This window comes from Salmo salar, chromosome 04, assembly GCF_965601325.2.
Source record: "Salmo salar chromosome 04, fSalSal1, whole genome shotgun sequence".
NCBI classification, from domain to species: domain Eukaryota; kingdom Metazoa; phylum Chordata; class Actinopteri; order Salmoniformes; family Salmonidae; genus Salmo; species Salmo salar.
This window is the reverse complement of record NC_138294.1, coordinates 91,580,885-91,652,973: the sequence shown is the minus strand read 5'-3', so window position 1 is coordinate 91,652,973 and position 72,089 is coordinate 91,580,885. Positions and strand designations below refer to the sequence as shown.

The following is a 72,089-nucleotide window of genomic DNA, read 5'->3' as shown; positions in this document are numbered from 1 at the left end:
AATAAGAATTTGTTCTGAACTGACTTGCCTAGTAACATTCTTACTGAGAGTTCCATAGAATGCATTGTAGTAGTCAACATAAAGAAAACCCTGGAATGAGTAGGTGAGTCCCATCTTTTCACTGGTACTGGTGCATCCTGTTCTGGTACTGAGCCAATCAAATTTCCCTGATGGGAACCAAAGCAGGAAGTGAGGCGCCAAAGTCGCTAGGGCACAGAGGGCAGGACTGGTACACACACACACAAACACACACACACACACACACACACACACACACACACACACACACACACACACACACACACACACACACACACACACACACACACACACACACACACACACACACACACACACCACCCCACCCCTCTCCCCACCACCTTGGCTCTAACCCCAGACAAACACACATGTTCTCATGAACAATACTCCTGTGTAGCCAGACGTCACAGGCTGCTGTGTCCCAAATGGCATCCTGTTTCCCATAGGGCTCTGGTCAAAACTAGTGCACTATACAGGGAATAGGGTGCCATAGGGCTCTGGTCTAAAGTAGTGCACTATATAGGGAATAGGGTGCCATAGGGCTCTGGTCTAAAGTAGTGTACTATATATAGGGAATAGGGTGCCATAGGGCTCTGGTCTAAAGTAGTGCACTATACAGGGAATAGGGTTCCAATTTGGGATTCAGTCATACTCTTCCGCTTCACTCAGTATCAGGAAATGCTAGAGAATCTACAAGTCTGGCAGCCCACTGAGCAAAAAAGTGGTTGAATCAATGTCGTTTCCACGTCATTTAAACAACAAAAACTGATGTCATGATTTTGAATCAACGTGGAAAACTATTTGGATTAGCAAAAAAAAAAGTCATCACACTTTTAACCAAAATCCAATGACATGCTGTACATAATTTTTTGGGGTGGATTTCACATTGAATTCATGTTATTTGACAACTCAACAAAATGTAAATCAAAACTAGATGTCGAAATGACGTCTGTGCCCAGTGGGACGTGACGCTACATGGACCTCAAACACTGACTGGGGGTTAGAATGGGTGTCTGCATTTCCTAACATGTCCAGTAGGTGTCACTGTTTTTATCTGCTTTCCAGATATTTCTATTTCTTCCCTTTCTCTATTTCGCTCTTTGTCTCTTTCTCTCTAAATCTTTTGTTCTTCCTTTATCTCCCTTTTCTCTCTATCTTTCTCTCCACTGTCATGAGCTAACGTTAAGGACAACTCTGATATAATGGCGCCAGAGTGGAGGCCTGACGTTTTAAGGGTTCCTAACCGACTGCGCTATTTTTGAATTTTTTTTTTTCTCACATTGTTTGTAACTTATTTTGTACATAATGTTGCTGCTACCGTCTCTTATGACCGAAAAGAGCTTCTGGAAATCAGAACAGCGGTTACTCACCTCGAACTGGACGAAGATTTGTTTTCTTTAATGAGTCCGATGCGGAAGGATATACCGCTTTATCAAGACAAGGCCCAAATCCCCATCATGAAGCGTGAAGAAAAGATGGAGGAAAAGGGGGAGAGGGGACAGGACGTGGGAGAAGGTAGAGGTTAGGGAGAAGGGGGGGGGTATGGTGGAGGGGAGGGGGGGCAGGGGGAAAGGGGAGGGGGGACAGGACGTGGGAGAAGGGGGGGGGGGGCATGGTGGAGGGGAGGGGGGACAGGAGGTGGGAGAAGGGGGGGGCTAACACTGAGTCACCCAGACAGATGGACTGTAAAGATCTGGATGTAGGGACTATAATCCAGAGGTTTGGATAGGGACAAGGACGGGAGGAGAGGGGGCAAGGTTTAGGAGAGATGGAAGAGGTTTAGGAGAGATGGAAGAGGTTTAGGAGAGATGGTAGAGGTTTAGGAGAGATGGTAGAGGTTTAGGAGAGATGGAAGAGGTTTAGGAGAGATGGTAGAGATTTAGGAGAGATGGTAGAGGTTTAGGAGAGATGGTAGAGGTTTGGTTAGGAGAGATGTTAGAGGTTTAGGAGAGATGGTAGAGGTTTTGGGAGAGATGGTAGAGGTTTGGGTAGGAGAGATGGTAGAGGTTTAGGAGAGATGGTAGAGGTTTAGGAGAGATGGTAGAGGTTTAGGAGAGAGGGTAGAGGTTTAGGAGAGATGGTAGAGGTTTAGGAGAGATGGTAGAGGTTTGGGTAGGGGAGATGGTAGAGGTTTAGGAGAGATGGTAGAGGTTTGGGTAGGAGAGATGGTAGAGGTTTAGGAGAGATGGTAGAGGTTTGGGTAGGAGAGATGGTAGAGGTTTGGGAGAGATGGTAGAGGTTTAGGAAAGATGGTAGAGCTTTAGGAGAGATGGTAGAGGTTTGGGAGAGATGGTAGAGGTTTAGGAGAGATGGTAGAGGTTTAGGAGAGATGGTAGAGGTTTAGGGGAGATGGTAGAGGTTTAGGAGAGAGGGTAGAGGTTTAGGAGAGATGGTAGAGGTTTAGGAAAGATGGTAGAGGTTTGGGTAGGAGAGATGGTAGAGGTTTGGGAGAGATGGTAGAGGTTTAGGGAGATGGTAGAGGATTAGGAGAGATGGTAGAGGTTTGGGTAGGAGAGATGGTAGAGGTTTGGGAGAGATGGTAGAGGTTTGGGAGAGATGGTAGAGGTTTAGGAGAGATGGTAGAGGTTTGGGTAGGAGAGATGGTAGAGGTTTGGGAGAGATGGTAGAGATTTAGGGGAGATGGTAGAGGTTTAGGAGAGATGGTAGAGGTTTAGGAGAGATGGTAGAGGTTTAGGGAGATGGTAGAGGTTTAGAGGTGGTAGAGGTTTAGGGTGATGGTAGAGGTTTAGGAGAGATGGTAGAGGTTTAGGAGAGATGGTAGAGGTTTAGGAGAGATGGTAGAGGTTTGGGAGAGATGGTAGAGGTTTAGGGAGATGGTAGAGGTTTAGGAGAGATGGTAGAGGTTTAGGAGAGATGGTAGAGGCTTAGGAGAGATGGTAGAGGTTTAGGAGAGATGGTAGAGGTTTAGGAGAGATGGTAGAGGTTTAGGAGAGATGGTAGAGGTTTAGGAGAGATGGAAGAGGTTTAGGAGAGATGGTAGAGGTTTAGGAGAGATGGTAGAGGTTTGGGTAGGAGAGATGTTAGAGGTTTGGGTAGGAGAGATGGTAGAGGTTTGGGTAGGAGAGATGGTAGAGGTTTGGGAGAGATGGTAGAGATTTAGGAGTGATGGTAGAGGTTTAGGAGAGATGGTAGAGGTTTAGGAGAGATGGTAGAGATTTAGGAGAGATGGTAGAGGTTTAGGAGAGATGGTAGAGGTTTGGGTAGGAGAGATGGTAGAGGTTTAGGAGAGTTGGTAGAGGTTTGGGTAGGAGAGATGTTAGAGGTTTGGGTAGGAGAGATGGTAGAGGTTTAGGAGAGATGGTAGAGATTTAGGAGAGATGGTAGAGGTTTAGGAGAGATGGTAGAGGTTTGGGTAGGAGAGATGGTAGAGGTTTGGGAGAGATGGTAGAGGTTTAGGAAAGATGGTAGAGGTTTAGGAGAGATGGTAGAGGTTTGGGAAAGATGGTAGAGGTTTAGGAGAGATGGTAGAGATTTAGGAGAGATGGTAGAGGTTTAGGAGAGATGGTAGAGGTTTAGGAGAGAGGGTAGAGGTTTAGGAGAGATGGTAGAGGTTTAGGAAAGATGGTAGAGATTTGGGTAGGAGAGCTGGTAGAGGTTTGGGAGAGATGGTAGAGGTTTAGGGAGATGGTAGAGGTTTAGGAGAGATGGTAGAGGTTTAGGAGAGATGGTAGAGGTTTGGGAGAGATGGTAGAGGTTTAGGAGAGATGGTAGAGGTTTAGGAGAGATGGTAGAGGTTTAGGGAGATGGTAGAGGTTTAGGAGAGATGGTAGAGGTTTAGGAGAGATGGTAGAGGTTTAGGAGAGTAGGTAGAGGTTTAGGAGAGATTGTAGAGGTTTAGGGGAGATGGTAGAGGTTTTGGTAGGAGAGATGGTAGAGGTTTGGGAGAGGTGGTAGAGGTTTAGGAGAGATGGTAGAGGTTTAGGAGAGATGGTAGAGGTTTAGGGGAGATGGTAGAGGTTTTGGTAGGAGAGATGGTAGAGGTTTAGGAGAGATGGTAGAGGTTTGGGAGAGATGGTAGAGGTTTAGGAGAGATGGTAGAGGTTTAGGAGAGATGGTAGAGGTTTAGGAGAGATGGTAGAGGTTTAGGAGAGATGGTAGAGGTTTGGGTAGGAGAGATGGTAGAGGTTTAGGAGAGATGGTAGAGGTTTGGGTAGGAGAGATGGTAGAGGTTTAGGAGAGATGGTAGAGGTTTGGGAGAGATGGTAGAGGTTTAGGAGAGATGGTAGAGGTTTGGGTAGGAGAGATGGTAGAGGTTTGGGAGAGATGGTAGAGGTTTAGGAGAGATGGTAGAGGTTTGGTTAGGAGATATGTTAGAGGTTTGGGAGAGATGGTAGAGGTTTGGGAGAGATGGTAGAGGTTTGGGTAGGAGAGATGGTAGAGGTTTAGGAGAGATGGTAGAGGTTTGGGTAGGAGAGATGGTAGAGGTTTAGGAGAGATGGTAGAGGTTTGGGAGAGATGGTAGAGGTTTAGGAGAGATGGTAGAGGTTTGGGTAGGAGAGATGGTAGAGGTTTGGGAGAGATGGTAGAGGTTTAGGAGAGATGGTAGAGGTTTGGTTAGGAGAGATGTTAGAGGTTTGGGAGAGATGGTAGAGGTTTGGGAGAGATGGTAGAGGTTTGGGTAGGAGAGATGGTAGAGGTTTGGGAGAGATGGTAGAGGTTTAGGAGAGATGGTAGAGGTTTGGGTAGGAGAGATGGTAGAGGTTTGGGAGAGATGGTAGAGGTTTAGGAGAGATGGTAGAGGTTTGGTTAGGAGAGATGTTAGAGGTTTGGGAGAGATGGTAGAGGTTTGGGAGAGATGGTAGAGGTTTGGGAGAGATGGTAGAGGTTTAGGAGAGATGGTAGAGGTTTAGGAGAGATGGTAGAGGTTTAGGAGAGATGGTAGAGGTTTGGGAGAGATGGTAGAGATTTAGGAGAGATGGTAGAGGTTTAGGAGAGATGGTAGAGGTTTAGGAGAGATGGTAGAGGTTTAGGAGAGTAGGTAGAGGTTTAGGAGAGATTGTAGAGGTTTAGGGGAGATGGTAGAGGTTTTGGTAGGAGAGATGGTAGAGGTTTGGGAGAGATGGTAGAGGTTTAGGAGAGATGGTAGAGATTTAGGAGTGATGGTAGAGGTTTAGGAGAGATGGTAGAGGTTTAGGAGAGATGGTAGAGATTTAGGAGAGATGGTAGAGGTTTAGGAGAGATGGTAGAGGTTTGGGTAGGAGAGATGGTAGAGGTTTAGGAGAGATGGTAGAGGTTTGGGTAGGAGAGATGTTAGAGGTTTGGGTAGGAGAGATGGTAGAGGTTTAGGAGAGATGGTAGAGATTTAGGAGAGATGGTAGAGGTTTAGGAGAGATGGTAGAGGTTTGGGTAGGAGAGATGGTAGAGGTTTGGGAGAGATGGTAGAGGTTTAGGAAAGATGGTAGAGGTTTAGGAGAGATGGTAGAGGTTTGGGAAGATGGTAGAGGTTTAGGAGAGATGGTAGAGATTTAGGAGAGATGGTAGAGGTTTAGGAGAGATGGTAGAGGTTTAGGAGAGAGGGTAGAGGTTTAGGAGAGATGGTAGAGGTTTAGGAAAGATGGTAGAGATTTGGGTAGGAGAGCTGGTAGAGGTTTGGGAGAGATGGTAGAGGTTTAGGGAGATGGTAGAGGTTTAGGAGAGATGGTAGAGGTTTAGGAGAGATGGTAGAGGTTTGGAGAGATGGTAGAGGTTTAGGAGAGATGGTAGAGGTTTAGGAGAGATGGTAGAGGTTTAGGGAGATGGTAGAGGTTTAGGAGAGATGGTAGAGGTTTAGGAGAGATGGTAGAGGTTTAGGAGAGTAGGTAGAGGTTTAGGAGAGATTGTAGAGGTTTAGGGGAGATGGTAGAGGTTTTGGTAGGAGAGATGGTAGAGGTTTGGGAGAGATGGTAGAGGTTTAGGAGAGATGGTAGAGGTTTAGGAGAGATGGTAGAGGTTTAGGGAGATGGTAGAGGTTTGGTAGGAGAGATGGTAGAGGTTTAGGAGAGATGGTAGAGGTTTGGGAGAGATGGTAGAGGTTTAGGAGAGATGGTAGAGGTTTAGGAGAGATGGTAGAGGTTTAGGAGAGATGGTAGAGGTTTAGGAGAGATGGTAGAGGTTTGGGTAGGAGAGATGGTAGAGGTTTAGGAGAGATGGTAGAGGTTTGGGTAGGAGAGATGGTAGAGGTTTAGGAGAGATGGTAGAGGTTTGGGAGAGATGGTAGAGGTTTAGGAGAGATGGTAGAGGTTTGGGTAGGAGAGATGGTAGAGGTTTGGGAGAGATGGTAGAGGTTTAGGAGAGATGGTAGAGGTTTGGTTAGGAGAGATGTTAGAGGTTTGGGAGAGATGGTAGAGGTTTGGGAGAGATGGTAGAGGTTTGGGTAGGAGAGATGGTAGAGGTTTAGGAGAGATGGTAGAGGTTTGGGTAGGAGAGATGGTAGAGGTTTAGGAGAGATGGTAGAGGTTTGGGAGAGATGGTAGAGGTTTAGGAGAGATGGTAGAGGTTTGGGTAGGAGAGATGGTAGAGGTTTGGGAGAGATGGTAGAGGTTTAGGAGAGATGGTAGAGGTTTGGTTAGGAGAGATGTTAGAGGTTTGGGAGAGATGGTAGAGGTTTGGGAGAGATGGTAGAGGTTTGGGTAGGAGAGATGGTAGAGGTTTGGGAGAGATGGTAGAGGTTTAGGAGAGATGGTAGAGGTTTGGGTAGGAGAGATGGTAGAGGTTTGGGAGAGATGGTAGAGGTTTAGGAGAGATGGTAGAGGTTTGGTTAGGAGAGATGTTAGAGGTTTGGGAGAGATGGTAGAGGTTTGGGAGAGATGGTAGAGGTTTGGGAGAGATGGTAGAGGTTTAGGAGAGATGGTAGAGGTTTAGGAGAGATGGTAGAGGTTTAGGAGAGATGGTAGAGGTTTGGGAGAGATGGTAGAGATTTAGGAGAGATGGTAGAGGTTTAGGAGAGATGGTAGAGGTTTAGGAGAGATGGTAGAGGTTTAGGAGAGTAGGTAGAGGTTTAGGAGAGATTGTAGAGGTTTAGGGGAGATGGTAGAGGTTTTGGTAGGAGAGATGGTAGAGGTTTGGGAGAGATGGTAGAGGTTTAGGAGAGATGGTAGAGGTTTAGGAGAGATGGTAGAGGTTTAGGGGAGATGGTAGAGGTTTTGGTAGGAGAGATGGTAGAGGTTTAGGAGAGATGGTAGAGGTTTGGGAGAGATGGTAGAGGTTTAGGAGAGATGGTAGAGGTTTAGGAGAGATGGTAGAGGTTTAGGAGAGATGGTAGAGGTTTAGGAGAGATGGTAGAGGTTTGGGTAGGAGAGATGGTAGAGGTTTAGGAGAGATGGTAGAGGTTTGGGTAGGAGAGATGGTAGAGGTTTAGGAGAGATGGTAGAGGTTTGGGAGAGATGGTAGAGGTTTAGGAGAGATGGTAGAGGTTTGGGTAGGAGAGATGGTAGAGGTTTGGGAGAGATGGTAGAGGTTTAGGAGAGATGGTAGAGGTTTGGTTAGGAGATATGTTAGAGGTTTGGGAGAGATGGTAGAGGTTTGGGAGAGATGGTAGAGGTTTGGGTAGGAGAGATGGTAGAGGTTTAGGAGAGATGGTAGAGGTTTGGGTAGGAGAGATGGTAGAGGTTTAGGAGAGATGGTAGAGGTTTGGGAGAGATGGTAGAGGTTTAGGAGAGATGGTAGAGGTTTGGGTAGGAGAGATGGTAGAGGTTTGGGAGAGATGGTAGAGGTTTAGGAGAGATGGTAGAGGTTTGGTTAGGAGAGATGTTAGAGGTTTGGGAGAGATGGTAGAGGTTTGGGAGAGATGGTAGAGGTTTGGGTAGGAGAGATGGTAGAGGTTTGGGAGAGATGGTAGAGGTTTAGGAGAGATGGTAGAGGTTTGGGTAGGAGAGATGGTAGAGGTTTGGGAGAGATGGTAGAGGTTTAGGAGAGATGGTAGAGGTTTGGTTAGGAGAGATGTTAGAGGTTTGGGAGAGATGGTAGAGGTTTGGGAGAGATGGTAGAGGTTTGGGAGAGATGGTAGAGGTTTAGGAGAGATGGTAGAGGTTTAGGAGAGATGGTAGAGGTTTAGGAGAGATGGTAGAGGTTTGGGAGAGATGGTAGAGATTTAGGAGAGATGGTAGAGGTTTAGGAGAGATGGTAGAGGTTTAGGAGAGATGGTAGAGGTTTAGGAGAGTAGGTAGAGGTTTAGGAGAGATTGTAGAGGTTTAGGGGAGATGGTAGAGGTTTTGGTAGGAGAGATGGTAGAGGTTTGGGAGAGATGGTAGAGGTTTAGGAGAGATGGTAGAGATTTAGGAGTGATGGTAGAGGTTTAGGAGAGATGGTAGAGGTTTAGGAGAGATGGTAGAGATTTAGGAGAGATGGTAGAGGTTTAGGAGAGATGGTAGAGGTTTGGGTAGGAGAGATGGTAGAGGTTTAGGAGAGATGGTAGAGGTTTGGGTAGGAGAGATGTTAGAGGTTTGGGTAGGAGAGATGGTAGAGGTTTAGGAGAGATGGTAGAGATTTAGGAGAGATGGTAGAGGTTTAGGAGAGATGGTAGAGGTTTGGGTAGGAGAGATGGTAGAGGTTTGGGAGAGATGGTAGAGGTTTAGGAAAGATGGTAGAGGTTTAGGAGAGATGGTAGAGGTTTGGGAAAGATGGTAGAGGTTTAGGAGAGATGGTAGAGATTTAGGAGAGATGGTAGAGGTTTAGGAGAGATGGTAGAGGTTTAGGAGAGAGGGTAGAGGTTTAGGAGAGATGGTAGAGGTTTAGGAAAGATGGTAGAGATTTGGGTAGGAGAGCTGGTAGAGGTTTGGGAGAGATGGTAGAGGTTTAGGGAGATGGTAGAGGTTTAGGAGAGATGGTAGAGGTTTAGGAGAGATGGTAGAGGTTTGGGAGAGATGGTAGAGGTTTAGGAGAGATGGTAGAGGTTTAGGAGAGATGGTAGAGGTTTAGGGAGATGGTAGAGGTTTAGGAGAGATGGTAGAGGTTTAGGAGAGATGGTAGAGGTTTAGGAGAGTAGGTAGAGGTTTAGGAGAGATTGTAGAGGTTTAGGGGAGATGGTAGAGGTTTTGGTAGGAGAGATGGTAGAGGTTTGGGAGAGATGGTAGAGGTTTAGGAGAGATGGTAGAGGTTTAGGAGAGATGGTAGAGGTTTAGGGGAGATGGTAGAGGTTTTGGTAGGAGAGATGGTAGAGGTTTAGGAGAGATGGTAGAGGTTTGGGAGAGATGGTAGAGGTTTAGGAGAGATGGTAGAGGTTTAGGAGAGATGGTAGAGGTTTAGGAGAGATGGTAGAGGTTTAGGAGAGATGGTAGAGGTTTGGGTAGGAGAGATGGTAGAGGTTTAGGAGAGATGGTAGAGGTTTGGGTAGGAGAGATGGTAGAGGTTTAGGAGAGATGGTAGAGGTTTGGGAGAGATGGTAGAGGTTTAGGAGAGATGGTAGAGGTTTGGGTAGGAGAGATGGTAGAGGTTTGGGAGAGATGGTAGAGGTTTAGGAGAGATGGTAGAGGTTTGGTTAGGAGAGATGTTAGAGGTTTGGGAGAGATGGTAGAGGTTTGGGAGAGATGGTAGAGGTTTGGGTAGGAGAGATGGTAGAGGTTTAGGAGAGATGGTAGAGGTTTGGGTAGGAGAGATGGTAGAGGTTTAGGAGAGATGGTAGAGGTTTGGGAGAGATGGTAGAGGTTTAGGAGAGATGGTAGAGGTTTGGGTAGGAGAGATGGTAGAGGTTTGGGAGAGATGGTAGAGGTTTAGGAGAGATGGTAGAGGTTTGGTTAGGAGAGATGTTAGAGGTTTGGGAGAGATGGTAGAGGTTTGGGAGAGATGGTAGAGGTTTGGGTAGGAGAGATGGTAGAGGTTTGGGAGAGATGGTAGAGGTTTAGGAGAGATGGTAGAGGTTTGGGTAGGAGAGATGGTAGAGGTTTGGGAGAGATGGTAGAGGTTTAGGAGAGATGGTAGAGGTTTGGTTAGGAGAGATGTTAGAGGTTTGGGAGAGATGGTAGAGGTTTGGGAGAGATGGTAGAGGTTTGGGAGAGATGGTAGAGGTTTAGGAGAGATGGTAGAGGTTTAGGAGAGATGGTAGAGGTTTAGGAGAGATGGTAGAGGTTTGGGAGAGATGGTAGAGATTTAGGAGAGATGGTAGAGGTTTAGGAGAGATGGTAGAGGTTTAGGAGAGATGGTAGAGGTTTAGGAGAGTAGGTAGAGGTTTAGGAGAGATTGTAGAGGTTTAGGGGAGATGGTAGAGGTTTTGGTAGGAGAGATGGTAGAGGTTTGGGAGAGATGGTAGAGGTTTAGGAGAGATGGTAGAGGTTTAGGAGAGATGGTAGAGGTTTAGGGGAGATGGTAGAGGTTTTGGTAGGAGAGATGGTAGAGGTTTAGGAGAGATGGTAGAGGTTTGGGAGAGATGGTAGAGGTTTAGGAGAGATGGTAGAGGTTTAGGAGAGATGGTAGAGGTTTAGGAGAGATGGTAGAGGTTTAGGAGAGATGGTAGAGGTTTGGGTAGGAGAGATGGTAGAGGTTTAGGAGAGATGGTAGAGGTTTGGGTAGGAGAGATGGTAGAGGTTTAGGAGAGATGGTAGAGGTTTGGGAGAGATGGTAGAGGTTTAGGAGAGATGGTAGAGGTTTGGGTAGGAGAGATGGTAGAGGTTTGGGAGAGATGGTAGAGGTTTAGGAGAGATGGTAGAGGTTTGGTTAGGAGAGATGTTAGAGGTTTGGGAGAGATGGTAGAGGTTTGGGAGAGATGGTAGAGGTTTGGGTAGGAGAGATGGTAGAGGTTTAGGAGAGATGGTAGAGGTTTGGGTAGGAGAGATGGTAGAGGTTTAGGAGAGATGGTAGAGGTTTGGGAGAGATGGTAGAGGTTTAGGAGAGATGGTAGAGGTTTGGGTAGGAGAGATGGTAGAGGTTTGGGAGAGATGGTAGAGGTTTAGGAGAGATGGTAGAGGTTTGGTTAGGAGAGATGTTAGAGGTTTGGGAGAGATGGTAGAGGTTTGGGAGAGATGGTAGAGGTTTGGGTAGGAGAGATGGTAGAGGTTTGGGAGAGATGGTAGAGGTTTAGGAGAGATGGTAGAGGTTTGGGTAGGAGAGATGGTAGAGGTTTGGGAGAGATGGTAGAGGTTTAGGAGAGATGGTAGAGGTTTGGTTAGGAGAGATGTTAGAGGTTTGGGAGAGATGGTAGAGGTTTGGGAGAGATGGTAGAGGTTTGGGAGAGATGGTAGAGGTTTAGGAGAGATGGTAGAGGTTTAGGAGAGATGGTAGAGGTTTAGGAGAGATGGTAGAGGTTTGGGAGAGATGGTAGAGATTTAGGAGAGATGGTAGAGGTTTTTCGAGAAAGTGCCAAACCCTGACTCACCCATATAGGCAGAGGCATCGAGAAGGACAGGGGTCTGGAGGAGAGGAGGCAGAGGTGCAGGAATACAATGCCCCAAACCTTGTCCCTCAGCCCCCCCCCCCCCTGTCCGCCCACCCCTGTCCGCCCCCCCCCCCCCCCCCATGCTCCTGTCCATTTCACTGGCAGAACCTAACAACAACGGGCTGATTGATTACAGGCATCTTTCTGTAGTCATTATAACAGTCCTCAACTTTCTGACAGCCCCCCCCCCCCTTCTATAACCCGTCTCCTCCTCTTCATCTACACTGATTGAAGTGGATTTAACAGGTGACATCAATAAGGGGTAATATCTTTCACCTGAATTCACCTGTTCAGTCTACGTCATGGAAAGAGCAGGTGTTGTTAATGGTTTGTATACTCAGTGTGTGTGTGTGTGTGAGGGGATGTGTGTGTGTGTGTGTGTGTGCGTGCGTGTGAACATGTAAACTCTGATCAATGAGAAATTTGAATAGAGCTTGAGTAGTCACCCTCACACACACACACACACACACACACACACACACACACACACACACACACACACACACACACATCCCCTCACACACACACCCCCCCCCCCCACACACACACACACACACACATATCCCCCACACACACACATATCCTCCCCCACACACACACATATCCCCTCACACACACCCCCCCCCCCCCACACACACACACACACACACATATCCCCCACACACACACACATCCCCTCACACACACACACACACACACACACACACACACACACACACACACACACACACACACACACACACACACACACACACACACACATATATCTCCCCACACACGCTCAGCTGTAATCTTTTGTCTTTAGCCCCTACAGCTGGAGCCTCTCCTCAACAACACAATCATTATCGCTTAGACAGTCTGGCTCGTAGACACACCCTCTGTGTGTGTGTGTGTGTGTGTGTGTGTGTGTGTGTGTGTGTGTGTGTGTGTGTGTGAGTGTGTGTGTGTGTGTGTGTGTGTGTGTGTGTGTGTGTGCTTGTACAGTATTAATATCCCTGTGGGTAACTGTAAATCCTGTGTGTGTGTGTGTGCGCACGCGCGTGTGTGTGTGTGTGTGTGTATGTGTGTGTGCTTGTACAGTATTAATATCCCTGTGGTTAACTGTAAATCCTGTGTGTGTGTGTGTGTGTGTGTGTGTGTGTGTGTGTGCTTGTACAGTATTAATATCCCTGTGGTTAACTGTAAATCCTGTGTGTGTGTGTGTGTGTGTGTGTGTGTGTGTGTGTGTGTGTGTGTGTGTGTGTGTGTATGTGTGTGTGTGTGTGTGGGGTGTGTGTGTGTGTGTGTGTGTGTGTGTGTGTGTGTGTGTGTGTGTGTGTGTGTGTGTGTGTGTGTGTGTGTGTGTGTGTGTGTGTGTGTGTGTGTTTATTGCACCCGTTACTGAAATGGTTGTTCCAGTTTAGATGGTTTAGGTCTCATATCTTAGTCTTCTCAACCCGTCAGTCATTCTGAAAGCAGGTTAAGAGGGAGTAAAACATATTGGATAACCCCATCTCTGGCTGGATTACAATGGGAATTACACATCACTTTGCAATCCATCGTAAAACCTTGCGTTTTCAGGCCACTGTATAATTTATGTATATTTTTAAAATTAAAAAAAGAACTGGTAAAACTAGACCCGTTTTATTGTAAAAAGAAAAATGATGGTAGATCAGATGTAATATTGCAGATAGATTGTGGCTTCCATCATTGTAATAGTCTGCACCACATCATATATTCATATATATATATATATATATATATATACTGTACCAGTTAAACATTTGGACACACCTACTCATTCAAGGGTTTTTCTGTATTTATACTATGTTCTACATTGTAGAATAATAGTGAAGACATTAAAACTATGAAATAACACATATGGAATCATGTAGTAACCAAAAACTTCTTCAAAGTAGCCACCCTTTGCCTTGATGACAGCTCTTGGCATTCTCTCAACCACCTTCACCTGGAATGATTTTCCAACAGTCTTGAAGGATTTCCCACATATGCTGAGCACTTGTTGGCTGCTTTTCCTTCACTCTGCGGTCCAATTCATCCCCAACCATCTCAATTGGGTTGAGGTCGGGTGATTGTGGAGGCCAGGTCATCTGATGCAGCACTCCAATACTACACATACATACATACATACATACATACATACATACATACATACATACATACATACATACATACATACATACATACATACATACATACATACATACATACATACTGTCACGTTCTGACCAGTATAAGGGGTTATTGGTTATTGTAGTTTGGTCAGGACGTGGCAGGGGGGTATTTGTTTTATGTGGTTCGGGGTTTAATGGGATATGTATTTATGTAAGAGGGGTGTTTGATTTATGTGTTCTGGGGTTTTTCGGGTAATGTTCTTGTTTTGTATTTCTATGGTTTTCTATGTTGTGTATTTCTTTGTGTTGGCCTGGTATGGCTCTCAATCAGGAACAGCTGTACATCGTTGTTGCTGATTGAGAGTCATACTTAGGGAGCCCTGTTTCACCTGTCCCTTTGTGGGAAGTTGTTGTTTGCGTAGCTGTGTGTTTTAGCCTGCAATCCTGTTCGTTCCATCGTTTTCTTGTTTTGTTTGTGTTCAATAAAAGTCATTATGAGCACTCAACCCGCTGCGCCTTGGTCCACTACGTACGACGACCGTTATACACACACACACACACACACACACACACACACACACACACACACACACACACACACACACATACATACATACATATCTTTATAAATATATATATGTCCTTTATTACCCTCCAACCCTACCACCCCTCCCCCAATTGGAGTAAACTAGTGGACAACAACACTTATGTATTTCCAGCTTAAACATAATATATACATTTTATGGACACCATCTATTTTACAATAGTTATATTTTGTTCGTTTTTAGTCCTGTTCTTCTTCTACCCTCAACCTCTATTTCTGATTTCCATCCGGTTTGATTTCTATTTGTCATATCTTTCAAAATGTGCTCTTTTCACAAAAGTTCTTAACCTATTATATTTTTCTCCTTTTTTAAAATCTTGTTATTAGTTGATATTAGTCCTACCGCTCAGCTCCATTCAACACCTCCCATCTATCTCTTTAACACCATCCATATTGGATTTCTATTTGCCATATATTTTTCAACTGTGCTGTGATGTTTCACAAAAGTACTGAAGGGAGATGGTTTCTCATAGTTTCTACAGATTATAAATTGAAAATAAACATTTTTGCTAAAAGTATTATGATATTATTGATTGATTTGACTTTGACTTTTCAGATCACCCAGTAGTGGTATCTGCAGGGTTAGCTCCAGGTAAATATTGCAATTCTTCAGCCATTCCTGGACCTGTGGCCAAAAACGAGCTACATATGGACAATACCAAAACAAATGATCTAATAATTCTGTCTCTTCGCAGCAACATCTGCAGAGCTGGCAAGGTTGTATCTCCCATATAAATAACATTCTATTGATTGCAAGAATTTTGAATAATAATTTAAATTGAAAAGTTCATAAACCATGTGCCATGAATTCGGTACGTCAAAAAACGATTTTGCAATCTATATGGCACGGCTGTCAAGTTTTTGGTCCATAAATTAAACTTGTATACTTTTTTATTTATCACAATTTCCTTTAAACAATTATGGTCTTTAATGCAGGGCCGTCAAGACAAGTTCCTTACTTTATCCCCCTTCCACTTTCCTCTTCTATTTTTCTGGTAATGCTGCAATTAGTTCGTTGTGATTTTGGGTAGAGCAGACATTTCCATATGTGTTTGTTAGCTGCATGTGTGACATCACTCCACCAGTCCTGTTTATGATGTCATTTACCAAGATTCTACCTTTTTTTAAACTTTTTTATTTTTTTTTTCTCAAAAAAGTATGTTTTAAAAAAAAATAATCAGTTAGTATATTTGAGTTTAACCACAATATTTGTTGTATTATTTGTTCTGCCTTGTCTGGTGGATTAAACTGAAATTGTAATCAACTTTCTACAGCTTGTTTTAAAAAATAGCGATATAAAATGGGAGATGATTTCCTTTTCAAATAACTGAAAGTGAGAGGTTGTAATCTGAATAAAGGGGAAAAGGCCATTCTTGAACATGAGGTGAAACATTCTTACTAATTTGCTGGAGAACCAGTTCGGATTTAAGTATAACTTTTGTATTACTGAAGCCTTTAGTGAGACGTATAATGCTTTAATATTTTCTACCCTCTGAAATCATATTCAAATAAGGCCTTATTTAAAGCCAGTTGTTTCCTGTTAAATAATATACCTTTTTATTATCACATATTCACCTAGAAACTTATTTGGTGAAACCTACAGAACTAACAGACGAATGCAACAACCATGTCTCTGTCACTAACAAACACAGTCATGGGTGGTAACTCTACTATTCACTTGAAAGCCAAGGCACTCTGGGAAATATGTAAATATGGCTTTACATTAAGCAGTGTGTTAATTTAACACGTAAAAAGTGTAGACCTGTATAGACACTGGACCAGTGTTAAATATAACACTGTCAGTGTTGATTTAACACTGGAGAATTAGCTGTGAAGCTATCAAATATGGCTGCTGATTAATCTAACTCACATTAGAGTAATGGTAAAGCATGAATCATAGCCGAGTGACACAGTGAAGAATGCAGGGCCGTAACTGCATACGAGGACACCAATCTCCGCACCTTTGTAATTATTTTCAAAAAAAAAATTCTATATATATACAAAATTACATTTTTTAAAATTCGAATAAATTAGAAAGGTAAATATATACTGTACTGAACAAAAATATAAATGCAACATGTAAAGTGTTGGTCCCATGTTTCATGAGCTGAAATAAAAGATTCCAGAAATGTTCCATATGCACAAAAAGCTTATTTCTCTCAAATGTTTGTGCACAAATGTGTTTACATCCCTGTTAGTGAGCATTTCTCCTTTGCCAAGATAATCCATCCACCTGACAGGTGTGGCATATCAAGAAGTTGATTAAACAGCATGATCATTACACAGGTGCACCTTGTGCTGGGGACAATAAAAGGCCACAATAAAATGTGCAGTTTTGTCACACAACACAATGCCACTCTTATTGGCTGGGCCTGGCTCCCCAGTGGGTGGGCCTGGCACTCCTTTGCCTTCCCATGGCTGCGCCTCTGCCCAGTCATGTGAAATCCATAGATTAGGGCCGAATTCATTGATTTAAATGAACCGATTTGCTTATATGAACTGTAACTCAGTAAAATTGTTGACATTTTTGCATGTTGCGTTAATAATTTTGTTCATATTTATATATATATATTGTACACAATAAATAACATATATTACGGGTCAATTTATTAATATTGATCTCAGCGTTGATCAAAGCTCAGAACGCTTACATTGATCTGAATGAGTTCTAATCGCGCCTGCCTCTTTGAGAAACTAGTGGAATCAATGATTCGTTCGTTATGTTCACCTGCGTCCGGTCAGATTCTTCCTCCCGGATTAGATTTTTTTTTAGTAGCAACATTCACCGCTCTCTCAAACAGCTGTCTGCCATCTCACCGTGAAACGAACTATCCCATTTTGGAATCGGCTGAAGTAGGTTTTTTACTAGAGATGCTGCTGTGTGTTTACGAGATGAAAAAGATACGTTTAAAACTGTCCCTTGACGCCTGCTGTGTCCCCCCCAAACATCCCCCACCACTGCGACCTGTATACTCTCGTTGGTTGGCCCTCGCTTCATACTCGTCGCCAAACCCACTGGCTCCAGGTCATCTACAAGTCTCTGCTAGGTAAAATCCCGCCTTATCTCAGCTCACTGGTCACCATAGCAGCACCCACTCGTAGCACGCGCTCCAGCAGGTATATCTCACTGGTCACCCCCAAAGCCAATTCCTCCTTTGGCCGTCTCTCCTTCCAGTTCTCTGCTGCCAATGACTGGAACGAACTGCAAAAATCACTGAAGCTGGAGTCTCATATCTCCCTCACTAGTTTTAAGCACCAGCTGTCAGAGCATCTCACAGATCACTGCAGCTGTAAACAGCCCATCTATCTACCTACCACATCCCCATACTGTATTTATTTATTTATCTTGTTCCTTTGCACCCCAGTATCACTACTTGCACATTCATCTTCTGCACATCTACCATTCCAGTGTTTAATTGCTATATTGTAATTACTTCGCCACCATGGCCTATTTATTGCCTTAACTTACCTCATTTGCACTCACTGTATATAGACTTTTTGTTTTCTTTTGTTCTACTGTATTATTGACTGTATGTTTAGTTTATTCCATGTGTAACTCTGTGTTCTTATATGTGTCGAATTGCTATGCTTTATCTTGGCCGGGTCGCAGTTGTAAATGAGAACTTGTTCTCAATTAGCCTACCTGGTTAAATAAAGGTGAAATAAAAAATACAAATAAAAAAAAACAGACTTTTGGAGAATGACTGCATAACTGGTATTACTAACCAAGCCAGAAGGATGAAGTAGGCTTTACCACTACGCCACTGTTATTAATACAGAATTGTATGTAATATTCTAATAATTCAAAGAGAATGTGATAATAAAATCATCTGTGTGCTATATTGATGTCTGTTTATGCAGAGCTTGATTAGTAATGTCTAGGAATACAAACGTGAACACGATGTAATTTGAGTATTTAAAAAAAAAAAAATGTTAAAATACTGTATCTATGTAAAGAGTTGATAGTTTATGAAATTCATCATTCCAGTCGCTGGTGCTACACGTCAGTGTGAATCATTTCTCATATTTCCTCCCTTTCAGAGGTATAACATTACAATTTCTATAGCTAATAGGTTATGTGTTTGTACAATGCATTCGGAAAGTTTTCAGCCCCATTTACATTACATTTACGTCATTTTATCCAGAGCGACTTACAAATTGGACCCCTTACTTTCTCCATATTTTGGTACGTTACAGACTTATTATTATTTTTTTTAAATAGATTAAATTAACATTTTCCCTCATCAATCTACTGTCACGGCTCACTAGAGTGATGGGGGGTGAAGTCAGGCGCAGGAGACCACATAGACGGAGTAGGGTGTTTCTTTTCCTAATTCCACACAAATCCAACGTGAAGAATAAACAAGGGGGAAAAAAACGTACCAGACAAAAATATCAATGTCCACCAAAAAGCGGTTGGAGCGCAGTCCAGCAAAATAAATAACGTCCTCTACAAACTCTGTAGAAAACGAAAACACCCCCCACATAAACCCCACGAAAATGCAACAAACGAACAATCCCACACAAAAACCTAAACCTAGACAGCAAGACTAAATACCCCACTAATTACCTAACTCAAAACAGGTGTAACACAAAACCAGACAAAACCAAACGAAAAGGAGAAGCGGATCAGTGGCAGCTAGTAGACCGCCGAGCGCCGCCCGAACAGGGAGAGGAGCCACCTTCGGTAGACTACGTGACATCTACACACAATACCCCATGATAATGAAGCGAAAACAGTTTTTGGTTGTTGTTGAAAATGTTGAATATGTATAAATAAATAAAAAGAACAGCAATACCTTATTTACATAAGTATTCAGACTCTTTGCTATGAGACTCGCAATTGAGTTCAGGCGCATCCTGTTTCCATTGATCATCCTTGAGATGTTTCTACAACTTGATTGGAGACCACCTGTGGTAAATTCAATTGATTGGACATGATTTGGAAAGACACACACCTGTCTTTATAAGGTCCCACAGTTGACTGTGCATGTCAGAGCAAAAACCAATCCATGAGGTCGAAAGAATTGTCCGTAGAGCTACGAGACAGGATTATGTCGAGGCACAGATCTGGGGAAGGGTAACAAAACATTTCTGCAGCATTGAAGGTCCCCAAGAACACAATGGCCTCCATCATTTTTAAATGTAAGAAGTTCGGAACCACCAAGACTTCCTAGAGCTGGCTGCCTGGCCAAACTGAGCAATAAGGGGGGGGAGGGCCTTGGTCAGGGAGGTGACCAAGAACCTGATGGTTACTCTGACAGTGCTCCAGAGTTCCTCTGTGGAGATGGGAGAACCTTCCAGAAGGACAACCATCTGTGCAGCACTCCACCAATCAGGCTTTTATAGTAGAGTGGCCAGACGGAAGCCACTCTTCAGTAAAAGGCACATGACAGCCCGCTTGGAGTTTGCCAAAAGGCACCTAAAGGACTCCCAGACCATGAGAAAACAAGATTCTCTGGTCTGATGAAACCAAGATTGAACTCTTTGGCCTGAATGCCATGCGTCACATCTGGAGGAGGAAACCTGGCCAATACCATCCCTACGGTGAAGCATGGTGGTGGCAGCATCATACTGTGGGGATGTTTTTCAGTGGCAGGGACTGGGAAACTAGTCAGGATCTAGGCAAAGATGAACGGAGAAAAGTACAGAGAGATCCTTGATGAAAACCTGCTCCAGAGCGCTCAGGACCTCAGACTGGGGTGAAGGTTCACCTTCCAACAGGACAACGACCCTAAGCACACAGCCAAGACAACGCAGGAGTGGCTTTGGGACAAGTCTCTGAATGTCCTTGTATTGGTACCCCCTGTATATAGCCTCCACATTGACTCTGTACCGGTACCCCCTGTATATAGCCTCCACATTGACTCTGTACCGGTACCCCCTGTATATAGCCTCCACATTGACTCTGTACTGGTACCCCCTGTATATAGCCTCCACATTGACTCTATACCGGTACTCCCTGTATATAGCCTCCACATTGACTCTGTACCGGTACCCCCTGTATATAGCCTCCACATTGACTCTGTACAGGTACCCCCTGTATATAGCCTCCACATTGACTCTGTACCGGTACCCCCTGTAAATAGCCTCCACATTGACTCTATACCGTAACATCCTGTATATAGCCTCCACATTGACTCTGTACCGTAACATCCTGTATATAGCCTCCACATTGACTCTGTACCGTAACACCCTGTATATAGCCTCCACATTGACTCTGTACCGTAACACCCTGTATATAGCCTCCACATTGACTCGGTACTGGTACCCCCTGTATATAGCCTCCACATTGACTCTGTACCGGTACCCCCCTGTATATAGCCTCCACATTGACTCTGTACTGGTACCCCCTGCATATAGCCTCCACACTGACTCGGTACTGGTACCCCCTGTATATAGCCTCCACATTGACTCTGTACTGGTACCCCCTGTATATAGCCTCCACATTGACTCGGTACTGGTACCCCCTGTATATAGCCTCCACATTGACTCGGTACTGGTACCCCCTGTATATAGCCTCCACATTGACTCGGTACTGGTACCCCCTGTATATAGCCTCCACATTGACTCTGTACCGGTACCCCCTGTATATAGCCTCCACATTGACTCTGTACCGGTACCCCCTGTATATAGCCTCCACATTGACTCGGTACTGGTACCCCCTGTATATCTCCTCTTTATTGTTATGTAATTTTCTTGTGTTACTTTTAGATAGACTTTAGTTTATTTAGTAAATATTTTCTTAACTCTGTTTCTTGAACTGCATTATTGGTTAAGGGTTTGTAAGTAAGCATTTCACTGTAAGGTCTACACTTGTTTTATTTGGCGCATGTGACAAATACAATTTGGTTTGATGTAAATATCTTCAGACTTTTTATAGATTGGTCACCTTGATTTGTGTCTAGGGTCACTTTACTCGACCCCCCCCCCCCCCTCCCGGAGTGTGTGTTTGTGTGTGTTCACTCGTGTGAAAAGAAACTCCCACTCTCCCCACCCTCCTCTCCTACCACCTTTTTTCACAGTACTGCCGCCATGTTCTTCTGAGTCAGGATGACAGATTGGCAGAAGAGAGTCAGGAACAAAGTCTGTGACTAAAAAAACGATGGTTTAACTCTGCTTTTCGGAGTATGACCGAGAGATTATTTTTTTTAAAGCCACGGAACGTTTAGGACGGCGGAGGGTTTTCGTTTTTTTTAAAATTTGAAACATTAGAGTCGTTCCGATTTTTACAGCGAGATCGGTATTTCCTCTTGTTACAGCGCGATATATTTTGGTTTTCCAATGGCGTAGGGACCTTTTATAAAGGCAGATCTTTTTACATATTTGGGGTCAATGGGGGCCCTCCGATCAAATCTATAACCACATCCAGTCTGTTTTGAGAAACCTGCCTTTTAACGGGGGAAGAAAAAAATACACACAGAATAAATGTGAAATAGAATAACACATTTCAACATTTCTTTCCTGCCTCTGAACGGAGAGTTGTGATACCAACGGAATTTAGTAACTAGGTGTTTTTGGACGTTTAACTGATTGTCGTAGACTCATAATTTACAGTCTACTACGTTTAAAAGACAACGAAATAGTATTTATTTCCTTCCGTGAAGCGCTACTGTGGATGGATTCCAAGATGACAGGCTCTACCCCCGCGGACATGGTGAGAGATTTATTTATTTATTTATTTTAACTATTGGCACATCGTTATAAAAACATAGCGTCATAATATGATTTTAAATGTCTCTATTCCTCTGAAACTTTTGTTAGTGTAATGTTTACATTTCATTTGGATTGTTTATTTAACTTTAGTTTATGATCTAATTTAACTTACTTTGGAAATGTAAACATATTGTAATGAAACAGGCAGGGAGCGGGTCTCGAACCCACGTCCTTCTGGCCCGAAGTCCAGCGCGCTTTCGACTGTACCGCAAAATATATACTAAAGCTTCAGAGTCGATATCCGCGCTTATAAACCCAGGGTCGTTAAAATATGTTTCCCATGTTAATAAAACCCTTTGAGAATGTGCCAATGAATGTTTCAGTAGAAAATGTAAACCGTTCGATGCATACCACTTTGCCCTCCAACGTAAAAAATAAAAATAAACACATATTGCGAATTGGTCTGTGATTCATGATTGTCTTCCCACTGGGCACAGACGTCACTTCAACGTTTATTCACCGTTGAAACAACGTTGATTTAACCAGTGTGTGTGATAGATGCGGTAAAAAGAGGTCAATGCAACTCGACCCAAACAATGGAAACGCGTGGAGTGGAGGGAGGGGGGAAAGAGCCCGAATCTCCTCATTGCCCCACATCGAAATTACTCAACATTTAGACTATTGTTTAAAGGTGTAATTTCACACAATGTTGAAGTAGAAATCGGAGTATAAACGCTTGTATGGATGTCAACCCCAATACATGTTCATGTCATCGTCACCAATCATCTGCATTGCAGTTAAAAACGACTTTTGACTACCACCACCACCAATACCGATTTCTGTATGCTAGCAATGCTACCAGTTTATACGAACAGGAGTTAGCATTTAGCAGTCACTTCTAAACCTGATTTAAAAAAAAATAACGAATAAATGTTATGCACCTAAAACAGCCAAACATATCCAGACATTGTGGGCCAGTTACAATACGTCAATCATGACGGATTTTTGAAGAATATCCACTTAGTTAAAGCAGATTAGTTGTTCAATCTGCTCCAATCCGGTGTCCTGGTCTGCTTCCATTGAGCTCTTTTACAACATCTATTGGTGTGATCGCACTGCATCAATACAGAAAAATTGAACAACCACATTCATCTAGGAAATAATACGTTATTTTGGCTATTCAGATGGCTATAATTTATTTTCCATTTAATACGAGGTTAATGATTAAACGATATTTGGTATTAAAGTAGGGGAAAGGAATGAGAAGGACAGATTGAGCGGCTGTAGCTAGATACTGTTGACATTTCGCGCTGTCTGTGTGAAGTTGCGTGGTGCGCCCTCACCTTCTCCAGGCATGCACATCCTCGCTGCTTATCTACTGTATGAATGCCATAACATCATGACGTGGCGTGGTGCGCCCTCACATTCCCCAGGCACGCACGGCCTCGCTGCTCGCTGCTTATCTACTGTATGAATGCCAAAACATCATCATCCGAACGCCAATGGTCATCCTCTTGTCTGTGTGTGTGTGTGTGTGTGTCTGACTGTGTCTGTCTGTCTGTCTGGCGGTGTGTTGGTTTGACACACACACACACACACACACACACACACACACACACACACACACACACACACACACACACCTCATCTGTTGTGTGGGCTATGGATGGATATACGAAGCAGATCATCACGTAATGTTCTCTATATCCGGGATATATATATATATATATATATATATATATATAGATATAAGATGTCCCAGTATATATATATATAAGATGTCCCAGTATATATTTGAAGAGTTAAAGTATAGATAAATATATATAAAATATCCCAATATATATACAGTTGAAGACGGAAGTTTACATCCACTTAGGTTGGAGTCATTAAAACTCGTTTTCCAACCACTCCACAAATTTCTTGTTATCAAACTATAGTTTTGGCAAGTCGGTTAGAACATCTACTTTGTACATGACACAAGTCATTTTTCCAACAATTGTTTACAGACAGATTATTTCACTTATAATTCACTATAATATGACTCATATATTCTGACTAATAACTCTGACAAATAACTCTGGCTAATAACTGGTTAATAACTCTGGCTAGTAACTCTGGTTAATAACTCTGGTTAATAACTCTGGCTAATAACTGGCTAATAACTCTGGTTAATAACTCTGGCTGATAACTCTGGTTAATAACTCTGGTTAATAACTCTGGTTAATAACTCTGGTTAATAACTGGTTAATAACTCTGGCTAATAACTCTGGCTAATAACTGGTTAATAACTCTGGTTAATAACTCTGGCTAATAACTCTGGTTAATAACTCTGGTTAATAACTCTGGTTAATAACTCTGGCTAATAACTGGTTAATAACTCTGGTTAATAGCTCTGGCTAATAACTCTGGCTAATAACTCTGGCTAATAACGCTGGCTAATAACTGGTTAATAACTGGTTAATAACTCTGGCTAATAACTGGTTAATAACTGGCTAATAACTGGCTAATAACTCTGGCTAATAACTGGTTAATAACTGGTTAATAACTCTGGCTAATAACTGGTTAATAACTCTGGCTAATAACTGGCTAATAACTCTGGTTAATAACTGGTTAATAACTGGTTAATAACTGGCTAATAACTGGTTAATAACTCTGGCTAATAACTGGCTAATAACTCTGGTTAATAACTGGTTAATAACTGGTTAATAACTGGTTAATAACTGGCTAATAACTGGCTAATAACTGGTTAATAACTCTGGCTAATAACTTCAGAAAAAGGACGAAGAGACTAAGTGGTTTTAAAGTTTTTTTAAAGTTTTTTTTTAAGAATGAGAGATTCAGAGCGTGAGAGAGATTGGCGTACAATGTGTTACAGAGAGAGAGAAAGAGGGGGGGGTTGAGCGGATTTGTGTTCTTTCAAAGCCTACAGGACTGTAGTTTAATGGAAAGAGGGAGGGAGAAATAAACAGAAACAGAGAGGGATTGGTGAGGTGTGGGTTAAAGACAGAGGAAGTGCAGCAGACTGGTTCAATAAAGAAAACCTTTCAGCTGGGAACAGTTTCCACCCGACAGCTCTGTCCTGTTAGAGAGAGAGAACGAGACAGAGCTGAGCACGTTTACACCACCGCTACAGCTGACACAGACAGACGGAGGGAGAGGGAGAGAGAGAGAGATGTATACAGAGAAGGAGAGAGAGGGATGTATTCAGAGAAGGAGAGAGGGATGTATTCAGGGAAGGAGAGAGATGTAGAGAGAGACAGAGACAGAGAAGGAGAGAGAGGGATGTATTCACAGAAGGAGAAGAGAGGGATGTATTCAGAGAAGGAGAGAGGGATGTATTCAGAGAAGGAGAAGAGAGGGATGTATTCAGAGGAGAGAGAGAGAGAGAGGGATGTATTCAGAGAGAGAGAGAGAGAGAGAGGGATGTATACAGAGAAGGAGAGAGGGATGTATTCAGAGAAGGAGAGAGGGATGTTTACAGAGAAGGAGAGAGGGATGTATTCAGAGAGAGAGAGAGAGAGAGGGATGTATACAGAGAAGGAGAGAGGGATGTATTCAGAGAGAGAGAGAGAGAGGGATGTATACAGAGAAGGAGAGAGGGATGTATTCAGAGAAGGAGAGAGGGATGTATTCAGAGAAGGAGAGAGGGATGTATACAGAGGAGAAAAGAGGGATGTATTCAGAGAATGAGAGAGGGATGTATACAGAGAAGGAGAGAGGGATGAATACAGAGAATGAGAGAGGGATGTATTCAGAGAAGGAGAGAGGGATGTTTACAGAGAAGGAGAGAGGGATGTATTCAGAGAGAGAGAGAGAGAGAGGGATGTATACAGAGAAGGAGAGAGGGATGTATTCAGAGAGAGAGAGAGAGAGAGGGATGTATACAGAGAAGGAGAGAGGGATGTATTCAGAGAAGGAGAGAGGGATGTATTCAGAGAAGGAGAGAGGGATGTATACAGAGGAGAAAAGAGGGATGTATTCAGAGAATGAGAGAGGGATGTATACAGAGAAGGAGAGAGGGATGAATACAGAGAATGAGAGAGGGATGTATACAGAGAAGGAGAGAGGGATGTATACAGAGAAGGAGAGAGGGATGTATTCAGAGAGAGAGAGGGATGTATACAGAGAAGGAGAGAGGGATGTATTCAGAGAAGGAGAGAGGGATGTATACAGAGAAGGGGAGAGGGATGTATTCAGAGAGAGAGAGAGAGAGAGAGGGATGTATTCAGAGAAGGAGAGAGGGATGTATTCAGAGGAGAGAGGGATGTATTCAGAGAATGAGAGAGGGATGTATTCAGAGAAGGAGAGAGGGATGTATACAGAGAAGGGGAGAGGGATGTATACAGAGAAGGAGAGAGGGATGTATACAGAGAAGGAGATGTAGAGAGGGTACAGTCTTGCACACATTTGTTTTCATCACATGGAGAAGTCTACAGAACTCTCCTCTGTCTGGCATTAATAAGTGTATGTGTGTGTGTGTGTGTGTCTGTCTGTGTGAGTGAGTATGTGTGTGTGCCTGGTTCTGTGTGCCTGGTTCTGTGTGCCTGGTTCTGTGTGTGTGTGCCTGGTTGTGTGTGTGTGTGTGTGTGTGTGTGTGTGTGTGTGTGTGTGTGTGTGTGTGTGTGTGTGTGTGCCTCAAGCAGACTGGGGCTATTTCTCAGGGTGAGTGTAAGAGCGTGCATAATGTGTATACGTTCCTGCACCCGTGTGTGTGTGTGTGTGTGGGGGGGGGGGGGGGGGGAGTGGGGGTGTGTGTGTGTGGGGGGAGGGGGGGGGGGAGTGGGTGTGTGTGTGTGTGGGGGGAGGGGGGGGGGGGGGGGGAGTGGGGGTGTGGGGGTGTGGGGGTGTGTGTGCTTGCAAACACTTCCTCAGCCTTGGACCAGAATGACTGAGGGCTTTTCATCCAGCTCATCATTTATGCATGGAATGAAAATGTATTAGTATCACAAAACAGGACACACACACACACACACACACACACACACACACACACACACACACACACACACACACACACACACACACACACACACACACACACACACACACACACACACACACACACAGGCTTTGACTGCGGGGCAATAGACTAACTGCTCTTAGAATGGAAAGAGAGAAGAGGGGAGAGAAAGATAGCCAGTGTGATGAAGTCTTCCTCCTACAGTATCTCCATCTCTCTTCCTCCTGCAGTATCTCCATCTCTCTTCCTCCTACAGTATCTCCATCTCTCTTCCTCTATTCCTCCTGCAGTATCTCCATCTCTCTTCCTCCTACAGTATCCCCATCTCTCTTTCTCCTACAGTATCTCCATCTCTCTTCCTCCTACAGTATCTCCATCTCTCTTCCTCCTGCAGTATCTCCATCTCTCTTCCTCCTACAGTATCTCCATCTCTCTTCCTCTTTTCATCCTACAGTATCTCCATCTCTCTTCCTCCTGCAGTATCTCCATCTCTCTTCCTCTTTTCCTCCTACAGTATCTCCATCTCTCTTCCTCCTACAGTATCTCCATCTCTCTTCCTCTCTTCTTTGCTTCTGCCCTTATTCTTTCAGTCTCATCTGCAACCTCGCTTCTCTCACTCTCTCTCCTCGCAACTGGGTTGTTTGGTTGACCCTGTTGCTGGGTTGTTTGGTTGACCCTGTTGCTGGGTTGTTTGGTTGACCCTGCTGCTGGGTTGTTTGGTTGACCCTGCTGCTGGGTTGTTTGGTTGACCCTGCTGCTGGGTTGTTTGGTTGACCCTGCTGCTGGGTTGTTTGGTTGACCCTGCTGCTGGGTTGCAGTCATTGGGGTCACTTAGGTTGGGTTGTTTTCTTTAAAAAACGTGTTTTATTGATGCAGGGTGCTGGGTTATTGCGATATGACGCAGCGGGTCAGTGCAGAAGATTGGAGGTGTGGCTTACTAGGGTTGTGGCATTCAGATAGTTATTTTTGGCCACCCGTGAGAGTAAATGTCCTTTAGGTTAATCTGTTCTGTGGTATTATTATCACATGTTTTTGTATTTATTAAGGATACCCATTAGCTGCTACCATGGCAGCAGCTACTCTTCCTGGGATCCAAACAAGATTAAGGTAACTTTTTTAACCTTTATTTAACTAGGCAAGTTAGTTAAGAACAAATTCTTATTTACAATGGCAGCCTACTGGGGAACAGTGGGTTAACTGCCTTGTTCAGGGGCAGAATGACAGATTCTTACCTTGTCAGCTCGGGGATTCGATCCAGCAACCTTTCTGTTACTGGCCCAACGCTCTAACCACTAGGCTACCTGCCGCACCAGGTAATTACATCACAAACAAGTATATAATAAACCAGTACATTATACCACCTGTTATATTATTACACCACTACATATCTACAATACAACTTGTATAATACCACAATATTACAATATGTATGTGTGTGTAGAATGCGTTTTAGTGTGTGTATGCGTGTGTGTGTGTGTGTGTGTGTGTGTGTGTGTGTGTGTGTGTGTGTGTGTGTGTGTGTATGCGTGTGTGTGTGGTGCCGGTGTGTGTGTGTGCCAGTGTGTGTCTCTTCAGAGTCCGCATTCCATAAGGTATAGTTTTATCTGTTTTATAAATCTGATTTTAGTGCTCGCTTGAGTTACTTGTTGTGGAATAGATTTCCTTGTAATCATGGCTCTGTGTAGTACTGTGTGTTTCCCAGAGTCTGTTCTGAACTTGGGGACTGTGACGAGACCCCTGGTGGCATGTCTTGTGGGGTATGCATGGGTGTCTGAGCTGTGTGCTGGTCATTTAAACAGACAGCTCGGTGCTTTCAACATGTCAATACCTTTCACAAAGAAAAGTAGTGATGAGGTCAATCTCTCCTCTACTTTGAACCAGGAGAGATTCACATGCATGTTATTGATATTAGCTCTCTGTGTACATTTAAGGGTTAGCCGTGCTGTTCTGTTCTGGGCCAAATTACTTGGCAGTAGTCCAGGTGTTATAAAACCAGGGCCTGTAGGACTTGTTTTGTTGATAGTACTGTTAACAATGCACATAGAGAAGTCATACCACTGCTCTGTATATGCAAGTCATTAACAATGCACATAGAGAAGTCATACCACTGCTCTCTGTATAGGCAATTCATTAACAATGCACATAGAGAAGTCATACCACTGCTCTGTATATGCAAGTCATTAACAATGTACATAGAGAAGTCATACCACTGCTCTCTGTATAGGCAACTCATTAACAATGCACATAGAGAAGTCATACCACTGCTCTGTATATGCAAGTCATTAACAATGCACATAGAGAAGTCATACCACTGCTCTCTGTATAGGCAACTCATTAACAATGCACATAGAGAAGTCATACCACTGCTCTCTGTATAGGCAACTCATTAACAATGCACATAGAGAAGTCATACCACTGCTCTGTATATGCAACTCATTAACAATGCACATAGAGAAGTCATACCACTGCTCTGTATATGCAGCTCATTAACAATGCACATAGAGAAGTCATACCACTGCTCTCTGTATATGCAGCTCATTAACAATGTACATAGAGAAGTCATACCACTGCTCTCTGTATATGCAAGTCATTAACAATGCACATAGAGAAGTCATACCACTGCTCTGTATATGCAACTCATTAACAATATACATAGAGAAGTCATACCACTGCTCTCTGTATATGCAAGTCATTAACAATGTACATAGAGAAGTCATACCACTGCTCTCTGTATATGCAAGTCATTAACAATGCACATAGAGAAGTCATACCACTGCTCCACACCCTTTCAGAAGAAGGTATGCTGCTCTTGGACTGTAACACCAGTTGTTGCACTACACCCTTGTTTAACGTAATGTAATACCAGGGACATGGTGTTTCCACTGATAGCCTGACAGTGAGGACTTGTGAAGAGCAGAATCAACAAACTCTGAATAATCAAACAAAAAAAATCTGTTATGTGAGAATGTGTTTACCGTCGAAGGTGTAAACCAAAGTTCACGGTTAGCCATTGTTATGTAAATGCAGCTGAAAAAGCCCCAGCAACATTGCCTTGGTCCCAAGTCAGAGGAGGTTCACTGAGGCCATGGCCCAGAGAGTCCCAGGAGCTGGTCGTGGACGTAGAAACACTAAAGTCAGACTTGCTGGTAAATCACCATTGGAAATGCACTATAAATAAGAAGTGTGGTCCAAGAGAGAATGGCCCGTACGCTTTCACTGCAAGTTAAATAGTTGTTAAGACAGGCAGACAGACAGACAGACAGACAGACAGACAGACAGACAGACAGACAGACAGACAGACAGACAGACAGACAGGCAGGCAGGCAGGCAGGCAGGCAGGCAGGCAGGCAGGCAAGCAGAAGGACGGACGGACAGACTGTAACAATAGTATTTCTGAGTAGGTTTGACCTTCACATGCACAGTGTCTAGGATTTATGCAACAGGTTGAACACACACACACACACACACACACACACACACACACACACACACACACCAAAAAAACGATGATAACTGCATCGAGCATGCACACTCACAACTTGCTCACATAACAGCAGTCCATTGATGAGAGAGACACACTATTAGAGACAATGCCCTCAGCAAGGATTTATCTACATAAGCCACGTTCTCTGATTGTGTGTGTGTGTGTGTGTGTGTGTGTGTGTGTGTGTGTGTGTGTGTGTGCAGTTTCAACACAATGGCAAAATGACAGTAAGCTAGCTAGTAATGAGTCACCTGTGTTTGACTGTGCTGACCTCTATGTTCCCTGTCTGTCCCTGTCTGTCTCCCTGCCCGTCTGTCTCCCTGCCCCGGCTGTCTCCCTGCCCCGTCTGTCTCTATTCCCCGTCTGCCCTCAGCTCATGTCTGTCTCCCTGCCCGTCTGTCTCCCTGCTCCGGCTGTCTCCCTGCCCCGTCTGTCTCTATTCCCCGTCTGCCCTCAGCTCATGTCTGTCTCCCTGCCCGTCTGTCTCCCTGCCCGTCTGTCTCCCTGCCCTGTCTGGCTCTCTAACCTGTCTGTCTCTGTTCCCTGTCTGCCCTCAGCTCATGTCTGTCTCCCTGCCCGTCTGTCTCCCTGCCCGTCTGTCTCCCTGCCCTGTCTGGCTCTCTAACCTGTCTGTCTCTGTTCCCTGTCACCACTCAGAGCCTGTCTGTCTCTCTGCCCTGTCTACCCTCAGATCCTGTCTGTCTCTGTTCCCTGTCTCCACTCAGAGCCTGTCACCACTCAGAGCCTGTCTGTCTCTCTGCCCTGTCTAACCTCAGATCTTGTCTTTCTCTCTGTCCTGTCTGCCCTCAGATCCTGTCTGTCTCTCTGTCCTGTCTGTCTCCCTGTCCTGTCTGTCTGTCTGTCTGTCTGTCTGTCTGTAAATATGTGTTACATACAACCTAACCTGATGACATAAGAGGCCTTGGTTCATAAGAGACCTTGGTTCATAAGAGAGAGTCCTTGGTTCATAGAGAGAGCCGGCAGGCCTTGGTTCATAAGAGAGGGCCTTGGTTCATAAGAGAGAGCCGGCGGGCCTTGGTTCATAAGAGGGCCTTGGTTCATAAGAGAGAGGCCTTGGTTCATAAGAGAGAGGCCGGCAGGGGCCTTGGTTCATAAGAGAGAGGCCTTGGTTCATAAGAGAGAGACCTTGGTTCATAAGAGAGAGACCTTGGTTCATAAGAGAGAGACCTTGGTTCATAAGAGAGAGACCTTGGTTCATAAGAGAGAGGCCTTGGTTCATAAGAGGCCTTGGTTTATAAGAGAGAGGCCTTGGTTCATTAGAGAGATGCCTTGGTTCATAAGAGAGAGGCCTTGGTTCATAAGAGACCTTGGTTCATAAGAGAGAGGCCTTGGTTCATTAGAGAGAGGCCTTGGTTCATAAGAGGCCTTGGTTCATAAGAGAGAGGCCTTGGTTCATAAGAGAGAGGCCTTGGTTCATAAGAGAGAGGCCTTCGTTCATAAGAGGCCTTGGTTCATAAGAGAGAGGCCTTGGTTCATAAGAGGCCTTGGTTCATAAGAGAGAGGCCTTGGTTCATAAGAGAGAGGCCTTGGTTCATAAGAGAGGGCCTTGGTTCATAAGAGGCCTTGGTTCATAAGAGAGAGGCCTTGTTTCATAAGAGGCCTTGGTTCATAAGAGAGAGACCTTGGTTCATAAGAGAGAGGCCTTCGTTCATAAGAGGCCTTGGTTCATAAGAGAGAGGCCTTGGTTCATAGAGAGGGCCTTGGTTTATAAGAGAGATGCCTTGGCGGTCCTTGGCATAAGAGAGAGGCCTTGGTTTATAAGAGGCCTTGGTTTATAAGAGAGATGCCTTGGTTCATAAGAGAGAGGCCTTGGTTCATAAGAGGGGCCTTGGTTCATAAGAGAGAGGCCTTGGTTCATAAGAGAGAGACCTTGGTTCATAAGAGAGAGACCTTGGTTCATAAGAGGCCTTGGTCCAGCGGTTAAAAGGTCCAGAGATAAAACAACAGTAAACTGTAAGACAGTTAACATCTTCAAACCCTGATAAAGACAGATTGTCTGTCAAAACAATGGTTATTACCTCTCCTAAACAGGTGTTCTACTCTGCTAGCCAGCACCTCTCCTAAACAGGTGTTCTACTCTGCCAGCACCTCTCCTAAACAGGTGTTCTACTCTGCTAGCCAGCACCTCTCCTAAACAGGTGTTCTACTCTGTTAGCCAGCACCTCTCCTAAACAGGTGTTCTACTCTGTTAGCCAGCACCTCTCCTAAACAGGTGTTCTACTCTGCCAGCACCTCTCCTAAACAGGTGTTCTACTCCGCTAGCCATCACCTCTCCTAAACAGGTGTTCTACTCTGTTAGCCAGCACCTCTCCTAAACAGGTGTTCTACTCTGCTAGCCAGCACCTCTCCTAAACAGGTGTTCTACTCTGCTAGCCAGCACCTCTCCTAAACAGGTGTTCTACTCTGTTAGCCAGCACCTCTCCTAAACAGGTGTTCTACTCTGCTAGCCAGCACCTCTCCTAAACAGGTGTTCTACTCCGCTAGCCAGCACCTCTCCTAAACAGGTGTTCTACTCTGCTAGCCAGCACCTCTCCTAAACAGGTGTTCTACTCTGCTAGCCAGCACCTCTCCTAAACAGGTGTTCTACTCTGCTAGCCAGCACCTCTCCTAAACAGGTGTTCTACTCTGCTAGCCAGCACCTCTCCTAAACAGGTGTTCTACTCCGCTAGCCAGCACCTCTCCTAAACAGGTGTTCTACTCTGCTAGCCAGCACCTCTCCTAAACAGGTGTTCTACTCTGCTAGCCAGCACCTCTCCTAAACAGGTGTTCTACTCTGCTAGCCAGCACCTCTCCTAAACAGGTGTTCTACTCTGCTAGCCAGCACCTCTCCTAAACAGGTGTTCTACTCCGCTAGCCAGCACCTCTCCTAAACAGGTGTTCTACTCTGCTAGCCAGCACCTCTCCTAAACAGGTGTTCTACTCTGCTAGCCAGCACCTCTCCTAAACAGGTGTTCTACTCTGCTAGCCAGCACCTCTCCTAAACAGGTGTTCTACTCCGCTAGCCAGCACCTCTCCTAAACAGGTGTTCTACTCCGCTAGCCAGCACCTCTCCTAAACAGGTGTTCTACTCTGCCAGCACCTCTCCTAAACAGGTGTTCTACTCCGCTAGCCAGCACCTCTCCTAAACAGGTGTTCTACTCCGCTAGCCAGCACCTCTCCTAAACAGGTGTTCTACTCCGCTAGCCAGCACCTCTCCTAAACAGGTGTTCTACTCTGCTAGCCAGCACCTCTCCTAAACAGGTGTTCTACTCTGTTATCCAGCACCTCTCCTAAACAGGTGTTCTACTCTGTTAGCCAGCACCTCTCCTAAACAGGTGTTCTACTCTGCTAGCCAGCACCTCTCCTAAACAGGTGTTCTACTCTGCTAGCCAGCACCTCTCCTAAACAGGTGTTCTACTCTGCTAGCCAGCACCTCTCCTAAACAGGTGTTCTACTCTGCTAGCCATCACCTCTCCTAAACAGGTGTTCTACTCTGCTAGCCATCACCTCTCCTAAACAGGTGTTCTACTCTGCTAGCCAGCACCTCTCCTAAACAGGTGTTCTACTCTGCTAGCCATCACCTCTCCTAAACAGGTGTTCTACTCTGCTAGCCAGCACCTCTCCTAAACAGGTGTTCTACTCTGTTAGCCAGTACCTCTCCTAAACAGGTGTTCTACTCTGCTAGCCAGCACCTCTCCTAAACAGGTGTTCTACTCTGCTAGCCAGCACCTCTCCTAAACAGGTGTTCTACTCTGCTAGCCATCACCTCTCCTAAACAGGTGTTCTACTCTGCTAGCCAGCACCTCTCCTAAACAGGTGTTCTACTCTGCTAGCCATCACCTCTCCTAAACAGGTGTTCTACTCCGCTAGCCAGCACCTCTCCTAAACAGGTGTTCTACTCTGCCAGCACCTCTCCTAAACAGGTGTTCTACTCTGTTAGCCAGCACCTCTCCTAAACAGGTGTTCTACTCTGCTAGCCAGCACCTCTCCTGAACAGGTGTTCTACTCTGCTAGCACCTCTCCTAAACAGGTGTTCTACTCTGCTAGCCAGCACCTCTCCTAAACAGGTGTTCTACTCTGCCAGCACCTCTCCTAAACAGGTGTTCTACTCTGCCAGCACCTCTCCTAAACAGGTGTTCTACTCTGCTAGCCATCACCTCTCCTAAACAGGTGTTCTACTCTGCTAGCCAGCACCTCTCCTAAACAGGTGTTCTACTCTGCTAGCCAGCACCTCTCCTAAACAGGTGTTCTACTCTGCTAGCCAGCACCTCTCCTAAACAGGTGTTCTACTCTGCTAGCCAGCACCTCTCCTAAACAGGTGTTCTACTCTGCTAGCCAGCACCTCTCCTAAACAGGTGTTCTACTCTGCTAGCCAGCACCTCTCCTAAACAGGTGTTCTACTCTGTTAGCCAGCACCTCTCCTAAACAGGTGTTCTACTCTGCTAGCCAGCACCTCTCCTAAACAGGTGTTCTACTCTGCTAGCCAGCACCTCTCCTAAACAGGTGTTCTACTCTGCTAGCACCTCTCCTAAACAGGTGTGTTTCTTTCGCCTCCAGACAGAGCATGGCCTAACTACATCTGCCTTATCACTCACTTAGTATCTTAATATACTACAGCTAGGTGGTTTTACTACAGTTAGCTGGTTTTACTACAGCTAGGTGGTTTTACTACAGCTAGGTGGTTTTACTACAGCTAGGTGGTTTTACTACAGCTAGGTGGTTTTACTACAGCTAGGTGGCTTTACTACAGCAAGGTGGTTTTACTACAGTTAGATGGTTTTACTACAGTTAGGTGGTTTGACTACGGTGTTGTTGTGAACCAGTTATAGCTAAACATCAAAACATTTAAAGAACCTATTTCTCAATGCCAGGAACAACATATAATAAATAGTAACTTAGAGCAGCACCCCTAGAAAAAAAATCCCCAAATTACAAACTCTTAAATGAATTATTATAATACACTGCTCAAAAAAATAAAGGGAACACTTAAACAACACATCCTAGATCTGAATGAAAGAAATAATCTTATTAAATACTTTTTTCTTTACATAGTTGAATGTGCTGACAACAAAATCACACAAAAATAATCAATGGAAATCCAATTTATCAACCCATGGAGGTCTGGATTTGGAGTCACACTCAAAATTAAAGTGGAAAACCACACTACAGGCTGATCCAACTTTGATGTAATGTCCTTAAAACAAGTCAAAATGAGGCTCAGTAGTGTGTGTGGCGTCCACGTGCCTGTATGACCTCCCTACAACGCCTGGGCATGCTCCTGATGAGGTGGCGGATGGTCTCCTGAGGGATCTCCTCCCAGACCTGGACTAAAGCATCCGCCAACTCCTGGACAGTCTGTGGTGCAACGTGGAGTGAGACATGATGTCCCAGATGTGCTCAATTGGATTCAGGTCTGGGGAACGGGCGGGCCAGTCCATAGCATCAATGCCTTCGTCTTGCAGGAACTGCTGACACACTCCAGCAATATGAGGTCTAGCATTGTCTTGCATTAGGAGGAACCTAGGGCCAACCGCACCAGCATATGGTCTCACAAGGGGTCTGAGGATCTCATCTCGGTACCTAATGGCAGTCAGGCTACCTCTGGCGAGCACAGGGAGGGCTGTGCGGCCCCCCAAAGAAATGCCACCCCACACCATGACTGACCCACCGCCAAACCGGTCATGCTGGAGGATGTTGCAGGCAGCAGAACGTTCTCCACGGCGTCTCCAGACTCCGTCACGTCTGTCACGTGCTCAGTGTGAACCTGCTTTCATCTGTGAAGAGCACAGGGCGCCAGTGGCGAATTTGCCAATCTTGGTGTTCTCTGGCAAATGTCAAATGTCCTGCACGGTGTTGGGCTGTAAGCACAACCCCCACCTGTGGACGTCGGGCCCTCATACCACCCTCATGGAGTCTGTTTCTGACCGTTTGAGCAGACACATGCACATTTGTGGTCTGCTGGATGTCATTTTGCAGGGCTCTGGCAGTGCTTCTCCTGCTCCTCCTTGCACAAAGGCGGAGGTAGCGGTCCTGCTGCTGGGTTGTTGCCCTCCTACGGCCTCCTCCACGTCTCCCGATGTACTGGCCTGTCTCCTGGTAGCGCCTCCATGCTCTGGACACTATGCTGACAGACACAGCAAACCTTCTTGCCACAGCTCGCATTGATGTGCCATCCTGGATATGCTGCACTACCTGAGCCACTTACCACTAGAGTGAAAGCACCGCCAGCATTCAAAAGTGACCAAAACATCAGCCAGGAAGCATAGGAACTGAGAAGTGGTCTGTGGTCCCCACCTGCAGAACCACTCCTTTATTGGGGGTGTCTTGCTAATTGCCTATAATTTCCACCTGTTGTCTATTCCATTTGCACAACAGCATGTGAAATTTATTGTCAATCGGTGTTGCTTCCTAAGTGGCCAGTTTGATTTCACAGAAGTGTGATTGACTTGGAGTTACATTGTGTTGTTTATGTGTTCCCTTTATTTTTTTGAGCAGTGTATTACATTGTTCTAAAAGTTGTGTTTGAGGTCTTCTCCAAATCAGCTCTAACTTCATTAAAAAAAATAATAATCCCACAACGCCCTGCGGTCAGCGGTCACACAATGAATTAAAAACACAGTAGGATACATTAGGCAGGCGAATTGGGCGTCCATTCGTCAATCTGCACATTTCATCCCTGAGAACTTCCACGCCTATCAACAATGGAAAGACTGCTTCTCAAAGTGGATGCTGTCAATGTGGCTTCTAATGCATCTCTAACCCAGTCACCACAAAGATACAGGCGTCCTTCCTAACTCAGTTGCCGTAGAGGAAGGAAACCGCTGAGGGATTTCACCATGAGACAAACGGTGACCTTAAAACAGTTGCAGATTTTAATGGCTGTGATAGAAAAAAACAGGATGAATCAACAACATTGTAGTTACTCCACAATACTAACCTAACCTAAATGACAGAGTGATTGTACACTGTGATTGTAGACTGTACAGAATAAAAATATTCCAAAACATGCATCCTGTTTGCAACAAGGCACTAAAGTAAAGCTGCAAAAAATGTGACAACGCAATTAACTTTTCGTCCTGAACATAAAGTGTTGTTTGGTGCAAATCCAACACAACACATCACTGAGTGCCACACTCCATATTTTCAAGCATAGTGGTGGCTGCATCATGTTATGGGTATACTTGTAATTCTTAAGGACTGGGGAGTTTTCAGGATAAAAAGATACAGAATGGACCTAAGCACAGGCAAAATCCTAGAGGAAAACCTGGTTCAGTCTGCTTTCCACCAGACACCGGGAGCTGAATTCACCTTTCAGCAGGACAATAACCTAAAATACAAGGCCACATCTACACTGGAGTTGCTTACCAAGAAGACTGTGAATGTTCCTGAGTGGCCAAGTTACCATTTTTACTTAAATCTTCTTGAAAATATATGGCAAGACCTGAAAATGGTTGTCTAGCAATGATCAACAACCAATTTGACAGAGCTTGAAGAATTTAAAAAATAATTATAATGGGAAAATATTTCACAATCCAGGTATGGAAAACTCTTATAGACTCACAGCTGTAATCACTCTTAGAGACTTACCCAGAAAGACTCACAGCTGTAATCACTCTTAGAGACTTACCCAGAAAGACTCACAGCTGTAATCACTCTTAGAGACTTACCCAGAAAGACTCACAGCTGTAATCACTCTTAGAGACTTACCCAGAAAGACTCACAGCTGTAATCACTTTTAGAGACTTACCCAGAAAGACTCACAGCTGTAATCGCTCTTCGAGACTTACCCAGAAAGACTCACAGCTGTAATAACTCTTAGAGACTTACCCAGAAAGACTCACAGCTGTAATCACTTTTAGAGACTTACCCAGAAAGACTCACAGCTGTAATCACTCTTCGAGACTTACCCAGAAAGACTCACAGCTGTAATAACTCTTAGAGACTTACCCAGAAAGACTCACAGCTGTAATCGCTACCTAAGGCGCTACCTAATTAACTTTTAACAAGGCACACCTGTTAAAATTGAAATGCATTCCATGTGACTACCTCATGAAGCTGGTTGAGAGAATGCCAAGACTGTGCAAAGCTGTCATTAAGGCAAAGGGTGGCTACTTTGAAGCATCTAAAATATAAAATATATTTTGATTTGTTTAACACTTTTTGGGTTACTACATGATTCCATATGTGTTTTTTCATAGTTTTGATGTCTTCACGATGACTGTACAATGTAGAAAATAGTAAAAAGAAAATATAAACCATTGAATGAGTAGGTGTGTCCAAACGTTTGACTGGCACTGTATGTAAATGAGAGATTTCTGTATTTCATTGTCAATGAATTTGCTAAAATTTCAAAAAACGTTTCCACTTTGTCATTTTCCGGGTATTGTGTGTAGATTGGTGAGAAAAAAATAATATAGAATCCATTTTGAATTCAGGCTGTAACACAACAAAATGAGGAACAAGTCAAGGGGTATGAAGACTTTCTGACAGCACTGTATGTAAGGAAGGAAGGAAGGAAGGAAGGAAGGAAGGAAGGAAGGAAGGAAGGAAGGAAGGAAGGAAGGAAGGAAGGAAGGAAGGAAGGAACAGAAAGAAAGGAAAGGGAAACAAGGGAGAACATCTCATCTGTCATCTTCCTTTCTTTAATACACTCCTCCATCCATCTGTCCATTCTCTATCACCTCACACAGGAAAGTCATCCCCTCTCTCCTCTCATCTGCCCATCCCCTCTCTCCTCTCATCTGTCCATCCCCTCTCTCCTCTCATCTGCCCGTCCCCTCTCTCGTCTCATCTGCCCTTCCCCTCTCTCCTCTCCTCTGCCCTTCCCCTCTCTCCTCTCTGACAGAAAGCAGTCATCCATTCTTACACTATTCCTCATCCCCTCTTTAATATGCTCATCTGTCCTATTACTCTTGTCAGCCATCCCTCGTTCCTCTCTCACCAGTCTTCATCTCCATCTGATAGATTCCATCTCTCCTCATCGCTCTTCTCTCACACACGCGGACAGGCACAGAGTGCCATACAGCTAAGCCTCAACCTTGACTGTACCTCACACAGGCTAATAATAACAGGTTAACTAGTCAGGACACAGTGTGCTTTCAGACCAGCCTGCTCTACACAGAAATAATTAGGGGAGGTGAGAAAAGAGAGGGATGAAGAGAGAGGGATGAAGAGAGAGGGGAGAGAGAAGAGAGGGTGATGGAGAGAGAAGAGAGGGTGATGGAGAGAGAAGAGAGAGAGGGATGGAGAGAAGAGAGAGAGGGATGGAGAGAGAAGAGAGAGAGGGATGGAGAGAAGAGAGAGAGGGATGGAGAGAGAAGAGAGAGAGGGATGGAGAGAGAAGAGAGGATGGGAGAGTGAAGAGAGGATGGGAGAGTGAAGAGAGGATGGGAGAGAGAAGAGAGAGGATGGGAGAGAGAAGAGAGAGTGATGGAGAGGTAACCCAGCGCTGGTATAGTGGACAGAACACATGTTGGGTTTATTTTGACCCAGCCAGTTGGATTATTTGGATTATCCAAACATGGGTTAATTTAACTACTGTATAAATTGGTATTTTTTACCTTCATTTGGGTTGACCTAGCAGCTGTTTTTTTTATTTTTTTTTAGGAGGTGTGGCCCATTAGGGGTGTGGCTTTTGGATAGTTATTCTTGGCCATCCGTGAGAGTAAATGTCTTTCCTGTTCATCATGTTAAATTTGTACACCACAAATTAAACATTTCCTTGAATATTTTTACACATTACATACTCTAATATAAATTTCACATTACTATTATTTACATATTCCAACATTGAGATAAATGTTAAGATACTTAACAGGCATTTTACACAAATGACTGATGATTGGCTGAACGGAATTGATAAGAATATTCTAGGATAGGGCTGGCTGATATGGCATAAAAACCATATCTCAATTTTTTTTTTTTAAACTTATTCATGATAAATCTAAATAGATTTTTTTTTAATGTTTTCTCTAAATAAACATTGTTGTACAATTAAAGATCCAACACACTACATTTCCAACAGTAATTGAATGAATTCAGGGATTAAATAGTTATAAGAAGACTAAATATAAGTCTTCCACAACGTTAAGACCCACTAATAATTTCATTATTTTATCAAAATAGTTTTAACTGCTATTTTTGTTTCAATAATCACTAATCTGGCTTTCAAGTCTATCTATGAAAAAGGCCTTTTTTTGTGTCACACATTTACCTAGAACCATGCATAATGCACATTCACTAATAATCACTAATTTCTTGTAGCAGGCATTAGTATATAGAAAACGAACACAGGTCTCATCAACAATCTCTCCAGCCCACGAAGCTAGTGAGTAACCAGCTAATGTTTATATTTCATGTTTAGCCAGCTTGGATCTATTTGCTAGCTAACAAGGTACAATAGAACAGCTGAATTGTTAGGAACACACCATTATGTCCGTCTCCAACTGCTTGAACGCCATGGTTAGCCTGTCCACTTTGTTCAGATGTTGAAATCAAGTGGCCTACCTTATTTTCTCAGAATGAGAACGAGTTGCCAATTCCTTATATAATTGTGTTTCATGCCCAATTGCACATTTAATAAAACACGGACTAGACAGCTAGTATAACAGTCTTTGGCTAAAAAATGCTGCCAATGTCGACACGAACTGAGCATTAATTTTCCATTATCAATGTTTATTGATACTCTCGTTTTAGTAGTGTCTGCTCTGCGTGCAATTTGAGTAGTTGAATAAACTCCGTAATAAAAAGGGTTAGACAAGTTAACTTAACAGTACAATAATGTCTCCATGTGTTTTGGTGTCCGTATGACCCATTTTTTTGGGGACCAAACCTCAAAAGCAAATAGCGAGTTGAAACCGTTAGTCAGAGAGAAAGATGTGATCTCTCAACTTTGTTGGCGTGAGAGGCAGGGGGAGGGGCTTGGTGTGTGTAAACCATAGAGGAAGAGGCGAAGCAAGGGGTTTCACTTCAGCAAAAATCAGTCCAAAATAAAATCAATGCGTTTCTATGGGTTTATTTTGGAACCTAAGCTTGCCGCCGGCCTTCCCGCCATTGGGACAACGACTACCATTGTTAGAGCGGGTGGAGATATGCATCTCGTCATTATATACAGATCTCTGGGTCAAGTAGGCCAAGGTTTTTCTGTCTTGAGGTTCTTATTGTCACTGAGTGTACTGAACATGTAACAGGCATGTTTTCCTACGGGATCTTTGAATTCCCCTAATTTCTCTTTAGAGAATAGTCTTTGCACTGGAATATTTGGTGACATATGTATTGCAAGGTATTGCATACCTCATTTTGTTTCTTTATAGTATGCAAGTGTAATTCACCAGGGGAGAATGTAACAGGGTTGGTTATGTTTCCACTTGCCTCTAAAGGAAGGTGTATTTAATGTTCAAGCATTCTTATTGGTTGGTTCAACTCTGATGACAATAAGGCGTGTTGTGATTGGCCCCGCTTGCAGATAGGGGGAGATCGCGAACGTCAGGTCTTCCCAGTATGAAAATGTGATGCAAGGAGTAGGTCACGTTCTGAATACTGTTTTATATTTTATATTTTACAATGTGTACAAGTTTGCTGTGCGTTACTGATTTATACATGTGTGGGTATATGGTACCTGTTAGGGATTGAGTGGCTTTCTGGGATGTGCTTTGGCATATGATTGCTGTAAATAAGTGTGTTCGCTAGCATACACTGATGTAATGTTCACATAAGCCCACTGCTAACACAATTGTCTTCATGCTACAGATTTTGCCATCGACAGCCATCAATATCGTTAAGCCCTGCACAACTAACGTGCTGTTTCCCATTTAACAACAGAAATAAATACAATAGTACGCACAGCACATAGGAGTGAAGGAGACGAGACCAAAGAGACAACATGAGAACAAGCGGACATAAACACTCATAAAAACGATACAGTCATTTGGAAAATCGCGCATAAACATAAATTAGAATGAATCAAATTAAATTGTATATCTCCCAGCCCTATTCTGGGAACTGTTTATTAGACTTCAGTCTGGCTTTTGACATTATCGATAATAGTCTGCTGTTTAAAAAAACTTACGTGTTATGGCTTTACACCTTCTGCCATATCATGGATTGAGATTTCCCTGTCTAACAGAACACAGAGTGTGTTCTTTAATGGAAGCCTCTCCAACATAATCCAGGTAGAATCAGGAGTTCCCCAGGGCAGCTGTCTAGGCCCCTTACTTTTTAAAATATTTTCACTAATGACCTGCCACTGGCTTTGAGTAAAGCCTGTGTGTCTGTGTATGCGGATCACTCAACATTAAACACGTCAGCTACAACAGCGAGAGAAATCACTGCTGTCAGTTTTAGAATGGGTGGCAAGTAATAAGCTAGCCCTAAATATTATACAAACTAAAAGCATTGTATTTGGGACAAACCTTAACTAAATCCTAAACCTTAACTAAATATTGTAATGAATAATGTGGAAATTGAGCAAGTTGAGGTGACTAAACAGCTTGGTGTAACCCTGGATTGTACACTGTCATGGTCTAAACATATTGATACAACAGTAGCTAAGATGGAGGGAGGTCTGTCCGTGATAAAGCGCTGCTCTGTTTTCTTAATGAGTTGCCTATATACAGAGCAGTGGTATGACTTCCCTATGTGCATTGTTGATGAGTTGCCTATATAGAGAGCAGTGGTATGACTTCCCTATGTGCATTGTTGATGAGTTGCCTATACAGAGCAGTGGTGTGGTTTCTTAATGTGATGAGATTATAGAGATACAATTGAAGTCGGGAAGTTTACATACACTTAGGTTGGAGTCATTAAAACTCGTTTTTCAACCACTCCACACATTTACATACACTACATACACTAAGTTGACTGTGCCTTTAAACAGCTTGGAAAATTCCATAAAATGATGTCATGGCTTTAGAAGCGTCTGATAGGCTAATTGACATCATTTGAGTCAATTGGAGGTGTACCTGTGGATGTATTTCAAGGCCTACTTTCAAACTCAGTGCCTCTTTGCTTGACATCATGGGAAAACGAAAGAAATCAGCCAAGACCTCAGAAAAAAGATTGTAGACCTCCACAAGTCTGGTTCATCCTTGGGAGCAATTCCCAAACGCCTGAAGGTACCACGTTCATCTGTACAAACAATAGTACGCAAGTATAAACACCATGGGACCACGCAGCCGCCGTACCGCTCAGGAAGGAGACGCTTTCTGTCTCCTAGAGATGAACATACTTTGATGCAAAAAGTGCAAATCAATCCCAGAACAAAAGCAAAGGACCTTGTGAAGATGCTGGAGGAAACAGGTACAAATGTATCTATATCCACAATAAAACGAGTCCTATATCGACATAACCTGAAAGGCCGCTCAGCAAGGAAGAAGCATATGCCTAGCTAAGATCCATGCCTCAGTCAATTTCTCTGCAACAGAGGTCATTCTGTCCATCAGCTGTTTACTGTCCGTTCAGCAAAGCAGTACATTCCTGAATTGTATTTTTTTTGTAGGTGGGTATTTCTCACTGTATATGTGTTATTGAAATGGCACCTTTTAAAACAAGCACACATCTTCTTCAAATCAAATGTTTATTTGTCACATGTGCCGAATACAACGGGTGTAGACCTTACAGTGAAATGCTTACTTACAAGCCCTTAACCAACAATGCAGTTTTAAGAAAATAGCAACAACAACAAAAAGTAAGAGATAAGAATAACAAATAGTTAAAGAGCAGCACTAAATAACAATGTGGAGGCTATATACAGGGTGTTACGGTACAGAGTCAATGTGGAGGCTATATACAGGGTGTTACGGTACAGAGTCAATGTGGAGGCTATATACAGGGGGTACCGGTACAGAGTCAATGTGGAGGCTATATACAGGGGGTTACGGTACAGAGTCAATGTGGAGGCTATATACAGGGGGTACCGGTACAGAGTCAATGTGGAAGCTATATACAGGGGGTACCGGTACAGAGTCAATGTGGAGGCTATATACAGGGTGTTACGGTACAGAGTCAATGTGGAGGCTATATACAGGGTGTTACGGTACAGAGTCAATGTGGAGGCTATATACAGGGTGTTACGGTACAGAGTCAATGTGGAGGCTATATACAGGGTGTTACGGTACAGAGTCAATGTGGAGGCTATATACAGGGTGTTACGGTACAGAGTCAATGTGGAGGCTATATACAGGGTGTTACGGTACAGAGTCAATGTGGAGGCTATATACAGGGGGTACCGGTACAGAGACTCCCGCCTACACCTCCCGCCTACACCTCCCGCCTTCACCTCCCGCCTTCACCTCGTGCCTCGTCGCTAAAGCCTCACAGAAGCTCAACATCTATCTTATACTGCCACCTATTGGGGGCGAGTGAAGTTGTTCCAGTTTTGTGTTTGTGGAATTTGACTGCTGGGAAACGATGTGAGATTGTGCTGTATTTGGTCATCTATACATGTAGATAATAGGTAGAATCTACCTATCTATCACCCGAAACTGATTTGTGAAGGTGCTGGAGACGAAAAGGCATAACTAGAGAAACAGGAAAGAGTCTCTGCACACTTACAGTACATGTAAAGTATACTGCTCAAAAAAATAAAGGGAACACTTAAACAACACAATGTAACTCCAAGTCAATCACACTTCTGTGAAATCAAACTGTCCACTTAGGAAGCAACACTGATTGACAATAAATTTCACATGCTGTTGTGCAAATGGAATAGACAACAGGTGGAAATTATAGGCAATTAGCAAGACACCCCCAATAAAGGAGTGGTTCTGCAGGTGGTAACCACAGACCACTTCTCAGTTCCTATGCTTCCTGGCTGATGTTTTGGTCACTTTTGAATGCTGGCGGTGCTTTCACTCTAGTGGTAGCATGAGACGGAGTCTACAACCCACACAAGTGGCTCAGGTAGTGCAGCTCATCCAGGATGGCACATCAATGCGAGCTGTGGCAAGAAGGTTTGCTGTGTCTGTCAGCGTAGTGTCCAGAGCATGGAGGCGCTACCAGGAGAAAGGCCAGTACATCAGGAGACGAGGAGGAGGCTCTAGGAGGGCAACAACCCAGCAGCAGGACCGCTACCTCCGCCTTTATGCAAAGAGGAGCAGGAGGAGCACTGCCAGAGCCCTGCAAAATGACCTCCAGCAGGCCACAAATGTGCATGTGTCTGCTCAAACGGTCAGAAACAGACTCCATGAGGGTGGTATGAGGGCCCGACGTCCACAGGTGGGGGTTGTGCTTACAGCCCAACACCGTGCAGGACGTTTGGCATTTGCCAGAGAACACCAAGATTGGCAAATTCGCCACTGGCGCCCTGTGCTCTTCACAGATGAAAGCAGGTTCACACTGAGCACATGTGACAGACGTGACAGTCTGGAGACGCCGTGGAGAATGTTCTGCTGCCTGCAACATCCTCCAGCATGACCGGTTTGGCGGTGGGTCAGTCATGGTGTGGGGTGGCATTTCTTTGGGGGGCCGCACAACCCTCCATGTGCTGGCCAGAGGTAGCCTGACTGCCATTAGGTACCGAGATGAGATCCTCAGACCCCTTGTGAGACCATATGCTGGTGCGGTTGGCCCTGGGCTCCTCCTAATGCAAGACAATGTTAGACCTCATGTGGCTGGAGTGTGTCAGCAGTTCCTGCAAGAGGAAGGCATTGATGCTATGGACTGGCCTGCCCGTTCCCCAGACCTGAATCCAATTGAGCACATCTGGGACATCATGTCTCGCTCCATCCACCAACACCACGTTGCACCACAGACTGTCCAGGAGTTGGCAGATGCTTTAGTCCAGGTCTGGGAGGAGATCCATTTTAATTTACATCATTTAGCAGACGCTCTTATCCAGAGCGACTAACAGTAGTGAATGCATACATTTCATACAATTTCATACATTTCATACATTTTTTATTTTTTTTCTGTGCTGGCCCCCCGTGGAATCGAACCCACAACCCTGGTGTTGCAAACACCATGCTCTACCAACTGAGCCACAGGGAAGGCGACATCAGGAGACCATCCGCCACCTCATCAGGAGCATGCCCAGGCATTGTAGGGAGGTCATGCAGGCACGTGGAGGCCACACACACTACTGAGCCTTATTTTGACTTGTTTTAAGGACATTACATCAAAGTTGGATCAGCCTGTAGTGTGGTTTTCCACTTTAATTTTGAGTGTGACTCCAAATCCAGACCTCCATGGGTTGATAAATTGGATTTCCATTGATTATTTTGTGTGATTTTGTTGTCAGCACATTCAACTATGTAAAGAAAAAAGTATTTAATAAGATTATTTCATTCATTCAGATCTAGGATGTGTTGTTTAAGTGTTCCCTTTATTTTTTTGAGCAGTGTATAAATATTACCAAGCCGCCAATCAGCCAAACAATGACAACAATGCCTTATCATTGATGAGCAGTGTACTGGTCTATGTCCCTTGGCGATTGACATTATTATTCTGGTCCTTCCTCAGTAGAGGGTTGAGAGAGACTGTCTGGCTATGTTCCAGTTCTCCACCGTTCCCCACAAAGTGTACAGCAGTAGAACATCTGCAGATGGACTGTCCAGACTATCCAAATAAAGTGTAGCCTCTCTCGTTCTCTCCCTTATTCTCTCTCTCTCTCTCCCTTATTCTCTCCCTCCCATACTCTCACTCTCTGTCCCTCTCCCACCATCTCCCTGTCTCACTCAGTTTTTCAGTTTTTGTAGGTCAATGCAGGTAAACATGAAAGCTGTTTTTACACAGTCACCTTCCTCTTCATTGTGTTTACTGTTCGAGGAGTATTGCACTGTTTCTCTAATGTACACACACACACACACACACACACACACACACACACACACACACACACACACACACACACACACACACACACACACACACACACACACACACACACACACACACACACACACACACACACACACACACACACACACACAGGTGCAGTGAAATGCAGGTGTTCTTAGCTCCAGCAGTGCACCCTTTGCTATGAGACTCGAAATTGAGTTCAGGTGCATCCTGTTTCCATTGATCAGCCTTGAGATGTTTCTACAACTTGATTGGAGTCCACCTGTGGTATATTCAATTGATTGGACATGATTTGGAAAGGCACACACCTGTCTATGTAATGTCCCACAGTTGACAGTGCATGTCAGAGCAAAAACCAAGCCATGAGGTCAAAGGAATTGTCTGTTGAGCTCCGAGACAGGATTTTGTAGAGGCACAGATATGGAGAAGGGTACTAAAACATTTCTGCAGCATCGAAGGTCCCCAATAACACAGTGGCCTCCATCAGTCTTAAATGGAAGAAGTTTGGAACCACCAAGACTCTTCCTAGAGCTGGCTGCCCGGCCAAACTGACCAATCAGGGGAGAAGAGGCCTGGTCAGGGAGGTGACCAAGAACCTGATGGTTACTCTGACAGTGCTCCAGAGTTCCTCTGTGGAGATGGGACAACCTTCCAGAAGGACAACCATCTCTGCAGCACTCCACCAATCAGGCCTTTATGGTAGAGTGGCCAGATGGAAGCCACTCCAAATGGCACCTAAAGACTCTCAGACCATGAGAAACAATACTCAGCCAATTGTACACTCAGGGAAGGAGAGAGAGCAATGAGGGAGAGAGAGAGAAAAGAAGGAGAAGAGGCCTGCCTTCAGGGAAGGAGAGAGATCAGTGAGGGAGGGAGAGAGAGAGAAAAGGAGTGGGAGAAGAGGCCTGCCTTCAGGGAAGGAGAGAGATCAGTGAGGGAGGGAGAGAGAAAAGGAGTGGGAGAAGAGACCTGCCTTCAGGGAAGGAGGTAGAGCCGTGAGAGAAAAGCAGGTACACCAGAAAAATGTGAGGGACGGAGAGAAAGAATGAAAAGCAAGGGGGGAGCCTGCGAGGGAGAACAGCAGTCGAGTTTAAGACTAGATGGATGGAGAAAGAGCACGGCGAGAGAAGGAAGAACGAGAGTGAGAGAGAAGCCAAGTGTGAGAGAGGAGGAGAAGGAACGAATGGGTATCCATGTTGCTCTGTGTTGAAGGTGTTACCAGGTCAGCAACTCACCATTGCACCGGCTGTTGTCATGGTGACGTGCCATAGTAACACCGTGGAAACACCATGGTTACCGAAAGAGAGAAGCTGCAATGACTTCAAGAATCTGCAATGACTTCTCCCCCCTCTCTTTTTCCCTCTCTCTCTCCGTCTCTCTCTTCGTCTTTCTTTCTGTCTCTTTTGCTCCCCCCCTTCTCTGTGACTCTCTCTTTATCCGTTTCTTGTTCTCTGTCCCTCTCGCTCACACTCTTATCTTCAATAAAGCTTTATTGGCAGGAAATACATTGTCAAAGCAGAAGAGTATCAGATAACATCAGATGAAATAACACAATCACAAGAGGACATACATGAGAGATAGAGGGAGAGAGGGAGGTAGAGGGAGAGAGGGAGGTAGAGGGAGAGAGGGAGGTAGAGAGAAGGAGAGAGGGAGGTAGAGGGAGAGAGGGAGAGAGGGAGGTAGAGGGAGTAATAGAGGGGGAGAGGGAGGTAGAGGGAGAGAGAGAGGGGGAGAGGGAGGTAGAGGGAGAGATAGAGAGGGAGGTAGAGGGAGAGATAGAGGGAGGTAGAGGGAGAGAGGGAGGTAGAGGGAGAGAGGGAGGGGGAGAAGGAGGTAGAGGGAGAGAGGGAGGTAGAGGGAGAGAGAGGGGGAGATAGAGAGATAGAGGGAGGTAGAGGGGGAGAGAGAGGGAGGTAGAGAGGGAGGTAGAGAGAGGGAGATAGAGGGAGTAATAGAGGGAGGTAGAGGGAGAGAGAGAGGGAGAGATAGAGGGGGAGAGGGAGAGATAGAGGGGGAGAGGTAGGGAGAGAGAGGGGAGATAGAGGGGGAGAGAGAGGGAGGTAGAGGGAGATAGAGGGGGAGAGAGAGGGAGGTAGAGGGAGAGAGGGAGGTAGAGGGAGGTAGAGAGAGGGAGATAAAGGGAGGTAGAGGGAGATAGAGAGGGAGGTAGAGGGAGATAGAGGGGGAGAGAGAGGGAGAGAGAGGGAGATAAAGGGAGGTAGAGGGAGAGAGGGAGATAGAGAGAGGGAGATAGAGAGGGGGAGATAAAGGGAGGTAGAGGGAGAGAGGGAGGTAGAGGGAGAGAGGGAGGTAGAGGGAGATAAAGGGAGGTAGAGGGAGATAAAGGGAGGTAGAGGGAGAGAGGGAGGTAGAGGGAGATAAAGGGAGGTAGAGGGAGATAAAGGGAGGTGGAGGGAGAGAGGGAGAGGGAGGTAGAGGGAGATAAAGGGAGGTAGAGGGAGATAAAGGGAGGTAGAGGGAGAGAGAGGGGGAGGTAGAGGGAGAGAGGGAGGTAGAGAGAGGGAGGTAGAGGGAGGTAGAGGGGGAGATAGAGGGAGATAAAGGGAGATAGAGGGGGAGATAGAGGGAGGTAGAGAGCATATCAGTCAGTCTCTAATGTTCTGTTTTCTTGTTCCAAACCATAATCCCCTAGAATACATCACCACACCACATAGCTTCTAGCTGTTTAGCTCTTTCCATGCATGCCTTGGAGCTCCGGTATCCCTGTCTTAGGAAACAATTCCCAGCATTCCCATCCGCCATCAAACCTGCATAATTCTTACTTGAAACAGTTTTTGTGTGTAATAGACTGAATTACATGGTGTCAACACCTGACTCCAGACTGATCTGTTCTTGCTATTTACCATCTGACCCCAGAATGAGCTGTTCTTGCTATTTACCATCTGACTCCAGACTGATCTGTTCTTGCTATTTACCATCTGACTCCAGACTGATCTGTTCTTGCTATTTACCATCTGACTCCAGACTGATCTGTTCTTGCTATTTACCATCTGACTCCAGACTGAGCTGTTCTTGCTATTTACCATCTGACCCCAGAATGAGCTGTTCTTGCTATTTACCATCTGACTCCAGACTGATCTGTTCTTGCTATTTACCATCTGACTCCAGACTGATCTGTTCTTGCTATTTACCATCTGACTCCAGACTGAGCTGTTCTTGCTATTTACCATCTGACCCCAGAATGAGCTGTTCTTGTTATTTACCATCTGACCCCAGAATGAGCTGTTCTTGCTATTTACCATCTGACTCCAGACTGATCTGTTCTTGCTATTTACCATCTGACTCCAGACTGATCTGTTCTTGCTATTTACCATCTGACTCCAGACTGATCTGTTCTTGCTATTTACCATCTGACTCCAGACTGAGCTGTTCTTGCTATTTACCATCTGACCCCAGAATGAGCTGTTCTTGCTATTTACCACCTGACTCCAGACTGATCTGTTCTTGCTATTTACCATCTGACTCCAGACTGATCTGTTCTTGCTATTTACCATCTGACTCCAGACTGATCTGTTCTTGCAATTAACACCTGACTCCAGACTGATCTGTTCTTAGGGGGGGGAAAAAGTATGTTATTTATCTTTGAGTAGCATAAAGGAACCTACCTGGCTGCAGTAGAGCATCTGTGGAAACATGCTAATAATGCTAATGCTAATGCTAATGCTAATGATACAAATGGGCCTTTTTAGGGGTACCACCACAGTGACAAAGCCGTTAGTTCCTTTAATAAGTTGGCAAAAATGTATCGTTGTACCTTATGGCGGGTACAAATACTGCATGTACCTTTCTTCAATACATTGCTTTTACATTGATATTTTAGTCATTTTGCAGACACTCTGATCCAGAGACACTTACAGTAGTTATGAGACTGAACAGAAACATCAAAACAACATGTAAAGTGTTTCATGAGTTGAAATTAAAGATCCCAGAAATGTTCCATAAACACATTAAGCTTATTTCTCTCAAATGTTGTGCACAAATGTGTTTACATCCCTGTTAGTGAGCATTTCTCCTTTACCAAGATAATCCATCCACTTGACAAGTGTGGCATATCAAGAATCTGATTAAACAGCATGATCATTACACAGGTGTACCTTGTGCTGGGGGACAATAACAGGCCACTCTAAAATTTGCAGTTTTGTCACACAACGTAATAAGGAGTCTGTAATAAAGCCCTTTTGTAGGGAAAAACTAATTCTGATTGGCTGGGCCTTGCTCCCCGGCGGGTCGGCCCGGCTCCCCAGTGGGTTGACCTATGCCCTACCAAGCCCACCCATGTCTGCGCGAATGAATGTATTTAATTGACTCATTTCCTTATATGAACTGTAACTCAGTAAAATCTTTGAAATTGTAGCATCTTTAATATTTTTTGTTTCAGTATATTTTTAGATCGCAAAAACCGTCCGTCATACGTCAGATTTCAACACTGGCCGACGCCATAACTCAGGAGGTTGTCGTCTCTCGAATGAAAGGGGAAAGGGGGGGATACCTAGTCAGTTACACAACTGAATGGATTCATCCCAAAATGTGTATTTTTAATCCGACATATCTGAATCAGAGCCATTGGTTATATTTTTACGATATTCCTACCTGGATAAATGTGTAATTGAATAGACGGTCTAACACATTTCTCCTATTTGTTTAAGTCTTCAGTCCAGGGTGCATTTCATGGCTGTTGTGAATGTCAGACTACACTCTGTGAGGCAGGTTGAAAATGTTACAAAAAAAAAATATATATATATATATATATATTATTGTCTTTTTTTAATTTAACCTTTATTTAAACTAGGCAAGTTGGTAGAGCATGGTGTTTGCAACGCCAGGGTTGTGGGTTCGATTCCCACGGGGGACCAGCACAGAAAAAAAATGTATGAAATGAAATGTATATATTCACTACTGTAAGTCGCTCTGGATAAGAGCGTCTGCTAAAAAAATGACTAAAATGTCAAATGTAAAAAAATGAGAGAGTGCAGTTTGTTTAGCCCATTTTACAGCTAACTAGCTACTTCACATACGAATATTATCTTTGGTATTATTGTGTGTAGCTAGATACCCAGCCAGCCCATAGAGAGAGCATTGCATTGTGGGACTTTGTAGTCGACTTGAGCTGCAACAGATTTTTTGTTACCAACCTTATTATAATGACAAAATGAAGCATTTTTTTTTATTGTAGTGTTATTTTATTAACAGCTACCAGGATGTTGGTGTCACCTTAATTGAGGAGGACGGGCTCGTGGTAATGACTGGAGCGGAATCAGTGGAACGGTATTAAAACGTTCACCTCCGCTCTGGTCATTATTTGGAGCCCGTCCTCCACTCAGCAGCCTCCTGTGATGAATTAACACTGTAAATTATAGTAATGAGTGGTTTTGGGTGGATTTAAGAAACAATCCGTACATGTGCCCTTCAAGTTAGCGAACATGTACCATGTGAGATTAAATGTGTATCTCTGAAGGTACATTTGCGTATTTTTTTGATATTTTTCTCAATATCATACATTTTATTTAACAAGAGTTTATAAACACCGTCACACAGCCTGGTTACATGTTGATTGGGGTTGTGAGGTTCGCAACGATGTGTGTGTGTGTGTGTGTGATAGAGATTGTATAGTTGTGTGGCGATATTGAAAGTATTAATTTAATCTTTCAAGATCTGCTTGTTGTGATCATATAGCAGTGTGTACTTGTACTGTGTGTGTGTGTGTGTGTGTGTGTGTGTGTGTGTGTGTGTGTGTGTGTGTGTGTGTGTGTGTGTGTGTACTTGTACTGTGTGTGTGTGTGTGTACTTGTACTGTGTGTGTGTGTGTACTTGTATTGTGTGTGTGTACTTGTACTGTGTGTGTGTGTGTGTGTGTGTGTGTGTGTGTGTGTGTGTGTGTGTGTTTTGCAGGGCTCTCTCAGGCTATGAGCTATAAACTGATTTGATAACGTGATTTCTTCTCCAATCTGTCTGGTCTGTTGGTGTGGTTAGCTCCTCATCCCCTCTGTGTGTTTCAGATTAACCTGCTCCTCATCCCCTCTGTGTGTTTCAGATTAACCTGCTCCTCATCCCCTCTGTGTGTTTCAGATTAACCTACGTCTCATCCCCTCTGTGTGTTTCAGATTAACCTGCTCCTCATCCCCTCTGTGTGTTTCAGATTAACCTGCTCCTCATCCCCTCTGTGTGTTTCAGATTAACCTGCTCCTCATCCCCTCTGTGTGTTTCAGATTAACCTGCTCCTCATCCCCTCTGTGTGTTTCAGATTAACCTACGTCTCATCCTGGTCAGTGGGAAGACGAAAGAGTTCCTGTTCACCCTCAACGACTCGGCCGCGGACATCGCCAAACACGTTTACGACAACTGGCCAATGGGTGAGTGACACCTCACAGACACACATTACAACTGGCCAATGGGTGAGTGACACCTCACAGACACACATTACAACTGGCCAATGGGTGAGTAACACCTCACAGACACACATTACAACTGGCCAATGGGTGAGTGACACCACACAGACACACATTACAACTGGCCAATGGGTGGGGGACACCTCACAGACACACATTACAACTGGCCAATGGGTGAGTGACACCACACAGACACACATTACAACTGGCCAATGGGTGAGTGACACCACACAGACACACATTACAACTGGCCAATGGGTGAGTGACACCACACAGACACACATTACAACTGGCCAATGGGTGAGTGACACCACACAGACACACATTACAACTGGCCAATGGGTGGGGGACACCTCACAGCAGGGCCAGCTCTATCTTTTTGGGGGCCCTAAACAAGATTTGGTTTGGGGGGGGGGCGTCCATCTTGCGGGTGAAATATTTTTGCGGTCCCCCTCTTGGCTGCGGAGAAGAAAATAAATGAAGTTCATTTCCTGCAATTCTACACATTTTGCCATGGGGTGGAGAGAAAATGTAGCAATTTTAAAACAAATTTCATCGGATTCTACACATTTTGCCATGTTCATATGATATCAATTACTTTTATTAAATGCGTTTTATAAAGCCCCTTATGTCGCTTATGCCCAGGGCCGGCCCTGCCTCACAGACACACATTACAACTGGCCAATGGGTGACCCTTACAGAAAAAACACAGGAATTTCACGTGATCACATGTGATCTTAAGTGAATTTAAGGAGGCGGTGTGGTTTATTCATTTGGTTTATTCATTTATTTCACGAGATCATGTTTTCACATGTTGCTTTTACATGTTGTCTAATGTAGAGAACAGCCAATGGAGAGTTGTTTTTACAATACAGAAAACATGATCTCGTGCAATAAATGTGACAAAATGAGGATGCAAAATTTCTACACGTGATACCAGGAAACTACACTTGATACCAGGAAACTACATGTGATACCAGGAAACTACATGTGATACCAGGAAACTACACTTGATACCAGGAAACTACACTTGATACCAGGAAACTACACTTGATACCAGCAAACTACACGTGATACCTGGAAACTACACTTGATACCAGGAAACTACACTTGATACCAGGAAACTACACTTGATACCAGGAAACTACACTTGATACCAGCAAACTACACGTGATACCAGGAAACTACACTTGATACCAGGAAACTACACTTGATACCAGGAAACTACACGTGATACCTGGAAACTACACTTGATACCAGGAAACTACACTTGATACCAGGAAACTACACTTGATACCAGGAAACTACACTTGATACCAGGAAACTACACAGATACCTTGGAACTACATGTGATACTGGAAAACTACACAGATACCTTGAAACTACACGTGCTACCAGGAAACTACACAGATACCTTGAAACTACACATGCTACCAGGAAACCACATGTGATACCAGGTAACCACACGTGCTACCAGGAAACTACATGTGATACCAAGAAACCACACGTGATACCAGGAAACCACACGTGATACCAGGAAACCACACGTGATACCAGGAAACTACATGTGATACCAGGAAACCACACGTGATACCAGGAAACTACATGTGATACCAGGAAACTACATGTGATACCAGGAAACTACACTTGATACCAGGAAACTACACTTGATACCAGGAAACTACACTTGATACCAGCAAACTACACGTGATACCTGGAAACTACACTTGATACCAGGAAACTACACTTGATACCAGGAAACTACACTTGATACCAGGAAACTACACTTGATACCAGCAAACTACACGTGATACCAGGAAACTACACTTGATACCAGGAAACTACACTTGATACCAGGAAACTACACGTGATACCTGGAAACTACACTTGATACCAGGAAACTACACTTGATACCAGGAAACTACACTTGATACCAGGAAACTACACTTGATACCAGGAAACTACACGTGATACCAGGAAACTACATGTGATACCAGGAAACCACACGTGATACCAGGAAACTACATGTGATACCAGGAAACCACACGTGCTACCAGGAAACTACATGTGATACCAGGAAACCACACGTGATACCAGGAAACTACATGTGATACCAGGAAACTACATGTGATACCAGGAAACTACATGTGATACCAGGAAACCACACGTGCTACCAGGAAACTACATGTGATACCAGGAAACTACACGTGAAAACATTTTGTGCTAGACAAAAACCTCCCGGGAACCATGACACAACGTTCTGAGAATGTCTTCAAATCGTGTTCGGGGACGTCCCTGGAGCAAAACGGTAACTGGACAAAAAAAATGTAATTTGTGATACCTCACAAAGCTGTAGCCTACATGGTGTAGTATTAAAATGACTATCTACTGGACTAGACCACAGTGTGTGTGTCTGGTGCTACAGCTCTCTGAAGAGGGACTGGTGGGAATCTGACATCTTACACCTTAATGAGCTCAAAGATACTGTAGCTATCACTCAAAGGCCCTGGGCCAGAACTCCTCACGGGCCCTGTATCACATCTGTGTGTGTGTGGGTTAGTTTAGGATTCACATATGGTGTCCAGACTCCCTGCCTCTCTCCCTCTATTCCCTCTCCTCCCTCTCCTCTCTCTCCCTCCCCTCTCTTCCCTCCCCAATCTTCCCTCTCCTCTCTTCCCTCTCTTCCCTCCCCTCTCTTCCCTCCCCTCTCTTCCCTCTCCTCTCTTCCCTCTCTTCCCTCCCCTCTCTTCCCTCCCCTCTCTTCCCTCCCTTCCCTCCCCTCTCTTCCCTCCCCTCTCTTCCCTCTCCTCTCTTCCCTCTCTTCCCTCCCCTCTCTTCCCTCCCCTCTCTTCCCTCTCCTCTCTCTCCCTCTTCCCTCTCCTCTCCCCTCTCCTCTCTTCCCTCTCCTCTCTCCCTCTTCTCTATTCCTTCTCTTCCTGTCTCTCTATCTTTCTCTCTCCCATGAGACATAATCACACAGAAAAACTGGGAATACTATAGATGATGGTGACAACGGCGATGATGATGATGATGAGGGTGATCTTCATCTCTCTTTCAGACTGGGAGGAGGAACAGGTTAGCAGTCCTAACATCCTGAGGCTCATCTACCAGGGCCGTTTTCTACATGGAAACGTCACGCTAGGAGGTGAGACCACACACACACACACACACACACACACACACACACACACACACACACACACACACACACACACTCACACTCACACTCACACACTCACACACTCACACACACAGTCACTCAGCTGGAGCAGTGTTGGGAAGCTGGTGTGTTCCCTCCATGTAAGTCTCTGTTCCCCTAGGCTCCTGTCCTGAACAGAGAAACAGAGGACCCTCAGTTCTCAGGACAAGAGAGGAGGGAGGGTAAGAGGGAGAGACAAACTTGCTTTGACTGGACAGGGTGGAGAGGAAAGAGACTGGGCAGGAAAGGGAAGCACTGTGTTTGTGTTTGGGTAGACCTCAGACAGTGTTTACGGGAAGGGAGAGAGAGGGAGGGAGAGGGTTGAAGAGAGGGAGAGGGAGAGTGAAGGAGAGAATGGTCAAACGAGGGAGAGAGGGAAGGAGAGAGTGGTCAAACGAGGGAGAGAGGAAAGGAGAGAGTGGTCAAACGAGGGAGAGAGGGAAGGAGAGAGGGAGGGAGGGAGAGAGGGAAGGAGAGAGTGGTCAAACGAGGGAGAGAGGGAAGGAGAGAGTGGTCAAACGAGGGAGAGAGGGAAGGAGAGAGTGGTCAAACGAGGGAGAGAGGGAAGGAGAGAGTGGTCAAACGGGGGAGAGAGGGAAGGAGAGAGTGGTCAAACGAGGGAGAGAGGGAAGGAGAGAGTGGTCAAACGAGGGAGAGAGGGAAGGAGAGAGTGGTCAAACGAGGGAGAGAGGGAAGGAGAAAGGGAAGGAGAGAGTGGTCTAACGGGGGAGAGAGGGAAGGAGAGAGTGGTCAAACGAGGGAGAGAGGGAAGGAGAGAGTGGTCAAACGAGGGAGAGAGGGAAGGAGAAAGGGAAGGAGAGAGTGGTCTAACGAGGGAGAGAGGGAAGGAGAGAGAGAGGGAAGGAGAGAGTGGTCAAACGAGGGAGAGAGGGAAGGAGAGAGTGGTCAAACGAGGGAGAGAGGGAAGGAGAGAGGGAGGGAGAGAGGGAAGGAGAGAGGGAGGGAGAGAGAGAGGGAAGGAGAGAGGGAGAGAGGGAAGGAGAGAGTGGTCAATCGAGGGAGAGAGGGAAGGAGAGAGGGAAGGAGAGAGTGGTCAATCGAGGGAGAGAGGGAAGGAGAGAGTGGTCAAACGAGGGAGAGAGGGAAGGAGAGAGGGAAGGAGAGAGGGATGGAGGGAGAGAGGGAGGGAGGGAGGGAGAGAGGGAAGGAGAGAGAGAGGGAAGGAGGGAGGGAGGGAGGGAGAGAGGGAAGGAGAGAGAGAGGAGGAGAGAGGAGGGAGGGAGAGAGGGAGGGAGAGAGGGAAGGAGAGAGTGGTCAAACGGGATGTCTTTTGCTGCGCTATGGGAGATACACAGCACGTCTGGATAAATGGGTGGACGGTGTGTGTGTGTGTGTGTGTGTGTGTGTGTGTGTGTGTGTGTGTGTGTGTGTGTGTGTGTGTGTGTGTGTGTGTGTGTGTGTGTGTGTGTGTGCACGGACTGTTACTGTACTATGCCCTCAGTCACAGTCATTTAGATCTTTCATAAACCAGAACACCTGGTCTAGACTTGAACATACACTTCCAAGAAGAGGAGGAATGGAGGGAGGGAGGAACGGGGGAGAGAGAGAGTTTGATAAAGAAAAGCGGTAGGGGGGTGGAGAGGAAGGGAGAGGAGACTGAGGTGCAGATTATTCTGTTGAGAGTTAACGGACAGACTAGAAGCATATGAAAGTTAACGGACAGACTAGAAGCATATGAAAGTTAATGTACTGACCTCGTTTTGTGGGCAGTGTACACATAGTCTGTCTTCTCTTGAGAGCCAGGTCTGCCTACAGCGGCCTTTCTCAATAGCAAGGCTATGCTCACTGAGTCTGTACATAGTCAAAGCTTTCCTTAAGTTTGGATCAGTCACAATGGTCAGGTATTCTGCTGCTGTGTACTCTCCGTTTAGGGCCAAATATCATTCTAGTTTGCTCTGTATTTTTGTAAATTCTTTACAATGTGTTGTTTTGTTTTCTCATGATTTGGTTGGGTCTAATTGTGTTGCTGTCCTGGGACTCTGTGGGGTCTGTTTGTGTTTGTGAACAGAGCCCCAGGACCAGCTTGCTTGGGGGGACTCTTCTCCAGGTTCATCTCTCTGTAGGTGATGGCTTTGTTATGGAAGGTTTGGGAATCGCTTCCTTTTAGGTGGTTGTAGAATTTAACGGCTCTTTTCTGGATTTTGATCATTAGCGGGTATCGTCCTAATTCTGCTCTGCATGCATTATTTGGTCTTTTAGGTTGTACACGGAGCCTTACAGAATTCTGCATCCAGAGTCTCAATTTGATGTTTGTCTCATTTAGTGAATTCTTGGTCGGACCCCAGACCTCACAACCATAAAGGGCAATGGGTTCTATAACTGATTCAAGTATTTTTAGCCAGATCCTAATTGGTTTTTTCAAATTTTATGTTTGATGGCGTAGAATGCCCTTCTTGCCTTGTCTCTCAGATCGATCACAGGCTTGTGGAAGTTACCTGTGGCGCTGATGTTTAGGCCGAGGTATGTATAGTTTTTTGTGTGCTCTAGGGCACCGATGTCTAGATGGAATTTGTATTTTTGGACCTTTTCTGGAACACCGTTATTTTTGTCTTACTAAGATTTACTGTCAGGGCCCAGGTCTGACAGAATCTGTGCAGAAGATCTAGGTGCTGCTGTAGGCCCTCCTTGGTTGGGGACAGAAGCACCAGATCATCAGCAAACAGTAGACATTTGACTTCAGATTCTAGTAGGGTGAGACCAGGTGCTGCAGGCTGTTTTAGTGCCAGCACCAATTCGTTGATATATATGTTGAAGAGGGTGGGGCTTATGCTGCATCCCTGTCTCACCCCCCGGCCCTGTGGAAAGAAATGTGTGTGATTTTTGCCAATTTTAACCGCTCACTTGTTGTTTCTCTCTTTCTTTCTTTCTCTCTTTCTTTCACTCTCTCTCCCTCTCTCTCTCTCTTTCTCTCCCTCTCTCTCTCTCTCTCTCTCTCTCTCTCTTTTTCTCTCTGTGTCTTTCTCTCTCTCTTTCGCTCTCTCCTCTTTCGCTCTCTCTCTCTCTCTCTCTCTCTCTCTCTCTTTCTTTCTCTCTCTCTCTCCCTCTCTGTCTGTCTATCTCTCTCTTTCTCTCTCTCTTTTTCTATCTGTCTTTCTCTCTCTCTATCTCTCTCTCTCTTTCTCTCCCTCTGTCTGTCTGTCTGTCTGTCTGTCTGTCTGTCTGTCTGTCTGTCTGTCTGTCTGTCTGTCTGTCTGTCTGTCTGTCTGTCTGTCTGTCTGTCTGTCTGTCTGTCTGTCTCTCTTTTTCTCTCTGTCTCTGTCTCTCTCTCTCTCTCTCTCTCTCTCTCTTTCTCTCGCTCTTTCTCTCGCTCTCTCTCTCTCTCTCTCGCTCTCTCTCTCTCTCTCTCTCTCTCTCTCTCTCTCTCTCTGTGTATTCTATAATATATTAGCCAGATAACTATGAGGATATATTTGCTTTGTATTAAGTATTTGTCTGTTAACTAACCTTTCTCTCTTCCTCTCCTCCTCCCTCTCTTTATCTGTCCCTCTCTATCTCCTCCCTCCTATCCCTCTCTCTTTCTCTCCCCTCCTCCTCCTCCTCCCCTCCTCTCCTCCCCCCTCTCTCAGCTCTCAAATTACCCTTGGGAAAATCCACAGTGATGCATTTAGTTGCCAGAGAGACATTGCCTGAGCCAAACTCCCAAGGTAACAGGCTTTTCATTCATCTCTCCTGCCAGACTTTCATTCATCCCTTGTTCCTTCCCCTCACTGGTCCCTTACGGGGACTTTCACACGCTAAAACATACTCAGTAATTGTGTCTTTACTCTGATTAAATGTAGTACAGTTACTTCCTTTATGAATGGCCAGTGAGTCACACAATGGAATACATTTAGCCTGTGCTTTGCATCACCATTAGTATTGCCTACTATATACTGCATACTAGTTCCTGTAAGGATGTACCAGGAAGACATTACATCACCATTAGTATTGTTTACAATACACTGCATACTAGTTCCTGTTCCTGTAAGGATGTACCAGGAAGACATTACATCACCATTAGTATTGTTTACAATACACTGCATACTAGTTCCTGTTCCTGTAAGGATGTACCAGGAAGACATTACATCACCATTAGTATTGTTTACAATACACTGCATACTAGTTCCTGTTCCTGTACGGATGTTCCAGGAAGACGTTACATTAGTTAATTTAGATAGACGTATGCAATGATATACTTTAGCAAGACGATTCTCTGTCAGTAGCACCCAGTGTTGAGAATGTAAAATGACATGTAATGACATTATTTCTTTGAAATGTGTGTTACTGTGTTACTGTGTTACTGTGTTACTGTTACTGTGTTACTTAGTGTTACTGTCACTGTGTTACTGTGTTACTGTTACTTAGTGTTACTGTGTTACTGTTACTGTGTTACTGTGTTACTGTGTTACTGTGTTACTGTGTTTCTGTTACTGTGTTACTGTGTTACTGTGTTACTGTTACTGTGTTACTGTTACTGTGTTACTGTCACTGTGTTACTGTGTTACTGTTACTGTGTTACTGTGTTACTGTGTTACTGTGTTACTGTTACTTAGTGTTATTGTTACTTAGTGTTACTGTGTTACTGTGTTACTGTTACTTAGTGTTACTGTGTTACTGTTACTTAGTGTTACTGTGTTACTGTTACTGTGTTACTGTTACTTAGTGTTACTGTGTTACTGTGTTACTGTTACTTAGTGTTACTGTGTTACTGTCACTGTGTTACTGTGTTACTGTTACTGTGTTACTGTTACTTAGTGTTACTGTGTTACTGTTACTGTGTTACTGTTACTTAGTGTTACTGTGTTACTGTGTTACTGTTACTTAGTGTTACTGTGTTACTGTTACTGTGTTACTGTGTTACTGTTACTTAGTGTTACTGTGTTACTGTGTTACTGTGTTACTGTGTTACTGTTACTTAGTGTTACTGTGTTACTGTGTTACTGTGTTACTGTGTTACTGTTACTTAGTGTTACTGTGTTACTGTGTTACTGTGTTACTGTGTTACTGTTACTTAGTGTTACTGTGTTACTGTTACTGTGTTACTGTTACTTAGTGTTACTGTGTTACTGTTACTGTGTTACTGTTACTTAGTGTTACTGTGTTACTGTTTACTGTGTTACTGTTACTTAGTGTTACTGTGTTACTGTTACTTAGTGTTACTGTTACTTAGTGTTACTGTGTTACTGTTACTTAGTGTTACTGTTACTTAGTGTTACCGTGTTACTGTTACCGTGTTACTGTGTTACTGTGTTACTGTGTTACTGTTACTTAGTGTTACTGTTACTTAGTGTTACTGTGTTACTGTGTTACTGTGTTACCGTGTTACTGTGTTACTGTGTTACTGTTACTTAGTGTTACTGTGTTACTGTGTTACTGTTACTTAGTGTTACTGTGTTACTGTGTTACTGTTACTTAGTGTTACTGTGTTACTGTTACTTAGTGTTACTGTGTTACTGTTACTGTGTTACTGTGTTACTGTTACTTAGTGTTACTGTGTTACTGTGTTACTGTTACTGTGTTACTGTGTTACTGTTACTGTGTTACTGTGTTACTGTGTTACTGTTACTTAGTGTTACTGTGTTACTGTTACTGTGTTACTGTGTTACTGTGTTACTGTTACTTAGTATTACTGTGTTACTGTTACTGTGTTACTGTGTTACTGTTACTTAGTGTTAAGTGTTGACTCGATTTGTGTTCCTTCTCTGGTCTGACCGTGTGTTGTTGTGTTCCTCCTCAGGTCAGAGAAACAGAGAGAAGACTGGAGAGAGTAACTGCTGTGTCATCCTGTAAATACCCACCTCCCTCCCTCTTTAATCATCCCCCCATCCATCCACCCCCATCACGCCATCCTGGATCCCAACCAACACACTGGCTGTCCTGTCCTGCAGTCTCTCTATCATGCTGCTACACACACACACACACACACACACACACACACACACACACACACACACACACACACACACACACACACACACACACACACACACACAGCCACACACACACACACACACACAGCCACACACACACACACACACAGCCACACACACACACACACACACAGCCCACCCATTTATGCTTTGTATCTCACATAGTGCAGCAAAGCATTGACGTGCCTGATAAAAACACACACGTTCTCCTGTGTGTGGAGAGGTTTCCCCCTCTATCACTTCTGTCCTTAAATCTTCCACTAGTTCATGGATGGATAAACTACTGTTTTTTTTTTTTACCTCACCAAGGTTCCAACCAATGACTGAATAACAAACAAACAACAAACCAACCAACCAACAACCTCGTTGTTGTTTGGCCATAATAACATGTCGTTGACTGTGTTTTGACAGTCAGTCCTTTGCTCCTTCTGTCAGATCGCTCATCCTTCCTGAACTAGGAGGAAGAAAGACAGAATGTCCCTCCTCCATCTTTCCTTTTCTCTCTGAACGAGGGTACTAGGAACAAGGAGGAAGAAAGACAGAATATCCCTCTTCCATCTTTCCTTTTCTCCCTGAACGAGGGTACTAGGAACAAGGAGGAAGAAAGACAGAATATCCCTCTTCCATCTTTCCTTTTCTCTCTGAACGAGGGGAAACAAAGACAGAATATCCATCCCTCCTCTCTTTTCTACGACCAAAGTTTAGGGTGTCAATCAAAAACACCTCTTTTAAACATTGGGTAAAATAATATGTTAATTGTGTTAGATAATCCTCTAAGAAAACCAATAGTCCAAACCTCACGATTCGTTTTAAAAGTTATTGGACTTTTTTTTTACCATAGTAGGATGGTCAGAATTAGGGTGACTAAAATCAACAGAGGCCAGAGAAACAAAAAGGGGTCAGAAATCATGAAAATGCCACAACATGGCGTCAGCTAGGCAAGATGCTGTCTGAGAATGGAAGGCTACCTGACAGGATCACTTTTCCCCTTGAACTCATCTTTTCTTTCCAATCCGCAGGACATAAAACCATATAGAAGCAAGATAGATATCGGTTTTGAGACATGACATGTAGTATTTTCATATTTTAGTGTACGCTTTTCATATTCATTCAAAATTTATCTTTTTTTTTGTTCTTTTTTTTTTTTAAAGATTTTTGACAAAAATGCAAACGAGTCTCTGAAATGCCAACGGAGCACTTGGACGTATACCAAGCTTTTAAATAAAAAATTTAATCTTTTCAAATCTTTTTGACATTTAATTCAGCTCGTGTCACGTCTAATTTCGTTTTTTTTCTCGACCTGTAGAAACAACTTGGTAGACGACAACAACCACAACATTTTAAATCCTCAAAAGTTGTTACCACACTCGGCAGAGTGTTTATTATGGATGGATTAGGCTACGAAATCAGACTTAATAATAATAATAATAATATATATAATGAGCGATTCAGAACATGAATAATCATATTTGTCTTGGTAAAATGTATTTTATAACATAAGGAAGTGAAATTTCATGACCAAAAGCGTGTTAGGACATTCTTCATAGTGTAGTTCTCAGTCTTGAACTCTACGATAAGGTAAAGAAACCAATCTGGAATAAAGTGTTATTTTCTCCTAAATCTCCTTTCTCCCTCCTCTCTTCTTCAGCCATTTTTTTTGCACAACACTGAACCCCCTTAACCTCTGACCCCCCTTAACCTCTGACCCCCATCCCCCCGCCCCCTTAACCTCTGACCCCCCATCCCCCCGCCCCCGCCCCCTTAACCTCTGACCCCCCCCACCACCCCCTTAACCTCTGACCCCCATCCCCACCACCCCCTTAACCTCTGACCCCCACCCCCCCGCCACCTTAACCTCTGACCCCCCCCACCACCTATTCCCCCCCACCCACCACATCGAAGACCTGTAAAAAGAAAATGTTATTCTATTTTATATTTTTCCAATGGGAATAATATAAAAAATATATATATATAAAAATAAGTTACCATATGTGTAGAATATATTTAATATGAATGTTATATTGAACAAGTTGAGGCCTATAGATCCAGTATCTTAGAGTCTGTGTGTACACCACGGTTAGCTAGCTAGCTTTCTAGACAATGGATAAAACCGTTACCTTGGTGACAAGGTCTGCGTCCCGCCCCCCCCCCTCCCCTCCGATTGGCTCCCGTTTTCCATATATAGTGCACTACTTTCGACCGTGGCCCATAGAACCTGTGATAGGCTAGCGTCCTGTCCAATGGGTGTACTTGTACATCAAGCTACCTCACGCTCCTGTCTTATGGGTTTTTCTAGCTCAGACAAGGCTACTTACTGACATAGGGCCGGGGTCCAAAGTAGTGCACTATTTAGGGGAAATAAGGTGCCAATTTAGGACGCAGACAACATATTGTACTTTATTAAGCAGCAGAACAGAACCATCCTCATAATCATTAACCTACAGAACTATTGTAAAACATGTTATAATTCTCTTTTTACTTTCTGTTTTTTATTTATTTAAAATGTCGTTTTTTTTTTTTCAACTGTTCATATAGTTTAATATAATCCTTATTTTTATTGTTGTTGCTTTCTTGCAGCACTAGGTCTGAAAGGATACAATCCCAAACTGTATCATATTTCCCTGCCTAGTGCACTACTTTTGACCAGGACCCATATGGCTCTGGTCAAAAGTAGTGCACTTTGTAGGTGAATAGGATGCGATTTAGGACGTAGCCCAAAGAGTATAGTACCTCTTGCTCAGTGATCAGGGTTTCAAGCTGTACAGTGATAATATTAAAAAGCATTTTTTTTTTCTCAAACAGATTGTAAATAACAGTCATTTAATGCTTCTTCTCTCTTAAACTCTCTTCTTAACTTCACATGGAATACATCCATATTTGAAACAAATAAAGATTATTGAAAGTGCATCCAGTTTGATTGATTGATTAAAAAAAAAATGTATTTTATCATTAAAAGTACAAGGTTTCTCCAGCCGGCGACAACGGTACATCACAGGAGGTTAGTGGACGGGCTCGTGGTAATGGCTGGAGCGGAGTGGGTGGAATGGTATCAAATGCATTAAACACATGGTTTTGATGCCGTTCCATCTGCTCCGTTCCAGACTTTATTATGAGCTGTCCTCCCCTCAGCAGGCTCCACTGCACTACAAAATGATGGAGGTTGAAAACACGATAACATACTCCATTTAAAAACAGCAACAGTTTCCTCATTTAGAAGTATAACAGCAGAACAGAGGTCCCTGTTTAATAAGGGTCACCTCGAGAGAGAGAGAAACTCTAATCACACCGATATGCAATTTCTCTGATATTTTTTACGAGACACCTTAGAGCTGTTCTCTGAAGACAGTTTTCAGGTAGCTTGGTGACCCATTCAGGTATCTTGGTAGCTTGGTAACCCATTCAGGTAGCTTGGTGACCCATTCAGGTAGCTTGGTGACCCATTCAGGTATCTTGGTAGCTTGGTAACCCATTCAGGTAGCTTAGTGACCCATTCAGGTAGCTTGGTGACCCATTCAGGTAGCTTGGTGACCCATTCAGGTAGCTTGGTAACCCATTCAGGTAGCTTAGTGACCCATTCAGGTAGCTTGGTGACCCATTCAGGTAGCTTGGTAACCCATTCAGGTAGCTTGGTGACCCATTCAGGTATCTTGGTAGCTTGGTAACCCATTCAGGTAGCTTGGTGACCCATTCAGGTAGCTTGGTGACCCATTCAGGTATCTTGGTAGCTTGGTAACCCATTCAGGTAGCTTAGTGACCCATTCAGGTAGCTTGGTGACCCATTCAGGTAGCTTGGTGACCCATTCAGGTAGCTTGGTAACCCATTCAGGTAGCTTAGTGACCCATTCAGGTAGCTTGGTGACCCATTCAGGTAGCTTGGTAACCCATTCAGGTAGCTTAGTGACCCATTCAGGTAGCTTGGTGACCCATTCAGGTAGCTTGGTGACCCATTCAGGTAGCTTGGTGACCCATTCAGGTAGCTTGGTAACCCATTCAGGTAGCTTGTACCAAGAGTCACATGTATAACCACATTGACACTACACAAGGGCCCATGCCAGTGTCAGTGACGTTTGTCTATCCAGGAATCTAGACTTCCTAGCCAGAAGGCCTACCTCACATCCCAGGTAGCTGACAGTATCTTTGGCAGTAACCACTGTGTCTCCCACCTTGACATAAAAAAAAAACCAGGGGATCTTCCAAGTTTGATCTTGGATCCAAACAGGATTGATTCAGTTTCACCCAGGTGGAAGGACAGCTTATTTTCCCCCGATAGTCATGTACTAACATTTTAGAAAATCTGCGCACTTTTTCAACCAACTGCATTGTGGGACGCAAAAAGAGCAGAATCATCGGTGTAGACAAACAGGAACATGAACAGGCTGCTTTGAAGTAATCGATGTACAACAGGAAGAGGATGGGGCCCATGTACGCTTCCTTGTGGGGATCTCACAGGTAGAGAAAGCCTGTCCACATCCACCGTTTGATTATAGCTCGTGAGATAGTATTTGACCCACCCCAGATGACTGAGGTGTTAAAACACAGGGCTTGTGGTTTGAACAGAAAGATGTATTACTTTACTGCAAAAGGGGTAGACAATCCGTCTTCCTGGAGTGTCGCAGGTCCTGCAGGATTTCGTTCCAACAAGTCACCACACCTGACTAATTGATCGGATCAGTGTTTGTCTAAATTGAACACAGCTGGTCTTCTAGGTTTGATTAATCAAAAAAACATAAAGTGTTTTTTGATTCGGCACTCCGAGGATCAGGGTTGCCTGGTTACCCTTTAGTCTGCCGTGTCGAAAGCCTTTTGGAGATCTAGAATAGGCATTCCAGAACATTCCCCCACCAGTCCACCTCTTTCCTTATGTGGTCAGTTAGGTGGAGTAGGTGTCTGTGGAGTGGAGGACTTCTGTGATCATTACTCCTTACACAGAAAGTACATTGTGCCTTGTTACTTACACACACACACACATCACAAACACACACACACACACACACACACGCACACACACACGCACACACACACACACACACACACACACACACACACACACACACACACACACACACACACACACACAGCCCTCTGTTCTCCTGTAGTGCCACTTGGGGAGCGGACAGACAGAGAGACAGAGAGAAGGGATTGGTCCATAGTAACAGTACTAGCACTCAGTACACCAATGTGAGTTTGTGTAGTTTCATTACCCCCAAGCCCAGCACAACAACAAAGGACTGGTTATGATATTACACCACTCACTGACTCACTCAGCCCAAACACTGGCCTCATGTACACTGTTTTAGAGCCCAAACACTGGCCTCATGTACACTGTTTTAGAGCCCAAACACTGGCCTAATTTACTCTCTTTTAGAGCCCAAACTGGCCTCATGTACACTGTCTTAGAGCCCAAACTGGCCTCATGTACACTGTCTTAGAGCCCAAACTGGCCTACTGTACACTGTTTTAGAGCTCAAACTGGCCTAATTTACTCTCTTTTAGAGCTCAAACTGGCCTAATTTACTCTCTTTTAGAGCCCAAACTGGCCTACTGTAGTCTGTTTTAGAGCCCAAACACTGGTCTACTGTAGTCTGTTTTAGAGCCCAAACACTGGCCTACTGTACACTGTTTTAGAGCTCAAACTGGCCTAATTTACTCTCTTTTAGAGCCCAAACTGGCCTACTGTACTCTGTTTTAGAGCCCAAACACTGGCCTACTGTACTCTGTTTTAGACACTGTAGAGGTTAACGGTCAGCTAATGACATGACCTTCAGTGAACATCACCCCATTGTGAGGACCATACTAATGTAATCATTGCGATGACCATAATAATCATTGTGCAGCCGATGTTATCCAAGGCAGTGAATGGACAGTATCGACAAGCTATGACGGCAATCCATGCTTTGGTTTTGTTTTCCTGGCACTGTTTACAAATGCTAACGTTTTTTGTTTTTTTTAGCATTTGTGGCACAAATCCAATGCAGGTCATGCTACCTGTGTTAGCACTTTTGGCACATCATGTCCAAATCATCCATAATAGATTTAGTTTGTGTATACTGGTAACTGGTGGGAACACTCAAAGTTAAACTTTTTCTGTCCTCACAAGCAGCATTCACAGGAGTTGCACTGTAGAAGTAGTTCATGGTATCTGGCGCCATCTTCTGGCTACAATATGGCATGACTCTAAATGAGTTTTATAGAGGTAGAGTGTAGCCTCACCTGTTAATTAGACATTATCCATACTGACAAACTGAAATGGTCCACACACACACAGACAGTGCGGTGAAGAAGGCGCATCAGCGCCTCTTAAACCTCAGGAGGCTAAAGAAATTTCAATTTCATATGTATATACTGTATTGTATTCTATACTACACCACTGACTGTTTAAACAGCCATCTCCAGCACATCAGAGGTTGCTGCCTATAGACGTAGATTAGAAATCACTGGTCACTTTAAAGAAATGAAACACAAGCCACTTTAATAATGTCTCTGTATCTTGCATCACCCATTTCATATGTATATACTGTACTCTATACTATTCTACAGTATCTTAGTCACTTTTAATTCTGTGTAAATATTGCATCACCCATTTCATATGTATAAACTGTACTCTATACTATTCTACAGTATCTTAGTCACTTTAATTGTGTGTAAATATTGCCGCTCTGACAGATATATATACTGTATTCTATAATGTGCCACTGTATCTTAGTCACTTTAATTGTGTGTAAATATTGCATCACCCATTTCATATGTATATACTGTATTCTATACTATGCCACTGTATCTTAGTCCAATGCTGCTCTGACATATATGTGTGTATATAGTCTTAATCCATTCCTTACTTAGATTTACGTTAGATATTACCTGTTAGATATTCCTACACTGTCGGAGCTAGAAGCACATAGGCATTTCACTACACACACAATAACATCTGATAAACACGTGTATGTGACCAATTATTTTTATTTTTTTTGAGATTCAATATGCAGGTAGAGTGTAGATTCCCCTGTTATACATTATCCATACTGGTTAAGAGTCAATATGGAGGTAGAGTGTAGATTCCCCTGTTATACATTATCCATACTGGTTAAGAGTCAATATGGAGGTAGAGTGTAGATTCCCCTGTTAAGTCTACTAACCACTGGTCCTGGCAACCCATTTTTACGCACACCTGCGTCTCATCATCAGTCACACCTGGACTTCATTACTCCCTGATTACTTATACTTTATAAAGCACTCTTCTGTTATCAGTTATCAAATTAAATCAAATCAAATTTTATTAGTGACGTGCGCTGAATACAACAGGCCCCTAACCAACAATGTAGTTAACAAAATACCTATAAGAATAAGAAATAAAAGTAACAAGTAATTAAAGAGCAGCAGTAAAATAACAATAGCGAGACTATATACAGGGGGGTACCGGTACAAGCTGTTTAGAAGCCTCTTGGACCTAGACTTGGTGCTTCGGTACCACTTGCCGTGCGGTAGCAGAGAGAACAGTCTATGACTAGGGTGTCTGGAGTCTTTGACAATTTTTAGGGCCTTCCTCTGACACCGCCTGGTATAGAGGTCCTGGATGGCAGGAAGCTTGTCCCCAGTGATTTACTGGGCCGTACGCACTACCCTCTGTAGTGCCTTGCGGTCAGAGGCCGAGCAGTTGCCATACCAGGCAGTGATGCAACCCGTCAGGATGCTCTCGATGGTGCAGCTGTAGAACCTTTTGAGGATCTGAGGACCCATGCCAAATCTTTTCAGTCTCCTGAGGGGGAATAGGTTTTGTCGTGCCCTCTTCACGACTGTCTTGGTGTGCTTGGACCATGTTTGTTTGTTGGTGATGTGGACACCAAGGAACTTGAAGCTCTCAACCTGCTCCACTGCAGCCCCATCGATGAGAATGGGGGCGTGCTCGGTCATCTTTTCCTGTAGTCCACAATCATCTCCTTTGTCTTGATCACGTTGATGGAGAGGTTATTTTCCTGGCACCACACGGCTAGGTCTCTGACCTCCTCCCTATAGGCTGTCTCGTCGTTGTCGGTGATCAGGCCTACCACTGTTGTGTCGTCAGCAAACTTAATGATGGTGTTGGAGTCATGCCTGGCCATGCAGTTATGAGTGAACAGGGAGTACAGGAGGGGACTGAGCATACACCCCTGAGGGGCCCCCATGTTGAGGATCAGCGTGGCAGATGTGTTGTTACCTACCCTTACCACATGGGGGCGGACCGTTAGGAAGTCCAGGATCCAGTTGCAGAGGGAGGTGTTTAGTCCTAGTGTCCTTAGCTTATTGATGAGCTTTGAGGGCACTATGGTGTTGAACTCTGAGCTGTAGTCAATGAATAGCATTCTCACATAGGTGTTCCTTTTGTCCAGGTGTGAAAGGACAGTGTGGAGTGTCTGTGAGTATAACAGAACTGATATGGCAGGTGAAACCCTGAGGACAAACCATCCCACCCCCCAAAAAAATTCAGCCTACCAGAATTTTCAATGGCTATCACTTTTATTATAAGGCCAAGTCCTCCAAGATTGCAGTTCCTAGAGCTTCCACTAGATGTCAACAGTCTTTAGAAAGAGTTTCAGGCTGGTTTTTGGAGAAATTAGCCAGAAATTGTATTTTTTCTAGGTGGCTCCCATTTTAGATGTAGTGTTTCCAAACGCGTGAAGAGAACGTGGTCTTTGGTATTTTTCTCCGGTAAAGACAATAACGATTCTCCGTCTTAAATTTGATCGTTTATTTATGTATTAGGGTACCTAAGGTTTGATTATAAACGTTGTTTGACTTGTTTGGAAAAGTTTATTAGTAATGTTAGGGATTCATTTTGTATGCATTTTGAAGGAGGGAGACCGGTGGATTATTGACTGAAGCGTGCCAGCTAAATGGAGTTTTTATGGATATAAAGAAGGACATTATCGAACAAAAGGACAATTTGTGATGTAACTGGGACCTTTTGGTGTGCCAACAGAAGAAGATCATCAAAGGTAAGGCATTATTTATATCGCTATTTCTGACTTTCGTGTCGCACCTGCCTGGTTGAAATATGTTTTTCATGTGTTTGTATGCGGGGCGCTGTCCTCAGATAATCGCATGGTTTGCTTTCGCCGTAAAACCTTTTTGAAATCTGACACAGAGGCTGGATTAACAAGAAGTTAACCTCTCTAGGGTAGGGGGCAGTATTTGCACGGCCGGATAAAAAACGTACCCGATTTAATCTGGTTATTACTACTGCCCAGAAACTAGAATATGCATAGAATTGTTTGATTTAGATAGAAAACACCCTAAAGTTTCTAAAACTGTTTGAATGGTGTCTGTGAGTATAATAGAACTCATATGGCAGGCAAAAACTTGAGAAGATTCCAAACAGGAAGTGCCCTCTCTGACCATTCCTTGGCCTTCTACACTCTCTTTATTGAAAACTGAGGATCTCTGCTGTAACGTGACACTTCCTACGGCTCCCATAGGCTCTCAGAAGGCGGCAAAACCTTGAATGATGACTTTGCAGGCCCTGGCTGAAAAACAGTAGCGCATTTGGTAAGTGGTCGATCTGAG

The 72,089-nt window shown here is 44.2% G+C and overlaps 1 protein-coding gene across 1 annotated transcript; it reads left to right on the top strand.

The window, feature by feature from the left end:
- Nucleotides 1–21,152: 21,152 nt before the first annotated feature.
- On the top strand, nt 21,153–65,459 carry LOC106604009 (ubiquitin-like protein 3). Its single transcript, XM_014198338.3, has 5 exons — nt 21,153–21,779; nt 53,279–53,387; nt 56,482–56,568; nt 60,210–60,287; nt 62,360–65,459. The coding sequence occupies exons 1-5, from the start codon at nt 21,741–21,743 to the stop codon at nt 62,410–62,412; spliced, it is 366 nt and encodes a 121-aa protein (XP_014053813.1). The 5' UTR covers nt 21,153–21,740; the 3' UTR covers nt 62,413–65,459.
- Nucleotides 65,460–72,089: the final 6,630 nt, after the last annotated feature.

What these genes read in the sequence shown, in the direction of transcription:
- LOC106604009 (XM_014198338.3), top strand. Translation starts at nt 21,741, where the DNA reads ATGGATTCCAAGATGACAGGCTCTACCCCCGCGGACATG. An exon ending in GCTCTACCCCCGCGGACATG is followed by an intron (nt 21,780 to 53,278) that starts GTGAGAGATTTA and finishes TGTGTGTTTCAG; the next exon opens with ATTAACCTACGTCTCATCCT. An exon ending in TTACGACAACTGGCCAATGG is followed by an intron (nt 53,388 to 56,481) that starts GTGAGTGACACC and finishes TCTCTCTTTCAG; the next exon opens with ACTGGGAGGAGGAACAGGTT.